General features: G+C 39.8%; 1 protein-coding gene across 2 annotated transcripts; it reads right to left on the bottom strand.

Annotated features, from left to right (window-relative positions):
- Nucleotides 1-22929: 22929 nt before the first annotated feature.
- cops4.L (COP9 signalosome subunit 4 L homeolog) lies at nt 22930-43652 on the bottom strand. Of its 2 annotated transcripts, NM_001097829.1 has the most exon segments (10): nt 22930-23333; nt 25738-25822; nt 30838-30953; nt 31544-31714; nt 34032-34182; nt 35944-36097; nt 37525-37628; nt 39974-40125; nt 42055-42134; nt 43474-43652. In NM_001097829.1, coding segments are annotated over 10 exon segments (1221 nt in total). In that variant the 5' UTR covers nt 43548-43652; the 3' UTR covers nt 22930-23199.
- Between the last annotated feature and the right edge of the window lie 28437 nt (nt 43653-72089).

Below are 72089 nucleotides of genomic sequence, written 5' to 3'. Positions count from 1 at the left end.
GTTATGCCATTGCTAAAGGCTCACTCACATCGCCATTGTTAATGTAGTATCTATCACAGAGACACCTACAGAGCTATATTTTGGTATTCCTGAGAGGGGTCACTGACCTTAGCCTTGGATCAAATCTGGGAGTAATATATATTTTATATAAACACCAACTAGAGCTGTGATTGGGTCTCATAATTCCTATGGAAGTGATGGGGCCCTAAGCAGAAGCCAAGACAACTATGTGTATCTTTGTGCTCTGATCCCAGCTTAGGGCAATTGCACACAAGGTGTTGTGTCACTGAGGGAGAACAAGTCCCTCGCAGAATGCTTAATGCAGCCCATGGGAATCAGGAGTTTTGTCACCCAAATGGAGCACGATTTCCTGTTGTTGACAAAATGCCCTGTGCGCCATTTACACTGCCCTGTACTAGGTCTTCATTTGGAGGGGTTGAACTTCATGGACTTTGTCTTGTTTCAACCCGATTTAACTAAGTAACTATGTGACTTACACTGTGCTATGCCCACAAAAGTCATAGTAGCAGCAACAATTCTTAAGTGCTAATATTTCACAAGTGCTTAGAAATGACAGTTAAACAAGGCAGTTGGACAAGGCATTGACAAGGCAAAAGGAACCGGATTCCCCTGCAATCAATAGTGAACCATCTGGGATAAGAAGAAAACAGATTTGTTTGTACCTGCTAGTTTGTTACTTCTTACTCCAAACATGCTTTACCCTGCATTTCTCCTCCTTTCACTCTCATGCTTCATAAAACATTTTTCACTACCTCCTCCAGCAAATCCCAGTTCTATACAAATCTCCGCCTCTCTACTCTCCTCTCCTTCCCTCTCCACGCATGAAGTTTATAAAGTACTCTGTTTAGCTATTCCACAAAACTCCTCTTTTTCATACAAACTAAGGACTTATAAATCCCACTCTCACTTAGTCTTTCTTTCCTTTCTATTACTGGCAGCTGGGGACATTTCCCCAAACCCTGGCCCTTACCCCATCCCAGTTATATCACGACCACGAGCTCCTTCTCTCCGGAGCAAATTCAAACAGTACAGAACTCTTGCTTCTATACCCAAAAACCCACTTCATCTTTCCTGTGCTCTCTGGAATGCCCGATCTGTCTGCAACAATCTCACCGCTATACATGACCATTTCATTGCAAATTCCTTTAACCTACTCGTGCTTACTGAAACCTGGCTTTCTCCTACTGACACCGCCTCACCTGCTGCCCTGTCCTATGGGGGCCTATACCTTACTCATACTCCCAGACCTGGTAACAGACCTGGAGGTGGGGTAGGTTTGCTTCTCTCTCCCCGCTGTACTTTTAAAGTTCTTCCACCTGTTCCCTCTCTATCATTCTCCTCATTTGAGGCTCACTGCATTAGGCTCTTTTCTCCTGTTTCACTCTGCATTGCTGTTATATATTGACTACCAGGACCAACTGCACAATTTCTGGACAACTTTGCTGCCTGGCTTCCTTACTTTCTTTCATTTAACATCCCATCCATCATATTAGGTGACTTTAATATACCCGTTAACAACATTAACAACTATTCTGTCTCTAAACTTCTTTCACTAACCTCCTCCCTAGGCTTATCTTTGTGCTCAGACTCCCCCTCTCACTCCAATGGTAATGCTCTGGATCTCATATTTACCAGACTCTGTTCAACCACCAATTTTACTAACTCACCATTTCCCCTCTCTGATCACAATATGCTCACATTTCAACTCTCACTAACTCCCTCCTCACCCCCTGCTATTCCCCAAACACATACTTACTGTGACTTGCAAGCTGTAGACTCACATCTCTCTTCTTCCTTTGACTCTCTTCACTCTAATATCTCAGCCATCTCATGTCCTAATGTGGCTACCTCTGTCTACTATAGTACTCTCACCACTGCCCTAAATGAGCTTGCTCCTATAAAAACTAAACGTGCTAGACCCAACCACTTCAACCTTGGCATACTGCTCATACAAAAGGCTCCAAAGACATCACGTGCACTTGAGCGTCGCTGGCGCAAATCCCATTCAGAATCAGATTGGAACTACAAATCTGCCCTGCGCTCCTATAACATCAGCCTCTTCCAAGCCAAACAAACATACTTTACTTCACTCATTAACTCCCTTTCTAAAAAACCAGCACAACTTTTCTCCACCTTTAACACTCTCCTTTCCCCTTCTCCACCCCCTCCATGCACATCTATCTCTGCTCAAGATATTGCTGAGCACTTCAAAATTGACACTATCAGAAGGGACATTACACTACTCAAGCCCCCTAGACTTCCACCACCCTCCCTCCACACTCCCCAGTCTCTCCTGTGCTCCTTCACCCCTGTCACTAATGAGGAAGTCTCAAAGCTTCTGGCCTCTTCTCACCTTACCACCTGCCCGCTTGATCCAATTCCCTCAAAACTTCTCCGCAATACCAATCCTTGTCTAATCAAAGTCTTAACTCACCTATTTAATCTATCGCTCTCAACTGGACTGTTTCCTTCTCAACTAAAACATGCTCTTGTCACCATTCTGAAAAAACCCTCTCTTGATCCCTCCAATCTTCACAATCTCCGACCTATCTCTCTGCTACCTTTCATCTCTAAACTACTTGAGCGCCTAGTCTACTACCGACTAACCTCATTCCTCTCTGACAATAACCTGCTGGACCCCCTACAATCTGGTTTTAAGCCACAACACGGAAACTGCCCTGACTCGTCTAACTAATGACCTTTTAACTGCTAAAGCCAACAATCATTTCTCACTACTAATACTGCTTGATCTCTCAGCCGCATTTGACACTGTAGATCACCCTCTCCTCCTCCAGTCCCTCCATTCGCTTGGCCTTCGTGACACAGCCCTGTCCTGGTTCTCTTCTTACATCACCAATTGTTCCTTCAGTGTCTCCTACAATGGAGTATCATCTTCTCCCCTACCTCTTTCTATTGGAGTTCCTCAAGGCTCTGTCCTGGGACCATTACTATTCTCCCTCTATACTTCCTCCCTCTGCAAATTAATCAACTCATATGGTTTCCACTACCACCTCTATGCTGACGATACTCAGATCTATCTCTCATCTCCTGATCTCAACCCAGAACTCCTAACTCGCGTCTCCTCCTGCCTGTCTGCTATCTCTACCTTGATGTCACAACGCTACCATAAATTAAACCTCTCTAAAACTGAAATGGTTCTCTTTCCTCCAACTAACACCAGTAACATCCCAGTTAAGTATCCATCATAGTTAACAATTCCACTATCACCCCCTCTCCCCAGGCCCGGTGCCTTGGGGTTATCCTAGATTCTGCCCTGTCATTCACTCCTCATATCCAGTCACTTATTAAATCATGTCACTTCCACCTAAGGAACATATCCAAAATACGATCATTTATCACCCAAGATGCTGCCAAAATTCTTATTCACTCTCTCATCATATCGCGTCTAGACTACTGTAACCCTCTTTTAATTGGCCTTTCCTCCAGAGACTATCACCTCTCCAGTCCATAATGAACACTGCTGTGAGGCTCATATACCTCAGCAACCGCTCCTCCTCTGCCTCGCCATTCTGTCAATCCCTGCACTGGCTTCCGTTACCTTTCAGAATCAAATTCAAATTAATGACACTGACTTTCAAAGCACTTCATAACTCTGCCCCACCCTACATCTCTGAACTCATCTCTATATACTCACCCAATTGCTTACTATGCTCCTCTACTGACCTGCTACTCAACTCTTCTCTCATTACCTCCTCACATGCTCGCATTCAAGACTTTGCAAGGGCTGCACCCCTCCTCTGGAACTCTCTCCCACAGTCTGTCCGACTTTCTCCCAACCTTTCTGCTTTCAAGAAATCTCCGAAAATGCACTTCTTTCGAGAAGCCTACCCTCACTCTGATTAACTACCAAACGCAACACCCATACAATACCACATTTCTCACCCACTTAATTCGATCTTGCCCACTCCCACACCTTGTGTATTACTCCCTTCCCTTTAGACTGTATTCCTATGCATAGGGCCTTCCTCACCTTTTTGTACCTGTATTGATTGTGATGTATGTAACTCCATATGTTCTATGTATATAATTCATGTGATTTAGTTGTATAATCACATTTACTTTACAGTGCTACGCAATATGTTGGCGCCATATATAAATACATGTTAATAATAATAACAATTGACTGGGACCAATTATCCACTTGTAAGTGTGGCATTGCTATTAAGGGGAGAAGAACCTGTGGTTTCCATCCCATGGAGCTTCCGAAACAATAACTAGATTAATGAGACACAATTGTAGCTGTACTCTAGGAATGAACAATACAAAAAATATTTCTTAGTGCTCCAAAAACAATATTTTACATTGCAAGTGCTGTAGCTATAGTAACCTTTAAACATCAGGTAAGCCAAGCATCTCATTTATTGCTAAATGCTTTAATTTCTATTTTAAGTCTCCATCTGTACTAATGGTACTCAAGGGTTTCCCAACTCTAAAATTCTGTTTATTTAATCGTTCTCCCCATATACAAAACGTAGGTGATACATTTAACCAGCTCTGAAAAAATGTTATGCATTTGTAGAACTTGCCAAAAGGGCATCATTCCATGCAAGTGTTTCAGCAGCCGGCTCATTACCAGCAATTTCCAGCAATGAAGCACCAGCAGTGATTTATACAGCAGGCCAAAGGTTAAACTAATTTCTCAATATCCCACACACCATCTGTGAAATAAAAACTGTAACAGGCCAAAAATATCATAAAATTACTAATACATCATACATTCCCAAACTCCAACCAATTCCCATAAGTGTCTCTTGGCACCACTTCACTGGTATCGAGTAAAACCTTTAAGTTGTTTATCTAGCACTGTGGTCAGAGAATTAATTTCCTCCAGAACCAAAATATGAATTACAGAATTTTCTAAACTGACAGTTTCCATTTACAGTGTCAAAATGTTAATGATTAAATACCTTATTAATTATTAAAATATTATTTTTCTATTGTTTTTATAAAAAAACATATTAAATATGTATTTTTATGTATTGATTTTTTAATCAGTTGCGTTGGCCACTCTTTTGTTTGGTCACTTGGGTTTTCACTTGTGGTCCCAAATACATGCACATGACCATGACTAAGCCATATGACACCATGAGTCATTAGCTAGTCTCAATATTGTAACATAAGTTAAAAAGACACTAAACCCCCATATGTAATAAAAGGTACTACATTTGCCCAGGATCAGTAACCCATAGCAGCCAATAAGATGTTTGTTTTTAAACAGGTGACCAGTAAATTCTACCTGCTAATTGGTTGCTATAGGTTACTGCTCCTGGGCAAACTTAGTGCCTTTTATTGCATAACCCCCTGTCTAAGTGAAACCTGTCTGAAACTAATCAAGAGGAAGGCAAAAACCCTATCTGTAGCATGTTCTTTATCATGTTCTTACTACTATCATATCACAATGATACAACTATCATGTCTGACGTTTAGCATTATTTACTTAACATATTACATCTGCTGAGTGTGCACTGTATTGTCCTGTCCCTGCACTATGCTGTCCTGTCTTGCAGGAGTTGCAAATTTTTGCACTTGCACTTTTTGTCTGTTGTCCGGTACTTCGATGTTGTGTGTAGCACCATGGTCCTAGAGGAACGTTGTTTTGTTTAATTGTGTACTGTACAAATGTATATGGATGAAATGACAATGAACTCACTCTTGACTCTTGAGATTTTCTTTCATCCATGTTTTGATATACAGTATTTAGTAGAAATAAATCTAAAGCAACTTTGAGTATAAGTAGCAATAAATCTAAAACAACTATGAGTATAAGTTTAACAACTTTGATTATAAGTTTAACAACTTTGAGTAAAAGTTTAACAACTCATCTGGGTGGCTTCTTTAGCTCAACTGGACCACTCATTCTTTTTTTTAATCAAGACAGGTTTTAATGAGAACAGGCATTAAAAGAAAATTGCACATTGCATAGTTCACATTGTCAGTACAATAACATGTAATACAATTGTTTATTACAGTTCAATCACAGTGTTTACATTTCTGGGTTTACAGTGGATCGTACTTGTACATAGTTCAAGTGGACATAGCATTGTACTATTTGAGTCTGAGGATATTACCTAGTCATTCTAGTTGAGTGTCTAAGCACTGTTGCCAGCATACCCAACATTTTTGAAGGTGATCCTTTCTAGTTAGAACAATTTAAACATATCTCCTCTTGGCATGTGAATTAGTACTGTCAAGTTGAATGGTACAGTTTTATGAATTAATACCGATATGGTTAATGTATGTGGAATGGTAGGCCCATCCCACCCAAGGTTTTTTTAAGGCCACCTGTGAGATGTGTTTCTTGGAGAAAGACAATTTTAACCAGCTTGAGGTGGTCTAATAACAGACTCCTTTTTATGGAGCAATTGAGACCCCTCACATTCCAACTTACTACCTTGATAGCCATATTGTACTAATCTTTTTACTTTTCAGTAAACCCAGATTAAACAAACACATCTTAAGCATTAACCATAACATATCCAGTAAAACTGAACATAACAATCTCGCCAACAATCGCAAATTCACTCCATCAAAAGGATGGTTTCTCTCTTGCGGATGTTGAGCAGTCATGTGATGAGCAGTCTTGGTGGCTCACACAGAGGGGCTGGTCTAGTTGGGATCCAGTGGGCTCTTTCAATGGCAAACGTGGGGATTGTGTGGCTGAACACAGCCAAGTTTCAATGAAATGCTTGGGCTTGTTGCCTTCTTTGGGAAGCCCACAAAGAGAAGGTTATTCTGTAGCCTGAGAGAGGGAAAAAAGAGGGAAAAAATTCCTTCCTGATTCCAAGATGGCAAATGGCAATCAAACCAAACCCTGAATCAATTTGGTACTAACAGCTATTTTTAATAATCCTGTATTTTCTCATTTGCTTACATCCCATTCTTGTAGCTATTTAATGAATCTGCCAGTACAACTGATTCAATAAGGGCCAGTGCACACGCTGCTATTTCAGGAGATTAGTCGCCCAACAACAAATCGCTTCTTCTTCGGGTGACTAATCTCCCCGAACTGATAATGTAAATTATCAGTTCTAGAATGTAAATCACCAGTGGGACGGCGGGACAGCAGTCGGATCACTTTTCCTTGTGAGGCAACTTCAGGCAACTTCGGAAAACGAATTGCTCCGAGTACCATCCCGCCGGTGATTTAGATTCTAGCCGGCAGGAAGGCAGTTCAGGGTAGTCAGATAGTCAGATTCAGATTAGTCGCCCGAAGAAGAAACGATTTGTCCCTGGGCAGCTAATCTCCCAAAATAGCAGCGTGTGCCCTTACCCTAAGGGAACGCCACAATTTTACAGCTCTCACTGTAAAATACCCTTTCTAATCGGAATGGGTTCCCTTGTGTCTGCTGGTAGAATCTACTAGTAATTAAAGTATCAGTTGTTTATTGTATTGGCCTACTTATCTTTTTATACACAGTACATCATATCCAGTGTAAACAACCCAACCTGGCCAGTATTTCTTCATATCTGAGACATTCCGTACTCAGTTGCCCTTCTTTGGACTCTGTCTAATTCAGTAATATCCCATTTGAGCAAAACTGCACTGTGTATTCTAGATGGGGGCCTTACCATTGTTTTGAAAAGGGGAAGAATGACCCTCTCTCTTACAGCGAATCTATGCCCCTTTTAATACAGCTCAAAGCCTTATTTTTCTTTGCAGCTTTTTTTGGCATTGCTTGATATAGCCAAGTTTACAAGAACTCCAAGGTCCTACTCCATTAAGGAGTTACCTAAAGCAGTCCCATTAAGTGGCTTGCATATTTTTATGTCCCAGGTGCATGAGTATTATCTGCCACTTTGTCACCCAAATTTCAAGTTTGTCAAGATTCTGCTGCAAGATTGCAACACCCTGGATGGAATTTATTGGGCTACATAGTTCAAAATCTCACCATATTAAAAATCATGTTGCAGGTGTGATTTTAAAGAGAGCAAGCGCATATAAATTTACTATCTTTATTTTAAAGTGCAGTTCATATACTAGACTCCTCGGCTGCCATATGGTTTGCCTCACTCTGGAACAATTTATTGAGAATTTGGAACAGATGAACTTGACAGATGTAACTATAAAATTATGTGTGTGGCCAGATTACTTATATAATGAGGTAAATTGGTCAGATGTCATACATAACTCTCTGTACACCTATATAATGAAAAACATTCCACATTGCATATAATCCTCTCAGCTGATTGATTGACTAAAAGTGTAATTGTACCCCACTCTCCCTCCAAACTTAGTAAGAGACATACAAACGTGCAGACATTTCAGTCTGAAAAGCTTTATTAGAGAATTCATCAGCCTTCACAGACATAATTCCATCATATAAGGAATGTTAATGGTAGGAGGGAGGTCTTACTGAGAAGTAAAAAGGAAAATATTAATTTGGAAAAGTTTTTTTTTACCATATGTCAGGATTTAAGTACAAGTTTACATCTCAGAGAAGAGATTTATGTCTGCGTTTATATGATTATGTTACTAGTATAAAAGATAATGTAATATTTCTATACTGTAGTCACACTGCAGGTTACCAGAAACAAATCTGACTGTGCTGCATTTTGTGCTCAAATAACATCATTGTCTACAAATCACCTTTGTGTCCCTCTTGTTTTCAAAAAGTGCCCCACGTTCTTGTTAATTATTATTATTTACTGTATATATATAATGCCTTCATCCCCACAGTGCTTTAAAAAAAGGATACAAATACAAAACCTAACAGTTCACATATGCTGACAAACATTTCGCCAGAATTGATTCACAGTTACAATTGGATGTTGTTACGAAATAATTGGGGGCTGCTGGCAAGAGCTTACAATCAAAAAGTTTACTTTTTTTTTACCTCTAGACCTCAACCTATAGAACTGTGCTTACTACATAAAGTAATCTATGCTGTCACAGATTTATGCTGTGTCTTAGAATAAAATATGCCATTGTCCCTGATATGGAATTGGCTCTGTATTCAGCTGCACATTCCCCAAATTTCCAGTTGTACTTCATGCAATGTTATTTACTAGGTCAATTGGCCTTCTGGCTTCTTGTAAAGGAGTAAAAGAGATGGTATATGCGAGGTGAAAAGTGAACTTGTTTCCAGTCATTCAGAGAGACAATGGCTGACAATACATACAAGTACATGCCACCAAGCGGAGAAGGCAAAAGTAGTTAGTAAAGATCCAACTTTGCATTTTTTAAAAATGAGTCTTCTGAGACAGTTTGATGTGCTTTTTTTCCATGTCCTGGTAAAAACTGAGATTTTTTGAGTTTTTTCCAAAAAAAAAAAAAGCATCATAGAATGTTAGATAGAAACCAAACTTCTTATTACTTGCAATATTAAAACAAAGACACAGCCTTTGGTTACCTGCTTGAAGTACAGATAGTTACGTCTAGGAGCTTCACTGACTACAAAGGAGCACAGAGGACCTCCCAACAATGCATGAAAGTGGAGCAAGTAAGAGAGAAACATTAATATTTGGTGAGCACTTCCAGGGAAGAACCAGTTTTTCATTTCACCATCAATTACAATTATTTTCACTTTTCTTTCATGAATATCCATAGCTAGAGTTGTAATCTTTTGGGTTAATAGCATAAGGGCTGAAATCATTATAAACAACCTATATGAATAGAAAATGACAACATTAATTTTTTTATTACAGTCATAATGTTATTGTAATCCACTTACATTAAATAAGAAAACAACAAAAGAAGTGATGCATAAAGAAATCTGGACGATTTTTCCTTGATTTTTCCAGAAAAGCCAGAATTTTTTGGATTTTTGGATTTTCGGATTAGGACGTTTTGCAGCATCGGACTTTAATAAATCTGAAAAAATTCAAGGTTTTTTCCCACTAAAAATTCAGATTTTATAGTAAAAAAAACTAGATTTTTTTTTGAGTTTTTGGCATTCAGACTTTGAAAAATAACCCCTTAAATCTATGAAATTACATTGACATATTTCAAGCTCTAAGTTAGTACTGAAACCATTTTTGGGGGGGGGAGGTTGTTGTACGGACCAGTTCATATGACTTTATAGTGTACATAGTGTGGTTTTGTTGTGATATTTCTTAAATTTTTCTTAAAAAAGGAAAATGTATCAGCTACAACCACAGACACAGTTCAAGCAAGTTCATTAAAGCAGGTTGCTCCGTTATGCAATGCTGTATAAATTATAAGAAACCAATGTGTAATTACAGTTAATTTATCTAAATCCAAAGCTACAGGTATGACAACATATTGTGCTAGCCAGTGCCATAGTCATGAGCTAGTTACCCTATACCTGCTTTTCATTAAAGTATATTTTTCTTACTAATGCAGCATTTTTCTATTCCTCAGGGGTTGTTGTTAACCTTTGAGAAAACTTTTAGGGGGTTATTTATCAAAGTTCAAATTTATCTCAATAGTTTCTGCTACAAACTCCGATCAAATCATCTTGCATTTTTAACGCTTATTTATTATTACATTTTCCCAAAAATTTGGTTTTCAGGAAAAGATGTTTTTTGGATTTTTTATCTGATTTTCACGTTTTTTTTGGATTTTTCACCTGAAAACTCAGATTTTTGCCCGAAAACTTTGGGGTATTGCACGAAACCCAGCGCACATCAAAAATCATTCGGACTTCTCCCACTGACTTATATGCAACCCGACAGAGATGCTGGATTTTCTAATTCTGACTTTTCCATCCTCAGGGTTTAATAAATTCCGATTTTTTAAAAGTGCGATTTTATTAAAAAGAAAATCACACATTTTTTTGTGATTTTTGCATTCAGAGTTTAGTAAATAACCCCCTAAGTATGATGTAGAGAGTGATATTCTGAGACAATTTGTTTTCATTTTTTAATTATTGAAGGTTTTTGAGTTATTTAGCTTTTTATTCAGCAGCTCTTCAATTTGTATATTAACCAATCTGGTAACTAGGGTCCAAATTACCCTAGCAACCATTCATTGATTTGAATAATAGACTGGAAAATAAATAGGAGAGGGTCTGAATAGAAGGATCAGTAATAAAAAGTAGCAATAAAAATACATTTGTAGGCTTACAGAGCATTTGTTTCTTTAGAAGGGAGTCAGCGACGCCCATTTGAAAGCTGCAAAGAGTCATAAGACAAAGGAAAATAACTATAAAACTATAAAAAAAAAATAATGAAAACCAATTGAAAAGTTGCTTAGAATTCGTTCTATAACATAATAAAAATTATCTTAAAGGCGAACCACCCCTTTAAGTAATGTCACACATAGAGAATAATAGCTACAATAATAAGCTGGCTACAAACAAGTTTCACGTTTTCAGTTGCGGCAAGTCATAAGCCGCATGAAAGAACATAATCCATTTCTAACAAACTGCAGACAGCAACTACTAATCCTCCTGTTTGGTCCCACTAATGATGAACCTTTCTTTGTTACTGCTCTGCAATAAACCTTGGCCTGCTTTTTTGACGTAGATCCTGTTCTGCTTGCTGCATTGAATTTAGTCTATCGTAAACCTTGTCCCATGTAACAATCCACTGTCCGCACAGAAAAGACTCATGCAAATACTTTTTAAATATGATTTTATAAAGAAATATGCATATGTTTTTCCTTTCTTTCATACTTTGCCTTGTGTGTACATTTTCTAGGTCTAAATATTAATGAATCACTGTGAACATGGTAGGACTGCCCCTTTTACACACAAATCAATATGGGCAGATCACTATCAACCTTCAAAGGAAAGGTTCAGTTGTCTACTAAATCCAACAGAGTCATCCAGTGGAAATCCTGCCTCATTTATTTATAGAAGCCTAAAGCTGGCCATAGACGCAAAGATCTCATCGTACGAATCGAGGATTAGTACGATTTTCGGAACGTGTGTGGAGAGTCCCGACATTTTTCGTCCGGCGGAGATCGGTCGTTTGGTCGATCGGACAGGTTAGAAAATTTCTGTCGGCTGCCGATAATATCTCTGCGTGTATTGCCAATCATATGATTTTCAGAGAGAGACTGTCACTAGCTTAATCGGACATAACTATCGTACGATTGCTGTCAGGGGCAGAACATGGGCTGATCTGTTCTTTACTACTTTATTTGGTTGGAATGGTAAGACTTTGATCCGAATGGTTAGTGGCAGGTCGGGAGATGGGAAAGTCAGATCGTACATCGATTCGTATGAATCGATTTTACATCGATTCGTATGATCGGATCTTTTCGTCTTTGGCCAGCTTAAGGGTTCCAATCCATGCTCACTCAAGTTTAATGAACTGAATAAAAATAGTGGCATCACTCTCCCCACCATAGTATCCTTGTTTTTATAGAAGAGATACTGGGTGACAATTTGTTAAGCAGTTATTTTATCTTTCCTTGACCTTTAAAGGGATTGCTCACCCTTGAGTTAACTTTTAGTATGACCTAGAGAACACATTTATTTGAGTACCCATTTATTTGAATAAATAAATTCAATGGTTTATGAATAGGAGAGGGCCTGAATTGAAAGATGAGTAATAAAAGTACCAGAGACCATTTATAGCCTTACAGAGCATTTGTTTTTAAATAGGCTCAGTGACACCCATTTGGATGCTGGAAAAAGTCAGAAGAAGTAGGCAAATAATTGGCCATTCTATAACATAATAAAAGTTAACCAACCCTTTTAGTAAAGATTGAAACCACTAATAATTATTACCATTCCAGCTCACATAGAAATGGATGGGGAGGGTGAAACCAGTCAACAAAACAATTACATTTCAATAAAAGCTATTGGAAACCTATCCAAAACTGGGGCTACTGTGCACCAGCCTCTCTAAAGTAGGCATCCCAAACCTTCACACAGTTGCAAGAGTAATCCCAAAAGTAAACTAAACCTACAAGAGCTATGTCAGTAACCTGAAACTTTATCTACTACAGCACTGGAAGTCATAAAATGTATTTTTTGTTGCAGTCAATGTTTGGTGCCTTTGGGGATGATTACATATGTTATGAACATATGTTACAGGGTAACCCTTTTGAAATAAAAAATAAAGTGGTATAAAGGTGATACCTTTATTGGCTAACTATTATAATCATAGCAAGCTTTCACAACATTTTAGTTCCTTTTTCAACCTGATTACTAAGGTTTGATTGTATAGTGTTGCTATAATTATACATACTGATGTTGTTAATAATATTCTGGTATATGTTGCAGTTGCAGTTCAGCAAAATGTGGTACAGAATTTCTTCCATGGAGGATTTAAATACGACTTACAACTAGTTTTTTTATCACTTTTATTAATATCAGGGGATGTAAAATTGAGGTTCCACTGTAATTGGATTTAGTTAATTATGCATGTTTTGTAGAGCTTTCCATGCTGGAATATGTTGGCAGTGTATAATACTAATGAAGAATAATAACATATTATCAATTTTTAAAGCATGCTGGGAGCTGTGGCCCAGAAATAGGCACTAAAATCTCTCACTTTTCCAGCTTCAGTATGGTATTTATTTCAAGAGGACCTTAAAAAGGTTGTTCACCATCAATATAAGTTTTAGTATGTTATACTAGTTGTATAAAATTTTTCAATTGGTCATCATTTTTTCTTTGTTAAAGTTTTTGAATTATTTGTGTTTTTCTTCTGACTCTTTCCAGCTTGAAAATGAGGGTCACTGACCCCATCTAAAAAAACAAATGCACTTTAAGGCTTCAAAGTTATTACTATTGCTACTTTTTATTACTCATCTTTCTATTTAGACTCTCTCCTAGTCATATTTCAGTCTCCTTTACAAAAAAGCACACAAGCATGCCCCTGGTCTTCCCAAACCCTGCCTCTTTTGTGAGAAAGTCCCATCCCTTTATTGTCCATGATATTGGGCTATTACAGCTTTCCTGGGTGCCAATTATGACGTAGCCTCTGATGGGAATCCCACTTGCCTCTCCCTGATAGCTGCCTTGTGTAAAAAAAATCCTAAATCTTTGGAGGTGTAGTCCCCCCAGCAGCTTTACCACTTTAGTGTATTGGGTCACTTGAGTAAATACATCCCAAGGATATGAGTGCTAACTGGCGTATCTGTCTCACACTCCTAGATTGTGCTAAGACAGAAGCTAGATGCTATACTGTCACTAACTACAAGCCATCTTTCAAAGGTTCCTTCTACAAAGGTACTAGGCCTCCTCTTGCCGTAGGCTCTCAAGCACATCCACCCCCTACATAAGGTGGAGTACAAAGAGGGAGAACTATGAGATCCCTCCAATTTTAAAACTGGAATATAAACATCATGCCTGTAACCTCCTCTGGTACATTGTGAACTCATTACTGGTATCTCTTTTATTGGACAGAATAATCATACTGAAAGTCTTAGTGAAGGCAATGTATAAGTAATACTATACAGTAATTAATTTTGTACATTGTGAACTCATTAATGATGCTTCTTTTATTGGATAGAATTATCATACTGTTAATCTGGGTGTAGGCTAATTAAAAGTAATAATATAATAAATAATGTACTGGGAGACCTGTAGGTTGCAGGAGTAAAACCTGAAATGAAGGAGAATGAAAACCTTTGTAAGATGCAAAGTGAGAGTCAAAATAAAAGTGTCAAAGTTATTTAGCCTAAATGAGTTGGTTGAGTCTAAAATGTTGAAATGTGAGTGTATTGATAAGATCTGAGTGTTCATGGAACAATGCACATCCTATTTGCTGGAGTCACTACTGTGTGAAAATTCGTAATCAGATTATATTAAGGTTGGTGTTCCAATAGGAAAGTTATTTGGGAAAGAAAGGTTCTGATTTATATCCAATTCAGAGGAGAGGAAATGCAGTAGATGTTTACCAGAGATTGGTTGAACGTGACATACTCAAACTAAAGCTATACTTAAGCTGGCCATAGATGCAAAGATCCGATCGTACGAATCATCGTACGATCGGACTTTCCCATCTCCCGACCCGCCACTAACCATTCAGATCAAAGTCTTACCAGTCAGATTAGTTTTAGGACAGATCAGCAATGTTCTGCCCCTGACAGCAATCGTACGATATCTATGTCCAACCAAAGCTAGTGACAGTCTCCCACTGAAAATCGTACGATCGGCAATACACGCAGAGATATTATCGGCAGCCGACAGAAATTTTCTAAACCTGTCCGATCGACTAAACGACCGATCTCCGCCGGACGAAAAATGTTGTTACTCTCCACACACGTTACGAAAATCGTACGAATCCTTAATTCGTACGATCAGATCTTTGCGTCTATGGCCAGCTTAAGTGACACACAGATGACGGGGGAATATAACTTTTAAGCAAACATCTTTCCGTAGTAATTATATAGTGATAAGACGGTGTTCAAAGAAGCAGATAAGGTGGCATGCTGGATATGATGAATGCAACTGATGTGGCTGAGTTAAAGTTAACAAATTATTATAGTATAAAAATGAAAGAGATGTTCCTGAATTTGGTTGAATATGGAATTCCCATTGAAGCTATACCTGACAAGTTAAATGAACAATAACATCAAAAAATAAAAGTGTTTTAAAGTAATAAAAATATAATGCAGTGTTGCCCTGCACTGGCAAAACTGGTGTGTTTGCTTCAGAAACACTACTATTGTTTATATAAATAAGCTGCTGTGTAGCAATGGGGGCAGTCATTCAAAGGACAAAAGGTTCAGGTTACACATCTGATAAGCTCTGTAGAACATAATGGTGTTATCTGTTATCCACTATTTAACCTGTGCTATATAGCCTTTTTTCAATTTCCACCATTGCTACACAGCAGCTTGTTTATATGAACTATAGTAGTGTTTCTGAAGCAAACAGATCAGTTTTACCAGTGCAGAGCAACAGTACATGATATTTTCATTACTTTAAAAATTGTAATTTTGCAGTGTTACCGTTACTTTAAAATCTATGTTAGTGCCTAAGTGCTCTTGTATTTCAGTCTTTTATCATCAGCCTAAAATAAATAAATAAATTGGACCCCCCCCCTCCGAGAGGTCAACCACTCATCTCGGGTGCGGGCTCTTTGAATGAAGAACTATCAGAAATGACTGACATTTTATTACAGCCCCTGGTGTTCCGTCTGTCCACATATGTTAGGACCTATGGGGTTTAAAAAGGGGCTGCTTACAGTTAATTACCATTTAAGATACAGAATTATATAGATGAGGTTCAGGATTTAATACTTAGTGCTAGTTGGTAAGTGTTGACAAACTTCTTTATGTTTAATGGGACGTACTACCTGCAAGAGTGTGGGACGACTATGGGAGTGATTTGAACCTCTATATGTTATGATTTGAAGAGTTCCGCATTCTTGGAGGAGATAAGATCTTGGTTGGTAAATTGATAATCTACTGTTGCTTCAATGACAATTTTTTGTTTGTGTGATCGGGAGATGAAGTATAATCACTTTATACAGAGTATAATGGTTATTAAACTTAAGTACAAAAATGGGGGGTTGTGGGTGCACTCCTAAGGCTAAATTATAATATGTTTAAGTACAATGGAAGTGCTACTGACCTGGCCAATTAATCAATGCACATTCCCTGGTCCTCTGTCTAAGTAATTTAATAAATATGCAAGTTGCATGTATTTTAAAAAAAAACAGGATTTTTTTGTTACAGAGTTATGATCATAAAATTGATAAGCCACCATACCATGGTAAACCCCACATGGTGGTCCCTAACTTGTTTACCTCTGGTCATAGTATAAAAGGTCTTTTACCTCTGCTTAATAGCATTACTTGGAGTAAATGTCTCCTGAACCTTGGTTTCAACCTGTGGGCTAGATCCTCCCTTGCCACCTGCTTTTGTGGCTTTTAAGAGAGAGAGAGAGACTGCCCAAACCAACACCCAATTTTAAAAAAAGTGATAATGGAAAGATAATAATGAAGGCAAAGTAAAATGATATGTATAGGTGCACATATGTGTATGTATGTGTGTGAATGTAGATATGAGTATAGGTGTAAGTATAGATGTGAACAAGATATAAAAGGGAAAGCTAAATGAAGGGTGTGATAGGTGTAATATGTGTAAGTTAGTGCAAAAGTGTTACCTAGTGACAGGTGCAGCACATATAACGTGTCTCATGAGCGTTGGTTTCAATCAGGGCTAGAACCTCCCCAGCCCTAGCTTTTGCAACTAACAAGAGAGAGAGATTGCCCAAACCAAGACCCATTTTTTTAATAAATTTCCATTGGTCGTTTTTTTCTGAATTTCGAGTTTATGGGAGTTTATGGGAGTTTTTAGAAACTCCCATAAACTCGAAATTCCACCCTTGTTAAATATGCCCCTTAATAAATGAAGATTTATGTATCATGTATTTTGTAGCAATCGGTGACCCATGATTTTGCATTCAGAGATTTCAGCTGGAGGGGGCAACACAAAGCTCGTAATGTAGTGATGTAGTATACTCAGTCTATAACATGCACGCATTGCCACAAACAATATGTAGGTTGTACTACCAGGCTGCTAAAGTGTGGAATTTGTAAAAAACATACAAATTAGGAGAGTAATCTCCAGTTTCTAAACATTTTAAACGTAATTGATAAAGTGATCTCAATAAATTGCAAGTACAATGCAGGATTGCTAGGGTCATTTGGAACCTAGCAACCAGATTGCTGAAATTCCAAACTGGAAAGCTGCTGAATAAAAAAAACGAAATAACTCGAAAACCACAAATAATTAAAAAAAGTGAAACCCAATTGCAAATTGTCTCAGAATATCACTCTTTATATCATACTACAAGTTAATTTAAAGGTGAACAACTGAGTTAAATTAAAGTTAAACCTCACTGTCACCAAACTCCATGCGAGAGGATTATTTAATAAGAATGACGTTTTCGAGGGAGGGCTAATTATTCATGCTTCTGTATTTTCAACCATATGGAGAGTTTGGACTACTAGTCTTTGATAGATAGGTACTGTCACATTAAACGCATCAGACTGGTGTTTGCTATATAACAATTGAAGCCTTAATTACATTGTTGCGGCAAGCCTGAAATCCTGGAGCACAAGCCTGATAGTCATACAAATTTCCTTTAGAAACTCTCACAATCTACAGGTTGAGGCTAGTGAACCTGGACCACATCTGCAGTGCGGTAAACGAATGAAAGAATTGTTTCTACATAAGCAATTGAATAATGAATTAACACTATCTAGCAAAGGGCTTGAGGCTGTTATGCACCAAAGCCAACTAATTCACTTGGTGATTGTTGCTCATCTGCAATATGGACTTTTTGCTAGTTTTGTAAACCACTGATTTATTGTAATAATGGTCAAAACTATAGGTTTAGTGAGATCTGATCAACTTGTATCCTGTGTTTTCTGCAAGAATGGAAAGAAGATGGAGTTTTGTTTACAATCTCTCTGCATAATATATAAGGGTAGGACTACACGGACGTTTTCTGCGCGATCCGACCCGCTGCGACAAAATGAATGCGACAAATCGAATGCGACGGAAATAAGGTAAGAGATAGAAATGTCGGATGAAGTCGCAGCGACGCAACTGTCGGATGCAGACACAGCGTATTGTCACAGCTCATCGGATTGCAACGAAAACGTCAGTGTAGTCCTACCCTAAGACAGCATATTGTTTTACACACCCAGTGTTGGACTGGCCCACCAGGTACCAGGAAAACTCCCGGTGGGCCCAGGTTTCAGTGGGCCCTTTTGCTTCTAACTATGTGGAGAATTTCATGGTCATTCCTTATTTCTTTATGGAAAAAAATGCTTAATATAGGAAGAAAAGACTAAGTAAATATAAAAGACTAGGAGAATAAAAAGGTTAGAGTAAAGAGAGGAGGAATAATAGTTTGGAAAGTGGGCCCCTGGCACCCCAGTCCAACACTGTACACACCTTGCACACTGGGTCACTTCATTATATATGTTATATACAGCTACGAAGAACGGTTTATTAAAATGAATATTTCTTTCCATATGGAAACCCTTCTGTGAGTCATTCTAAAGTTCCCTATACATGCCCATACTTGAAAGTAAGAGGTATGTAGGGTCCTGACCTGCTTGTTATTTTTCTTCCGTTCTTTCAGTAGCACACCCACAGCTATATCAAATATATTGTACAGCTCTGAGGCCAATGGCGTTGTGGGAAACCACAGCAATCAGGATTTCCTGTGTGTGGGGTGTATATACAAGGAAAGAATGGCAACGAACTAGAAATTATCATTTTATGGTTATTCATGGGCAGATTGATTTCTGGAGCAGCATAATGGAACAAAAACAATGAAATATAAAAGGAAAGCAATAATTGTGATTTGAAAGCTCCTTTTTTTTATATTTTTGCCATCAATTTTAATGCTTTTTTATTTCAATTCTGTGGCTAATTTGGTGCAACATTGCACTAGTGCAAATACATATAGCAACCAGTCAGTTTTTTTTTTTTTTAAATTTTCTAACCTATATGTTTGATGAAAGCTGATTGTTAATTAATTAACTGTACTGGTGCAATTAAGCAATCATGTTAATATATCAGCCCCTGAAAGTTCAGTCCTCCACAGCTGACTACTCGCTCAAGTCATTTAATATTCCTTAATATTTTCCTAAAGCAGTCAAAACCCTTCCATTAAAAGCTCCACCCAAATGTTGCTGACAGTCATTGGAGCAGTTAGATTCTCAAAGTAACATTGATGTCAATAAAACTCTTTTCAGCTCTATATAACCAGCAGCCCACTTAATCCAACAATGGGTTTTCCACTAATATACCTGTATGCTTTGTGCACCATACAAAATATTGCAATACAATAATCTAATGCTAAATAAGATCAACACGGCTGACAGCACACTGGTAGGGATAATTCCCTTTGGCCAGTCATTTTGTAATTAAGCTTGGGATCCTAACTTTGGAGAGCAGGCAATTCAAATGGGACAGTTTTATGTACCTAAGTTAAAAAGGTTTCTTTGTGTTGGCGGCTATATTATAGGCATAGTGAGAAAAGGTTGTATATGCCATCTCCCAGCCTGGAACACTTTTACAGAACTCCACAGCCCTTTCAGTTGTGCAACATGGTAACTTCCACACATAGCAAATTTTCATGAGCAGCCTCCCGTCTTACCTTCCACACTTACTTTTTTTGCACTCTGACAGGGCAAGGGGCGGACCACATCACTAAAGCAGAGCACATTTGTCTGCACTAGAAGAGCTAAACTTCCAGTTATAAAAAAATAATTTCAGGTGAAAGTTACATGGGGTGTTTTTGCCACTCTTGGTAACTTGCCACACACTGCTGCCTGAAGCAAGGTTTTCACCTTCAACCTTAACCCCGGTAGGTGAGCACACTGCTAACTAGAACAGTGACATTGCTGGGATGGCCAGGGGCTGTGACATCAAGGTCTCTCTTTGCAACTTCAAGCCCCCCTCCCAACTGTAATGAAATATGAGGAGTGACTTAAATACTTGGTGCTAGAAAAGAAAATATGCTTCTTGCCTAAAGAATATTAGAATAAAATACATAGCAAATAATTCTCATTTGAGGATCCTCAGATGCCTTAGAGAGAAAAATGTTAATTCCCACTATAAGGCTACTGCAGCGTGCATGTACTATCAATAATATATTGGGGATTCTGAGACTCAAGCTACATTTGTCTACGCAATTGCCACTGATGAGCAAGTGTTCAAATCGCATTTAAATAACGTTATAGGGACATCTAGTGGTGTGTGCATAATAATGCAGCATAGCTAAATTAAACTGTAGATTTAGAATCAAAAGCATATCAAGCAGTGACGTACAGAACACACAGATTGCATGCCTCATTTATGTAGAACTAGGTGTTAAGTGTAAGAGCAGTAAGGGGCACAAAATGACATCCCTTAGAGCAGTGATCCATAATCAGTGGCTCATGAGCAACATGTTGCTTACCAACCTCTTGGATATTGCTCCCAGTGGCCATAAAGCTTGTATTTATTTTTGAATTCCTGTCTTGGAGGCAAGTTTTGGTTACATAAAAACCATGTGCACAGCCAGAGGCGCCATTAGACTGCCAGTCCAGTTTTTCCATGTAAATGTGGCTCACAAGTTAAAAAAAAAAAAAAAAGGTTGGTGTTTAGAGTGCCATGCACAAATAATGTGTGAATCTTTTCTAGGTGCAGCTACTTTTAACTTGCTCAGTATTAAACATTTAGTGCAAGGCAAAAAGCACAGTGCTGACAGGTGCAAGGGACCTGCCTCTGCAAATCCTGATTTCAGCAATCCAAGTTAATCATAATTTTTCCCTTGCAGCAAAGAAAAAAAAAATCCCATGAAATGAATAAAGTATGCTGAATAGTTCTACCGATTTTCTTTCAGGACAGGGCTCCAAAGAGATCAAATATTTTCTGTGCATTTTTGCACTTTTACATGATCATTGCCTTGGTAACATATGCAGCTACTTATGTAAGTAAATAACCTTTAAAACAGAAATGTGCTTTTCTATTTAAATACGGTATTGAAGTAACTGCACGCCTCTGAAACATTTAGTAAAATTCTCTCCAGAACTGAGAGCACATCAGATACTTGTTACAGAGTAGTTCAACTTGAACTTAATTTTTAGTATGTTATAAAAAGGTCAGTTCTTAGCGGTCTTCAGTTTTTATTTGTGGTTTACTTTCTGCCTTCTTCTGACTGTTCATCTTTTAAATAGGGGTCCCTGACCCTGGATGCCAAACAAATGTTTTTGTTACTTGTTATACATGATCTTTCTATTTATGTCCCTCCTATTGATCTTCTTGGCTCTCAATCATCAATAATAAAAAATGAAGACCTCATAATATCACTCTCTACATAATACTTAAAGTAAATTTTTATGGTGAAAAACCCATTTAAGCAACAACATAACATCCCTTTTGCTGTTCTTTATCACTCTTAGTATTTGATTTCCTATTCTCATTGATTCAGTTAATGCATTGTTTGTGCTGTAAGACATAGTTCTCTCAGACTGAAGTGCAATTTACTCTATACTCAAACAAGTGAAAGGAGATATAACACTATTAAATGCAAATATCAGACTTGCAGGAATATGTAATTTTTTTGTTCTATAAGATCTATAACAAACTTAACATTTTCTCTGTGTTTGTTTTTTTCCCCTAAAGTTTATGTTTTCATTATCAAGATACTGCTAAGCCTTCATCACACGAGAATAGTTGTACGGTTGTGTGATCTGTTAACCCGGAAACCCGCTATCCATAAAGCTCCGAATTACGGAAAGGCTGTCTCCAGTAGACTCCATTTTATCCATATAATCAGAATTATTGGGTTTATTTCATGTTTACATGATTTTATAGTAGACTTATATGAAGATCCAAATTACGGAAAGATCTGTTATCTGGGAAAACCCCAGGTCTCAAACATTCTGGATAACAGGTCGCATAACTATACTATAGTGATGTGCAGGGCAGCCTAAAACCTGCGGGTATACCCACAGGTTGGGCGGGACCTATTATCCAGAATGTTCGGGACCTGTGGCTTTCCGTAATTTGAAGCTTTATATCATAAGTCTACTAGAAAATCATATATACATGAAATAAACCAAACAGGCTGCTTCTGCTTACAATAAGTATTAATTATATCTTAGTTGGGATCAAGTACAAGCTACTGTTTTATTATTACAAGGAAATCATGTTTAAAAGTTTGGATTATTTGATTATAATGGAGTCTATGGGAGGCGACCTTTCCGTAATTTGGAACATATAAATCCCAAAGGTGCACTCCGTTTACTATAGAGATACCCAGGTACCTGCAAAAATAAAACAGGTATGCATGAGAGGGATAGCAACACTCATGGGATTGTTCTCTATGCAAAAAAAAAAAAAAAAAAAAAAAAAAAGATTATTTATTGAACTTAACATTTCGATCCCTCACGGGATCTTCGTCAGGAGAATACAAACAAACCCTATATACCCTAGTAGTTTCTGGTGCAGTGAAGATGTAAAACATCCCAGATTGTCTCAATAAAGAACCAACAAATATAAACACTACATACATGTGGAGCTCTTGTTTTATTACACAGTTACCATTTCAGAGAAAGATACTGATAAAGTAAAATGCATGCATTATGGAACCTGAACAGCAGAAAATGTCCCTTGAAATCTGTGAGCTGAATGGACTGATTAGACAGAGGGGGTAGAGTATAGATATTTTACTCTGTGCTCCACAGAGTACACCATACATATTCAAGATGCTAAAACGGACATCTGGTCAGAGATGGGTTCATCCTCCAATTCCAAATGAAAAAAAAAAAAAAAAAAGATTATTGTGTCATTTGAACCTCCATAGATTGGGCTGTCCAGTCTGGGGCTGTCTGGCTGATCTTTTCCAACAGGTTATTGACTTGAAAACACAATGACTGTATCTGCTTATCCCATGTTGGTAATGCTTCTCGTGCTAAAAAAGAGAATATATCTCATTTAAAATAAGGAAAAGTGTTTGTGTTTCATTTAGACAGTTGTGAATTTTGATTATTATAATTACTGGAGCATTAATAATGTCAGGGCCATGTGATTTAGTATATATAGATCTATAGAAGATCAGACGGATATAAAATTGCTTACAAAAGAGTGAGCTTGTTATATTTGGAGACAGTTATACGTCAATGCGAACAGTGTTACACCAAAAAATAAATAAAACATTTAAAGGGGAACTAAAGCCTACAATAGAATAATGCTAGAAATGCTGCATTTTGTATATTAAACATAAACTTACTGCACCAGAAGCCCAATTAAACAAATGATTTATGTTTTCAAAGTTGGCCACGGGGTGCTGTAATCTTGTAACTTTGTTAAACAAGAGCAAGACCACACACATCCTCAGTGTGGTCTGAGCTTCAGTTGGGAGGTTAAGCTTAGGGATCATCATAAATTATCAAAACAGTACAAGTCAAATATCTGCCATAGAAGCGGATATAGCAAGACTGTTTAATAATCACAATATACAGACTGCACTGGGTCTGCGGATACGAATATCTACACGGTTGCCGGCTGCTCTACAGGGAAACAAACAAAGCTGCATGAGTTCTGGGAAGTAAGGTGGGGGGGCTCCCCCTGCTGTTTGAAAATATGATCAGTTTCCTTGCAGAGCAGTTAGGGACTGCTATCTGCATCTGTCAGAGCAAGTAAAACTGAGGGGGAATGTCACTGCATAAAGTCAGGTTTCTTATAAAAACTGTACACATTTTTTAATAAAAGTATATTGGAGATAGATTTCTTTTTCATTAAAGAAAGTAAAAATGGGATTTTATTTTTTTGCCTTTACATCCCCTTTAAGGTAACCTAAAGGACACTGGACAACATGATAAAACATGTTTATATTGTGCAGCACTGGGCCCTGGGTTCAATCGCTGCCATGGGACTTTCTACAAGAGGTTTCCCCCAGACACTCTGGTTTCCTCCCACACTCCAAAAACATACAGGGAAGTCAATTGGTTTGTTTGTTATAGGGATTTTGGAGGGAATGTAATAAAAGTCGGTAACGGAAAAACTATTTGCAATGCAAAAAAAGCTATGCCTTTGCGCGAACAACTTTTCCTTTGTATGAATTTAATATAGTTTTTGCAAACCTGGAAACTGTTTTGCAAATTTTATAGTTTGCGCCAATGCACAGAGAATGTAATAGCAACTGTTTCAGCAAAAAGTTCTGTGTTTGCTCCAAAAGCACTTCTTAAAAGTGTGCACTTAAAATTCACAATGCATTAACAGTTTAAGAAAGAATATTACATAGCGAAATGCTAATTTTCTTTTTCATGAACATTTTTTCTCTCTTTGCGACTTTTATTACATTCCCCCATTTGGCAGCTAAGATTTTATTTAATAAAGATGACAGATTGTGGATAACAATATTTGACAAGTTATCGTCCTATACATTAAGTGAAAACAACAATAAAGATTGCTTCTTCAAACTATTTCCGTGTCCCGTACTTTCTTGGTATGTGGCAGTTAAGATTTTTATTGAAGACCTGTGCCTGCGAAGTTGCCCCCAGTAGCTCTCTGTATTCTTTTCTGCTGATTCGCTGAACATGCTCTGTACTGCTGTCAAGCTTTGGGGCCAACTCACAATAAATCGTATATAAATATAATATGAATGTCACAATGCAAGGCTGATTAGTATTTAAATCAGATTCTCATTATAGGACAGCTCTGATGCAATTTTCATCAGAATTTAAAAATTCAGCCCTGTAGTATCATTTTATATGAATCCATACAAGCATAAATTTGAAGGCCTGAATCATAACTGTTATAAAGACGCTAAAACTATAGGCTGGTGCAGTGCATTCAGTATATAAAACATGTTATTTTTAAAGGTTTAGTTCTCCTTTAAGACATGTTAACTTTAAACATTGTGATTGGATTTTGCGGATTAGCCAATCTGTTAAATAAAACAAGTTAGCATTTTCTACACTGTGAGTAGATATGTGGATTCCCCTCTATAATGAGGGTAAGAGACTGGTGTCACATTGGAGCAAACAGAAGTGATTTGCTGAATAGCATCCACAAGGTTAATTTTGTTGCTACCATGCCACATGTGTAGAATAGGAGGAGCCTCTGTATCTGTACATTTTTAAGCGTTTTAATGATCATCCTTTTAAACATTTAATCTGATATTTGCAATATTTAGAAGAATATTCCTGTGTGATAGAAAGTCTCTCACTTGCTCTCCCACTGTTTATTATACCATGGATGAGGAGGGTGGAAAATAAAAGCAGTACAACAGAACAAATCTAAGCCTTGGGTTGTTAATAGCAATCTGGGCCATTGGCTTTGGTGGGATGCTGGAAGTTAAATTCACTACTTACTTTCAAAATGAACAATCCCATCAATCTGGTCAATGAATCCATTCATTCGTCCCTCTGTAATCATCTGAGAAGCTATTTTTTCTGCCTGTAAAATGATTGAGTATTTAATATAGTCTTTACACATGCAGTACGACATTAAAGAGGTAGTTTACAGTGGTAGCATAAAATGTTTAGTCTAAAGCAGAGCTGTACAACTTCTGTGGTATCAGAGGCTGGAATTTTTCTGGTCTAAGTGGTAGAGGACTGAGTTGACCACTCCCCTTTTTAAACCACACCCATGTTACCACAATAAATTTTAAGACCATATCCACATTAATTATGGTAGCACACCAAAAAAAAAAAAATGATTGGTGCTCACTACAGGGATATTGCTCATATGTTAAGTTAAAAATTTGTCATACCCTTAAATCAATATGCCTCCTCCTCCCCTGTGGATAACACAGCACCCCTCCCAGCACATGTTTAAACAACTTAGGGGCCCCAACAACAATTTCCAAATGCTAACAAAGCCTCAGAACAAACCCTTCGAGACTCAAGTCCCACAGGTAACACAAGGCAGGCAGAGTATGTCAAACACAAGGAGCATAGGGCAGGCAGAGTATGGAACAGACGAGTGAACAATTACAGGTGATAGAAAAAGGATTATCTTTTGGATTGACTGCAAAACCAGATTTTTCAAAATTAAATTTAGAACTGTATTGTTTTTTTAGAACTATAAAATTGAAGGTGCAATTTAATGCTAATCAAGGACTGACTGAAGCAGACACTATTGGTACTTATACAGGGGCTTTCCTGGGTTTGAGGGCACCTAGCCAGTATATTCCTACAATGGACAATGTATTTATTGAGGCATTTGTCAATTATGTTAATAGAGAGGTTGTCGAGCTGGAGAAAAAATATAGGAGGGGGGAGTATTATTTAGCTCAGCATAACTTAACTCGTGAACAATATAAAGCCTTACAGGATCTTATGGGGGCTGAAACGGTGGTAATTAAATTAGCCGACAACGGGTGAGCACTGGTGATCATGGATAAAGTGCTTTATATAGAATAAATTTATCGTCAATTGCTGGATACAGCTACATACAAAATCCTAGACACCAGTCCTCTCCCAGTGATTCAATCTAAAATCAATGAATTGGTTAAGGGTGTACTCGAATTGAGAATAATTGATGGACCTCTGGCAAAATACCTAGAGGTGGTTCATCCGGTATTTTATGTTTTGCCTAAAATACATAAAAGACAATCCCCTAGGCGTCCGATTGTTTCCTGCGTGGGTTCAGTTTTAACACAACTCTCCATTTTTGTAAATCAGATAATTAATCCCTTTACACAAATCATATATAAAAGGATACTGGTGATTTCTTATTAAAGATACAGGAGTTGGGGGATATGCAGGCAGAGATGCTATTGGTTATGCTTGATATGGAGAGCCTCTACACCTCCATCCCACATGATGGAGGTGTTAAGGTTGTCCGTATCAAGCTGAACCAAGATCCAGCAATGGGTAATGCTCAAAACAAGTTTGTTTTACAGTGTTTGAAGGTGTTGCTTTATAATAACCTCTCTCTCTTTTAGGACAGGTACTATTTGCAAATACGGGGTATGGCAATGGAGTATTGCCTTAGATGGTTCCACTTTATTGAGGACGTGTTCGCATTATGGACGGGGCCACAATGGACCCTTAAGGAGTTTATACAGAATATAAATTCTTCATTACCATGTATAAAATCTACGGTTCATGCCAGTCAGGATGACATCTCCTTCCTTGACACAAAGGTTTCAAGGTAGGGCTTTCTCAACAGATCTATGTGAAGCCCACCGCCAAGAATATTTTGCTGCACTTTGACTCCTTCCACCCAATGCAGGTTAACAAATCATTGCCAAAATCACAATTTAGCAGAGTGAAATGTATTGTAGGTGATGAACAACTGCTGGGTGGAAGGTTAGACAAGATGCAGGAAAGGTTTAGAGAGAGTATCCTAAACTTTTACAATAACAACGGGAGGAGATAGAGAAAGCAGATATGGTAACGACAAAAGAGACAAATGGATTGTCTCCAGATTTAATGTCTTGAGCCACCTGGTGGCTGACATTACTAGGAGTGTGAGGGATGGCATACCTGGGGTAACTTGATTTGAGACACGATCAGCGATGTCATACCAGAGGAACAAAACGACTTGTTCAATGTTAACATAATCTGATTTAGGGACGGAAAAAAAAGTAGAGTGTTTTGGGTCCGGTCAAGCATGTTTGGGGTGCAGCTGCTGCTCAAACTGCCAGAAAGGGGATGTAGTATATCATCCGCAGATGGGCACACCTATAAAAATTCGGTGATATTACGCTTGTGCAACAACTTTTGCCATTTATGTTGTAAAATGCCCTAGCGGATTACTTTACGTAGGCCAGACAAGTTGCTCAGTCAGAGAGCGAATAAAAGAACAAAAGTCAGCCATAAGGACAAAGAAAGTTGAGCAGGCAGTTGCTTCCCACTTTGTGGAAATGTGCCGTGGGGTACAGCAGCTAAAATATCAGGTTGTGGACAATGTACCAAAGATGTGACGTGGGGGAAACCGGACCAAAGCATTTCTGAGAAAGGAAGCCATGTGAACCAGGAGACTAGAAACTCTCACTCCCCAGGGAAAACAATTTGAAAGCGATTTTCCTGGTTTAAATTGATTTTTATTTTTGTGTCTTGTAGATATTTTAGGATTATGAGCTAACGTTTGGTTGTGTAACCAGTTAAGAGTTAACGGGATATCACCATGTGACATTGTAACAAATTTGTAACGATAATGCCAGTAATCAATATGTTTGTCTATAAAAGGATTTGATGGTCTAGGGTTTGGTAAGCTTGATAAAAGGCTGTTAGCGTGAAATGTCGTTTATCCAGGTCCTGCGAAGTGTTCCAAATAAAAGCATTTTTATTCTACAATATTTGTGGTGCTGTACTTCATGAATTCAGCAATAGGTGTTACATGTGTGAACAATGCAGGAGAGATTAGACGTGTGAGGCCGACAGTCTGAATTTGAGGTATAAACAATACAGGAGCCAGTTAATACCTTTTAAAATGTATACAAGGTAAGCAGTCACATCAGGCAAACTTTAATGTGGGAGGCCACACAAAGGGGGGATTCGGCCCGCGGGTCACCAGTTGGACAGCGCTGGTCTAAAGAATCGATTAGGCTAGCAAATAAAAGTTTGGCACACATCTAGAAGCCTACACAATGGCATGGACATTATGTAGATGATTATGTAGCACTGGGGGCACAAGCACACAAGGCAATTCCAAATGTTTTGTCACCCATCCAATTATTAAATTTCCCCCAACTCAATTATTTGGCAATCAACTGAAAGATTATCATACGTACATTTCAAATTGGTATCGCCACTAAGTACCATTTATAAGGATATAAATTTACATTATAGGTAACACATCTCTCTTGTACAATGTATGTATACAATATATCCATATAAATGGTGCTTAAAGTAAAAACCGGTGCTTAGTGATGTATTTTATGACACAACACACAATGTACCCTTTCATCTTGTGCCTTTATATGGTCAACTATGTAGTTAACTGCTCAGTAAATTATAATTATTCCCTATCCTTATGTCAAAATAAGAAGTCAGTGAAGAATTCAGTAACAATATTTATGACTTAGGCCACAAGCTGACTTTATGGGGTATATTTATCAAAGAGTGAAGTTAGAGATAACCACAGTCCACTAGAGTAAAATGCCGCCTCTCTCCATTAATTTTTTATGGGATTTTTAAAGGTGTATTTATCAAAGGGTGAAAGTTCACCCTTTGATAAATACTCCTTTAAAAATCCCATAGAGATTACCACAGTCCGCTACAGTGAAATACCGCCTCTTTCCATTAATTTCTAACTTCACTCTCTATGATAAATATACCCCTATGTGGTTGATGGAGTTCCAAAGTGAATTTTAATATCCTTATATACTGTAGCCATTGATATTGTGCTTGTCCAAGAAGCCACTTTTAATAGAGACTTCCATCACAAAATTGCCTGGCAGGGTATTACACAGCCTCACTGTGAAGAAGCATTTGGGCTGCTTCAACTGGAAATTCTGTTCAAGTCTAAAGGGTGATCTCTTGTTCTTTTCTAGGTTTAATATTGCTTTATCTGTCATATTCTTAATCCACTGCAATGTTACAATGTATTGTGTATAGGATGTTATTTTGCAACAATATGTACGGATTTTCTTCCAAGTTGCAAACCTATTGCGAAGAACATATGCTCTGGGAATAATAAAGTTGTTAGAATTGGAACCACATGGAAGTAAGGATACCACTCATTGGAAGAAGCCAGTTGGTGAAACGCGTCAGCGCTGACACAGGAGTGTGGAAGCAGCAGCCGGAGACCCGAGGCAAGCGTGTTGGACTAAGAGACGCTAAAAAGACTCGAAACAATAAATGAACGTGCTGCACTATTTTTAAAGCGATTTTACTGAAGAAACTTTTGTGAGTGTATTCTTATTCATTTATTAAAATTGTATAAACGCTTCCACACATGCCGCTTCATTTTACCCACTAAGGATATAAGAAGATTTGAAGTGAACCGGAACACTTACCATTATCAACAATTTTATTAACTTACTTCTTGTAAGTATGATCGCCTGCCAAATACACTAGGAACCGGAGTGTGGGCTCTTGTTAAACTAAAACTAGACGCCACGGGTGCAAATCCAATAATTTATAAGTACAAAAATACCCTCTGATGTTAGGGAATTGTATCTCACAGGATGAATATGTTCTAAGGTGGCACGAAGCAATCGATTATAACCACGAACACTTGGTTGTTATTAAGTGCATAAAAATCACTTAGTGTGCATGTGCAATAACTTAATAAATAAATAATATAGTGTAGTATTTAAATTGTTTTTTTTTTCTTCCCCCTCAATGACCTATGGTCTTTGAGATATACAGCAATCTATTTGTGGAAAGTTGTCTTTTTGAGGGTGGAGGAGAGCCCTTTTTTGATTGCTGGATTAAGGTGACACCGTTTGTTTTAGAGGATCAATTATTTGTAACCAAGGAATTATATACACAGGAGTGAAATCTAAAGAAGGTTACCTTAGCAGCTGGAATTTCTAATAAAGCTCCAAGTTCCTCAAATGTAATATTATTGTAAAGCTTGCTTGCTGATAACAAGTTGTGCTCAATCACAGCTCTGTCCAATATACTCGAACCTTAAAATAAAAACCTTTGTTAATACAGTGGCATTGTATCTAAAGAAGCGATAGAGGAAAGGAGTAAAACCCTAAATAAAGCATTCAGAGAAGTCCAATTTGATCAAGCAATTAGTTAGAAGTATGCCTCTTAGAGCACACTTACAGAATATTTGTGCCTCCTGGGTTGCTACTGGTTTTCCTGATCAGAAATTCAGCTCTCCGTGCAGACAGCAGTGTCAGGAGGTGCTTACTGGCGCTCTCTGTATGGAGGTGCTTCCTGATGCTCTGTAGCTTGCATCTCTGATTGACCAATGCAGTCATAGCTATATCAGTTAAAGGAGCCGTCTCCTGTGCTGGGTGCTGTATGGTGCATTGTAAATGATCCCTCCTGTCTTACCATCCACACTGTTCACATGTGAACAAATCCCTATGCTGCACGTACTACTACAGCTTTTTCAGTGTTAAAGAGTAGTTTAGATGTGTCTACCTTATTATGATAATAGTGTCCCATTTTGTTTCTTTCTTTTCCTTTTGTCTTTCTATTTAGGAAACTCTGTACTAGATACTTATTGGTAAATACCTGATTTTTAAATTACGGTTATTCTTACCATCTCCAGTTGTAGCTTTTTGATGCGGCATGAGCATAGCAGCAAACTCCTGAAGCTGATTTCCCCTTATGATCCTATCCAGGTACATCTTCTCCAGGATTCCATAGGCAGCCAGCTGCTGGCATCGCTCATCCTTAAACAAAGTAGCCAGCATACGAGAACGCTGTTGACCTACAAATGTAAAAATGTTTAAATATGCAGGAAAAAAACATGGAACAGAACATTTTGAAGCGGATTGCAGATTACTGAATTCTTATCAAATGTTAAAAGCATGCATCTTTCTACCAGTTTCTATACAGCAAAGCAAGTTTTATACTATTAGAATGAGGTGTTGTATTTATTACTGCAGCTTTCCTTTCCAACCATGTCTTTGTACCATAAAGCAAAATGCATTAAAAAAAATAAAAATAAACTATCCAATGGCATACCTACCCAAATTCTTGTATATCTTTCACAGTTCACTAAGGCTCATACCCACAAAATTGACACTAGAAATTTGAGTCTGCAAATTTAAGTTGTATGTAACTACAAAGTCCCTAGGTTTGCTAAGGCAAAACTCACAACTTCAGTAGAGGATGGAGGCCTGGGTCTGCCCGACCTATACCAATATCATACAGCCTCTAAATTGTACTACCTCCCCTGGTGGTTCAACCACTTATCCGAATAACCCCAATATGGCTCTGCAAGCATCCATTGTGGGTTCCATAGCAACTTTACAATATACCACATACAGGAAAAAAAATATGACCTTGGTTTTGACCATCCAGTATTGATGGACACACATAGGGGCATATTCATCACAGAGTGAATTTAGACATCCAACAACAGTGAAATTCTGCCACTCTCCATTCATTTCTGTGGGACTTATAAAAGAGTATTTATCAATGGGTGAAAGTGAAACTGGTGGAATTTCACTCTAGTGGACTGTTGGATGTCTAACTTCACTCTTTGATAAATATGCCCCATAGCTCTAAAAAAGGCTACATTGAACCCATCCCTATCCTCACAATGTCTCCCCCTCTGGGCCAACTCCTATCTAGACCACTTTTCAGAATTCCTGAAATACGAACAATGGCCAGACTATGCAATCAAAGCTCTAAAATACCTATTGCATGACAGTACCTTTAAAAGCTATGACCAATTCAATTTAGCCAAACCTGAAAACCCACCAAAATATTTTGCCTATCTGTAACTACAGCATTTCAGCAACAATTCCAGCAACTGCAGCTAAATTATGTACCAACTGGGGTAGAGGGAATTCTCTGCATCGTTGATCAGCGCAAGTTGGTGACTAGACTATACCGGAGTCTAATTGCAATGAAACCCCCCCCCTTACAGTTTATAATCTTTATAATCTTACATCAAATATACTACTCACCTGAGTGATTAGCCAAATTTCAACAAGGGAACATGGTAAACTGTCCATGATGCCAGGAACCTTTATGCTTGATAAAGGGGGTCACCCCGAAACGTTGCATGCTGCAATTCACTTAATAAATTAGCAAGGTTTAACCTGCTAGCAGTACCTGTGTGCCAGTGAATTCTTTTGGAGCCAGGAACCCAGAGCCACATTCTTTCACATAATATGGTCATGCCCTAACATCCAACACTATTGGACAACTGGAGGAAAATTGTGCGTGAACTACAATCTAATCTTGATTTCCCTCAAGTTGTTTCCCCTGAGGTTTGCCTGATGGGAAATATTGAGGACATTGTTCCCCATAACAATCAAAGAGCTATGTTCAGCACACTTCTAGATTATGCACAAAAACCAAGTCAGGAAGTGGCTCTAACGGATTCTATGTGCAATCTAACACTTCGCAAACACTTAAGGAATTCAGGAAATCAGTAGCAACAGTACTGCCTCTTTTTAAACTTACATACTGGTCTAGAGGCTGCCCCCAGAAGTATGAAAGTATTTGCCAAACAGGGAAGATGCCTACACAACAGGTTCAAGAGATCGTAAACCCTAACATTCGCACCCCCACTGAGATAAATATGTGGTTAAACAAACAGTGAATGCGACTTTACCTAGACCCTGAATTTATGCTAACTTGCCAATCTGTACTTCATGATATGTAATAACATTGCCTATTATACTCTTTACTTAAGCTTGCATCAAAAGAAAGAGGAGAGATACACACGGTTACTCCAAAGGTGAGCAACAGAACAATGAATTACGTCTGAATCTGATTATGAAGTCTACAACCATTTACAGTGGTAAACATAGAGGTAGTGAACACTCCTGTAGGCATAACTGCTGTTTGACCGTTACATTTGGACAAAGGCTAGAAAATCTGATTGCTGGAATTAGATGATATTAAGGAAAATATAATGGAAAAAAACTCAAAGAACTTTTGTACCTAGATAAAAGTCTAGCTATTTTATATCAGCAAATTCTTTGAAACTAAGTTAGTAGCTGTTGGAAGAGAAATGAGAAGCGTATTTGGAGGAGCTAGGTAGCTGCAGATAGATAGGCTGCAATTACCTGCAGAAGCTAGTATAGTGCAGTGTAGTGCATGTTTTAACGCCTCCATCCTCTCAGTTTCATGCACTATGGTTTTGTATGACAGCTCATTGTATCGCTGAGCAGCCTCTATAAATTTTCTCTTGTAGTCAAGCACACGGGCATAGCACACCTAGAAAGAAAGAGCATAGTTAATAATTGGTCCGGAGAGAAAATGTACACTAAAAGCTGATTACAACTGCGATCATCACAGAAAGATATCAAATAAGGAAGATGATTTTGATATTTATGACTCAATGTCAACTGGGTTAAATGTACAACTTTTTATGTAATCCAAAGCAGCATGAGACTCTTGTCATTATATGCAATAACATAAGCAAGGATTATGAAGGTTTATAATGGAATTAAATCTGATACTGCATATATATACTAGTCTCAAGGGCAGACAATTTGTACCTACAAATGCAACTCCTGATGCTATACAAATTCTGATCTGTACAAAAACAAATTTTATTTTTATGAATTTTCTATGCCCAAGGTTGGAAAGATACATTAGTAACCCTAAATCAGTTTCTTCTATTTTATACATGGTTTTCTATGTGGTTCACAAAGATTTCATTCACATAGAGGTATAAAGACCACTATTACCTTTTTAATGGTTAAATGTTTGAATCAATGAACATTACGACGGGGAATTCTTTATTCCACGATTCAGTGTGCAGCATCCTTCAAATTTGCGCTGCATTACTCCTACATATATCATCGCTATGGGCAGATTCATCAAAGTTCGAATTTCAAATTGATGTGAAATTTATTGTACTTAAATTCAAATGTACTCAACTCAAATGGGAGGCTATTTATGAAAAAATTTGAACATCTAAAATATGATCGAATGGGAAGGACCCGAGAATTCAAATTGTATTTGAATTGAATACGAACAATACTCTAATCAAATTTTCCTCCAAAAAAACTTGAATCTCAGGAAAGCTATTAACATCTTCAAATGGGTCAACGGACCTCTGCCATTGACTTGAAGGAATTCGGCAGGTTTTAGGTGGTTGAATATTCGAATTAGAACCGTTTCCATGGTCGAGGTATAATAAATCACACATTTGAATTTACGTGAGTTGGTGTTTTTAAATTCAAATTTGTGAGTTCTAACACAAAAAAAATTTAAAAATTCAAATTTGAATTTACCATTTCGAACCTTAGTAAATCTGCCCCTTTCTGTCCTTGCACATGTTATCACAAACTAGATCCAACTTTTTTCACATACATTTCAAACAAATCCAATGCATAAAAACTGCACAAATATTTTTAATGTGTTCCCATCCTGCATACCTTCTCTGAACACAAAGTTCTAACTGATTAGCTTCAGCCTCTTAATCCAATGTAATGATCATATTTCAGTCAAACATGGGGGTTATTTATTAAACTCCGAATGCCAAATGTTTTTTTAATATAAAATCCAAATTTTTAGTGGAAAATAACCCCAGAAATGTTTTGGTATTTATTATACCCAGAGGATGGAAAAAGTCAGGTTGCATATCAGTCAATGGGAGTCCCAAAGATATCTGCGCTGGGTTGCTGGGTTTCGTGGAATAATTTTGTGTTTTTCGGGCACAAATTTAAAAAAAAAAAAAAAAAAAAAAAAAAAAATCAGTTTTTGGGTGAAAATATTCCTAATCGATGTGTTATTTTCACGTTTTTTCCACACAGAAAATTTTCGGGAAAATGTATTGATAAATAAGGTGGAAAAACCCATGTGGATTTGGACAGAGTATTTTTCAGAAAACAACAAGATAAATTCGGACTTTGATAAATGGGCCTCTTGGTATGCAGGTATAAGCCGTTATTGTGCATTTATAGCTAATATAGACAGTGATGTATCTTAAAAATCCTTACATTATAATCTTTTCTAAAACAAAATCACCTTATAATGGATTTGAAGCTTTTCATTGGTTGACTCATTCTGCAAAAGAGACGCTCTGTTAATGTAGGCTTCTGCCTGTACTGGGTCATCATCTTCCAAGTACAGCCGGGCAATTTTCAAGTAGGTCTCTAATTTATAGTCTACGTTGTATTGTCTGTTGGACAAGAAAAAATGTTTATGTAACAAAACACATATGAAATATTCAACATCCAACCTGCAGTTACCAGGGCACCTGCCCCACTGCCAAACTCTACTATGGGAATAAGTCCGCTTTCACTAAGAGAGAGAAAATGGCACCCCTTTTAGACAGTTTAACTACTTCTTGGTAAGTATGACATACATACAACAATGAAAGAGAACAGCTTTTAATCCTGAAAAAAAGTTAAGGTGTCATGCGCCCGGTAATAATATGGGTTCCAGAACAGTAGAAATGGAGCAATGAGACAATGTAAAGCTGCCTTTTCTAAGGGCAAGGCCAGACATGGCTTTTTTACGTTGCGTTTTTAAAACTCAGTCGGGCGTAAATACGCCACTAAAACCACACGTGACCGTCAACATGCGTTTTTCAGCAAAGAGGTTTCTTTTCCCCACATGCACTTCTCATTGTTCTCGTTCCCCATAATTCCGCTGGCTGGCAATAGAAAAGCTATTTAGTAATAGAAAAACTATTTACATGCAAAATGGAGCAGGAATGATCGTCAATACACAACGTAATTACGTCAACGGACACAAAAATGTATTTGCAACATTTATCTTGCAAGAATTTGAACGCCATATTTAAAATATGCTGCGTATTTACGTAAAGTATGGTTTCAAACTTGCAGATCCCATAGAGTCTATTGATTTGGTAGTTTCTTGACGTATTGGCATTTCTGCTAAAAAACGTCAATACTGGCGTCCCGTGGTAGATTTCAGCTTGCAAGCACCCTGTGAGAATTGCCATAGTGAGTCTTCCATTAGTTTCAGTGGTTGGGCAATTTATGCGTATTTATGCCAGACTAAGCTTTTTTAAAAGAAAACGTAAAAAAACGCCACGTCTGGCCTTGCCCTAAAAGATGAAGATGTTCTAAGTAAATGTATAGAAGTATATTAGACACTTTAACTTGGTCAGTCATTTTGATGGTAATAGCTTCCTGAACAACATGGTAACGTCTACCGAAAGGTTTTTATACAAGGTTACCATTCCATAATGTTCTTCTCTTTGCTGCACAACAAATAAAACTGCTTATGCTAATCACGGTCGCTAATCTCTTTACTCTTAGTAGAGATGTGGGGTGGTCATCAGCTATATTTTGGAGCAAAATTTATTAGCTGAAATCAAAATCTACAAAGTAGGGTCAGCTTTGCACTACAACAGAATTTTATCACATTACATGTTTCAAGAAAAAAAACCTAAATGACAGAGAAGTAAACACGAATTGTCAGCTTCTTTCTAAGAGCTACTTCCTCCGAGTGAAAGATGCCTGATTTGCTCCAATAAGAAAATATACTAATCCATTTCAATCACCTTCAAACCTTTTTATCTTTATACAGCTTTATAAATTTATAAAATAAAGGTTGAAAAGAGTCTAGTTTGCTTACTTTTGTCCTGTTTCTAAAGGTATCCCCACTAGCACTTGAGCAGCATTTCTCCAGTCCTCTTCTTTCTCATAAATGGATGCCAAATGCTGTCTGATTGATGCAACCTGTGGCAATTTAAAACAAACATTTTTACAACATTATAATTCAGAGATCAGATTCCTGAAAACATACAAAGTAATATAATGCCCTTACGTCGACATACACACATCTGATACATGGCTATAAAAACATTGCAATGGATTAAAGAAAGAAGAACAAGGAGAATTGGACCCATGTCTGTATCTGAACCAAGGGCTCCAGGTTGATAAAAAATGTGTGTCAAGGAGGTTATTTTATTCTGTTCTTAACTGGATCTAGTGGAATTTGCTTCATCTTCCTTGCTAATATTCTTTTAGCAGCTGTCATGGTGGCTGTAAATTGATGAATTGAGTATTATGCAGTTCCTTCATTATTTTCCCTAACAATTTTGGAACGGAGACTTCAAATATCGAATATATCATGTTAAAGATCTGTTAGAACATGTCTATCACATATGAAACATGGGGACTATTTCACCACAATCTTCAAAAACACAGAGTTATATTTATCAAAGGCTCCCCATAGGCTAACATTGGTGCTCGGTAGGTTTTAGGTTGCGAAGTAGATGGTCGAAGTTTTTTTTTTAAGAGACAGTACTAGTCAAACGATTTTTAGTTTGAATCGTTCGATTCGAAAGCGAAGTCGTAGTCGAAGTAGCCAAGAAAACCCTTTGAAATTCAAAGTATTTTTCATTCTAATCGAGCTAAGTAAATGTGCCCCATAATGTAGTACCTCAGAAGGGATTGCTTCAAAGATGCTGCTATAGAGGTAAGATACAGATTTTCACATTTTTGGTTAATGGAGATACCAGCTTTCAAAAATGATTCTAACTTGAAAACACTAGATATTTTTTACTCTAAGTTTATTGTTAAGACTTTAATGTGAGAAAGGAGCTAGTATCTAGAACAACCACGACATTACCAGTGGCTATATTTCCTGGAGCATACACACCCTCTGGAAGGTGGATAACCTATATCAAAAAATATATATTCCTGTAGAGGCCATTGTTTATCTTCCTAAGTAAGAATTTAACCCGTTGTATTCTACAGATGGATATTTTATTTTGCTGCAGCTTACTTATATATGCAGTAGTAGATTTTTTTTAAGCAAACATGCATTTCTTTTACCGTTGCAGGGTAACAGTAAATTATATTTAAACGCATATAACACACAAATTTTTGGGTTTTGCTATTCCTTTTTACATATATTTTCCTTTTGTAGATGTCAAAAATATCCTGCTTCTGGATCCAAATCAAGAACCATTAAGATTATATTTCGAACCTGTATTTGAAAACAGGGGTACTTAAATATCGCTCTTGGGGATAATCAATAAGTGCTCAGTCTCCCTTATGTACTTGCGGTAAGGTGCCTAGTGCCAGCATGGAAAGATGTTATGACCCTGGTAAAATATTACTTTACTACAATATTAGCTAAAGTGCGAACAGGGGGCTTTAAACTGTGAGTGTCTCTTGACGATTGAGTAAATTGTATTAGCTGATTAGCGCTTTAAAAACCTATATGACTGAGGACAATTTTGAACTGCACAAAACAGATTAATCTACAAAACAATATCATTTTCTGTACAACTGCAACGACCCCTAGCCTTTTTTCATACTGACCATGGAATAGATTTGTGTCCAGATGTACCAAATTTTATTGGCATATCTAGCATAAATGAACCTTACTGGAAAGATATAAAAATGCACTTCCTAAGGTGCCTTCTTTAGGTGCTATGTCTAAACATGTGGCATCAATTTCCTAATGTACTAGTTTCTTATTTATTCTATAACCATAAGTCAGATTGGATTTAAACTGATTTTATTTGAAAAAGTACAGGAGTGGGATCCGTTATCTGGAAACCAGTTATCCAGAAAAGCTCTAAATTAATTCCTTTTTTCTCTGTAGTAAAACACTACCTTGTAATTAATCCCAACTAAGATACAATTAATCCTTATTGGAAGCAAAACAATCCTATTTCGTTTATTTAATATTTAAACTATTTTTAAGTAGCCTAAGGGTATGGAGATTCAAGTTACAGAAAGATCCCTTATCTGAAAAATCCCAGGTCCCAAGCATTCTGGATAACAGGCCCTATACCGTTATTATACACAATTACAGTTTTTTTAAAATCCACATTCCAGTAGAAGGAAAGGAAAATGTTGTTACCTTGATTTACCTTATTGACCTTGGTTTTCAGTTTTCGATCTATTTAGTGCAACATATCACACAAATCCAAAGATATAAAGATATTTCTTAACTAAATAAAAGAGTATGTATGGCACAAGTTCTATCCAGGTAACTAATTGGGAAAAGGGGGTATAGTGTCCCATTTAAGATACTGCATTACTTAATGCTAGACTTCCCCTCTGACCTGTTCTTCAAAAGAAATAACTCTTGGCTGGATCTTCTCCAGGGTGAAGTGGTAGATTTCCTTAGCTATGCCATCAGGCAGACTGGGGAGGAGGGTGCAGAAATCAGTGAGTAGCTGACGTGAAATCACCAAACTGACATTTTCATTTACCACTGCAAAACAAATATCACTTATTTTATTAAAGATATAGTAGGAAAAATTGTACAGGAACAGCAAGGGGCATATTTATTATGCTGTGTAAAAAAACAGTGGGATAATACACCACACATTGGCAGGCTTTGCTGCAAAAAAATAAAAAAAAAACCTGTTAAATCTTTACTCGTTTTTTTCTTAGAGAGACTTCCGACTGAAAGGAGAAGGAAAGGTTAAAACTAAGTAAGCCTTATCAGAAAGGTCCATCTAAATATACCAGTAAACCTCCAAAGTAATGCTGCTCTGAGTCCCCTGTCAAAAGAAACACTGCATTTCTTTCCTTCTATTGTGTACACATGGGCTTCTGTATCAGACTTCCTGCCTTCAGCTTAAACCTAATTGCCCTGGGCAAGAGCATGCTCAGTTTGCTCCTCTTCCCCGCCCTTCTCTGCTGTAATCTGAGCCCAGAGCAGGGAGAGACTCAGACAGGAAGTGATGTCACACCACGTTAATACTGCAGCTCCTATCCTAAACAAACAGAGAGTTTCTAGAGCTTCTTACTCAGGTTTGGTAAAACATTCTACAGAATAAATATAGCATTCTAGCTTGCACTATTGCAGCTAATCTATTGGCAATAAAATGCCTCTGTAGCTTTCCTTCTCCTTGAAGCAATGTAAAATAACAGCTGCAAATCTGGCATTTGAATGGGTAAAATTACACACACCTTACAAATTCACCAATTATTTTACACAACTTTTTCTGCAAATTTAGTTTTATACAGGATAATAAATATGCCCCATACAGTACATAAACCATCTTTGACATAACTGTTCAAACTAAATATTACTGAACTACAAACACCGCCATATTTTTAAAGGCTAAACCATGCTGAAAGCTTCATAAGTATAAGGACTAATTGAAATCACGGATTCTGGCAACCAAAAACATTATTTGACTCTTAATTATTTCTGAGAGTCTTCAATAGTTATTATCTTTCTGTTGAGACTCGCTCCCATTTATCGTCAATTCTGACTTCCAAAATATCCAGTTGCAAGGTAAACAAGCCCATAAAAAACAAATCAATACGCAATGTTCCCTCTAATTTCTTCTTGGCTAAAATATTATTTTGTGTGCACATTTTAAACCTGTGTGTGCAAGTTAAAATAAATACAAAATTATGTACTTTTTGGCCTATTAAGGTACACTACCCCTTTACAGCAAGGCATACTTTGTGCTGCTTTCCAGAGCAAGGAGCCCAGGTTATTGCAAAATCCAAAGAATCAGAATCTGCCGGCCCTGTACACACTTGGCTTACTGACTATTCATGCAAGGTATAACTGTAGGCATTAATAACATTAAGGTCTAGCACTGCAGCATCCGAAAAATCTAATTTGGGAAGTGGCCTGTTGTTTGCACAAGCCACAAGTACAGTGAGCTAGTTCTGTTGGCAGTGTCTCTGCAATAACTAACTGCAAACTTGAATGATGAGCTGTTTGTGCACCATAGAGATGAAGGTATGCACCCTACAGGATAAGGAAAGTAATGTAAATGTGGGTTATAGTGTGTCAAATGTGTAGGGAATTGATGTCTTGAACTACAGTTTCCAACTAAGAGGTTGCATACCGCCTTGTTTAACATGGGTTCAATGAAGTAGGAATTGAGCTGAACATATATTGACCATAGCAATTTCCTTGTTTGTCTTGTTTATTTAAAAAAAAAAAAAAAACACATACATTTTTTGTGATTAAAACAATAGGCAAAAACTGTGTTCAGCACAAGGGGGGGTATAGATTACCATGATGTGGGACATACTATTTCTCATAAATGCGAGGCTTTGGATTTCCACTGCCTGCACCCACACCACTTGCACTCTAACAAAGACTAAGAGAATTACTGACCACATTTGCCTAATAAAGGTACCCTTTATACACCCAAAAATACAAACATACTGGCTTCAACAAAAGCTTTCAATGCTTCAAGTTGTTCTGGGCCATTGAGTTGAAGTGCTTTCTCTAATATTTGACGGTACCTATAAAACACGAAAGATAAAATAACCAATACTTCGATTTTAAAGAGATAATTCAGGAATTACAAAAAAAATTACATCTAAACATTTACAAAACCGTAGTAAATTATAATAATTATTTCTAAAATATACTTTAAGCTGCCTGGTGCAGCTACCCACACTAGGTGCTTATCCTGCCATTCCTTCCCACACTAACCCTCATATCTCACAGTTATATAAATATACTAATCTATGGACATACAGTTTAAAGAGGCTGTTAAACTTAAATTAACTTTTAGTATGATGTAGGGACTGATAATCTGAGACAATTTGCAATTGGTTTTCATTTTTCTATAATTTGTGGTTATTTAGCTTTTTATTCCACAGCTCTCTATTTTGCAATTTTAGCAGTCTGGTTGCTAGAGTCCTAATTACCATAGCAACCATGTGTTGATTTAAATAAGTGACTGGAATATGTATAGGAGAGGGTCTGAATAGAAAGATTAGTAATAAAAAGTAGCAATAATAATACATGTGTAGCCTTAAAGAGCAATTGATTTTAGATAGGATCAGTGCCCCCATTTTGAAAGCTAGAAACAGAAGGCGGCAAATAATTAAATGAAGACCAACTGAAAAGTTGCTTAGAATTGGCTATTCATACTAAAAGTTAACTTAAAGGTGAACTGCCCCTTTAAATCTACTTATCTTTGCATTTTTCTTGTTTGATCATTAGTTTTTTAATCAATAAAAAAAAATATTAAAAAGGAGAGGATAGAAAGCGTTATAAGGTTGTAAAGTAGAAGAAATATGAAAGAAGTTAAAGGATGACAGAAAGATAGATGAGGAGAAGGGTGTATGAAAGGCTAGAGAATGAATAAAGGCAAATAGTTGTGATGAGTAGGAGATACAGAATAATGAGCTGGGGGTCTGTACAGCCAGAAGTAGGTGAAATATGTGAGTTTAGTTTACACTTGGGATTTTTCCTTCATCTGGCTGCAGCAGAACTGCACTAAAGTCTAATCTGTATGGTAGATATTGATTATTGAACTGGAACAACTTTTAGTGTAAATCACAAGTAGCAGGCTCCTCATCAATTTAGAGAATTTCTTGACTAATATGGCTGTTATAATGCATGATCTGTTTTACAGAATTTATTCCCCATTTTTATCCACGCTACACGGGTTTGCTAATAAACAATACTTTGTGCCTATACATCACTCAACAACAGTTTAGAATCAGAAATACTGCTATACATTTTTTGACTGACTTTAAAACCACTTTGAGCGCTAACCCCAACAAGCGCCGAGAGTTTCCACAAGATAACGTAAATGTGTCCCAAGGATGCTGCTGGCAGCCAACTCACTTTCCGGCAAGATCCTTATGCGATCCGCTAGAATTCATCAATTGTGTAAGATCTTGTCTGACAGAGGCTGCCATCTTGCTGTCTGCACGAACACACAGTAACAACCCGGAACTGTTCCGCAGAATGATTCCGGCGACGCAGTCACGTCACCGCTTAGCATAGGAACCAGTTTATTATAGGCCAGGCGCTTAGACAGGAAGTGAAAGTGGTTGATATCTAAATATGGTAGCGGCTAGTTCCTATCCTCGGAAAGGACCTGACGTCACGGTCATGCGGTCTAATCATGTGACCCGCTCCACTGAGGTTTAATGAGCGGCAAATTCAAACATGGGAAAGTGGTAATGAGTTCTAGTGGCGGGCTGCGAATTCTTGACAGGACCTGCAACTAAATTCCCAGGGTTGCCAACTTGTATTGTAGGTTTAGTACAGGTTGCAACCTCTACCTCAGGTTTTGGGGCAGTTCATTGTGTCGCTGGATGTTTGTAGGGATTGAAGGGATCACTGCCTCTGAATTTCTGTGGGGTGAGGGGGGATCACAGTGAATTAATGTCAGGTAGACTTATGGTTGCCACCTGTTCAATTTTGACCCGAACAGTTCGGTTTTTTTAAGGCCTGTTCGGGTCTCAACTTTCTGTTCGGTTTTCAGCTTTATGAAACCCGAACAATAATCTGGCCCATAAAAAACATTTAAAATACTAAGATACTCAACTTATCATGGCTGTTGTTATCAAGTAAGTTAATTTCTTATTACGGAAAAAAAAAAAGAAAATCATCGTTACATAGCTGGGTTAAAAAAAAAGACCAATGTCCAATCAATCAAAAATAAGCATTTCTGTATTTCAGAGCTTTCTTGATAACCAATTTCTGTATAATGGATCCCAAAACATTCAGTAAACTGAACAGAAATTGAGCCATTTGCATCTAAGTGATGCGCTAACCCCACCCCGGCGTCATAACACCACTGACATCATTGTTCCTTCATCACGCCCACTCCATCATCACTGCCCCACCCCCAATGCTATCTGCCCCTCCCCCTGTTCGGATTTAGCCTCTGGCAAAGGTGGCAACCCTAGGTAGTCTGTATTCAATATTTAGACACCCAAATGCAGCTACAATATTGTTGTTGGAGCTGGGTTTTTTTTTTTACCATTACTCTCGCACAATTACGGTGCAACAATGGCAAGATAAAAATGAAAGGCAAGACATACTGACACAGCTATAATAATATTATATTCATTAACCATAAACAGCTTTGCTTTTCTGCCATGCCCTGAAAGTCTCCCTTAAAGGAGAATAATGCCCTGTGACCCGTCGGCGCCCATTCACAGCATTGTAATCCGATTGTTCGGCCCCAGGGCTGAATGTTCGGATTAACCCGATATCGTCCAGCTGTTAGTGGGCATATCGGGTTAAGATCGGCTTGTTTGGCGACCTCTTATAGTGTACGGCCACCTTTAGGGCTCTTACTGACGAGCGTTTTTACCTGCGCTCCCCTGTGTTCCGTTTTTCTGCATTCAGCCGCAGAGGAGCGCAGGACTAGACGCATTACATTTTTTCCAATGGGGCTGTACTCACACAGGCGCGTGTAGGCGCCGAACGCAGGTTGAGACGCAACATGCTGCATTTTTCCTGCGTTCGGCGCCTACACGCGCCTGTGTGAGTACAGCCCCATTGGAAAAAATGTAATGCGTCTATTCCTGCGCTCCCCTGCGGCTGAACGCAGAAAAACGGAACGCAGGGGAGCGCAAGTAAAAACGCTCGTCATTAAAGGAGAAGGAAAGTCAAAAATCAACCTAAGCTCTAAGTGTTGCCCATGATGAGTATATATGTTTAACCCCAAGCATTTCCTCATTAGTTTTTCCCTTAATCTTTTTGCTGCAATAGTTTTTTAAAAAAGATTAAACATGTATGTAACAGCATACCCTGTCTGATGTCCAGAAATCTGTCCAAATAGGGCACACGCATGCGCAGTTGTTACCAGCAGTGCCCTGAGCATGCGCACAAGAGTCTTTTGGCTTTCCTGTGCAGCAATGACGAATTGGTCACATGATGCAGCCGTTCGTTATTGCTGACCTCTGTGCCCCAGCCTAATTTTTTCTCACTCCAGCAGCTTCCCCCTTGCTAGGATACATGGGGAAGCTTTGAAGCTCCTGCGCTCGCTCTAGTTTTAATTAACAGTTTGTCAGCGAGCGCAGGAGCTGAGAAGGGGGAGTGTTAAACAAGCCAGCCAGCGATCGGGTCTGTCTGACTGAGGTCTGTAGTAATTCATAAAGTAACAGTTACAGCTTGTTACTTTAGCGCAGGTGTGACTCCTTGTTTGCAGTTGAATGCATTAAGCGCAGGGCGGAAATGATGCACCAATTCGAAAATGGCGGCGCCAAACAGCATATATACTGTTAGATCAGTGAAAGGTATTCATGGGCAATAAATTAGGAAGTTACAGATAGATAGAGATCAATTGTAGAGCTTGATACCCACCCTAATTCATTGTATTATCTCTACAATTGATCTCTATCTATCTGTAACTTCCTAATTTATTGCCCATGAATACCTTTCACTGATTTAACAGTATATATGCTGTGCCTTTCTAACTTTCATTTATATTTTTCCTTGGTGCTCCGAAAGCTTACAATGTATTCATCATCACTGCCCCAGTGATGATGAATACATCGGCCTTCCCCTGTGCCCACTAGCTCAGCACAGTCTCCCTGTCTGGAAAGACCATCTGCATTCCCATGCTCACTGCCCTTTTTGTGCTGTATAGTGAAGTCATATTGCTGAAGGATTAAACTCCATCTGAGGAGTTTCCCATTATCCCCAGCTACTTTGTTTAACCAGCTTAGTGGATTGTGGTCTGTGATAACCATGAAATTGCGCCCATAGAGATAGGGTTGTAATTTCTGCAAGGCCCAAACTACAGCTAAACATTCCTTCTCTACAGTGGCATAGGCCCCTTCCCTGGGTAACAGTTTCCTGCTCAGGTATATGACAGGATGTTCTTCCCCTTTTCTGTTAACCTGGCTTAGGACAGCTCCCAGGCCATAGTTAGAAGCATCAGTCTGTACCACAAATCTGCGTGTAAAGTCAGGAGTTTATAGAACAGCGGCACTGGCCAGGCTAGTCTTTAGAGTTTTAAAAGCCTGGTCACAATCGGCTGTCCATTCCACTAGACGGGGTAGCTTCTTTTTGGTCAGGTCTGTTAGGGGTTTGGCCAAGGCGCTGTAATTTGGGACAAATTTCCTATAGTACCCCACAGTGCCCAGAAAGGACATTACTTGCTTCTTTGTCTTAGGGGTGGGCCAATTTGTAATTGCCTCTACCTTCCCCGGCTCAGGACGAAGTGTACCGCTCCCCACTCTGTGTCCCAAGTACTGCACTTCAGTCATCCCTATTTGGCATTTCTCAGGCTTAATAGTTAAGCCTGCCCCCTGGATCCTGTCTAGCACTTGGGACAGGTGACCCAGATGCTCCTCCCAAGAGTTGCTAAAGATGGCGATATCATCTAGGTATGCCACCGCAAAGCCTTCTAGTCCACCCAGTAAGTGATTTACCAATCTTTGAAACGTGGCGGGAGCATTTTTCATGCCAAAGGGCATTGTTTGGAACTCATACAACCCAAAAGTGTTATAAATGCTGACCTTTTCTGTGCCTCTGGGGACATTGGGATTTGCCAGTATCCCCTACTTAAGTCCATTATGGTAATGTACTGGGCGCCAGCCAACTGATCCAACAATTCATCTATCCTGGGCATAGGATACGCGTCAAAGGTAGTGACTAAATTTAGTTTCCTGTAGTCCACACAAAACCTAGTAGTACCATCCTTCTTTGGAACTAGAACTACAGGGGAAGCCCATGGGCTGTGGGATGGCACAATTACACCAAGCCATATCATCTCCTCTATTTCCCGCTGCAGGTTCGCCTTTACTTCCAGGGATACCCGGTAGGCCATCTGCCTGATAGGGCGATTATCCCTGGTGTCTACATGGTGTATGGCTAGTGAGGTTCTGCCAGGCTTTCCGGAGAACGTACTGACATAAGAGTTTAGTAACCCCATCACCTGAGTTCTTTGGTCAACGGTGAGCATGCTGCTGACCTGTGACCCTCCTATGCCGTCTGTTCCCTGGGCCATCGCAACTAAATCTAGTAAAGGATCAGAACCTGATTCCTCAGCCATACCACAAACCGGCATTACAGAGACCTCCCGCTCATAATGGGCCTTGATCATGTTTACATGATAGACATTTTTTCTTTTCCCATCTTCATCTAGGGCAATTACGTAATTCACATCATTAGCCCATTCTAGAATAGTGTATGGGCCTTCCCAGGCAGCCTGTAGCTTATTCTGACGCTTTGGCACCAGGACCCACAACTTCTGTCCCGTTTCATAAACTCTTTCTCTGGCATGGCGATCATACCATTGTTTCTGGTAGGCCTGTGCCTGGGTTACATTGTTATGTGCCAATCCTGTCAATGCCTCCATCTTTTCCCGGAATCTTATTACATATTCAACTACTGACACCTCAGGAGTATCTAGCTTGCCTTCCCATGCCTCCCTTACCAGATCTAAGGGGCCACGTACCCTCCGCCCATATAACAGTTCAAATGGGGAAAAGCCAGTGGATGCCTGTGGTACCTCTCTGTAGGCAAATAGGAGGTGTGGGAGATAACGCTCCCAGTCCTTCCCTTGGGATTCTACAAAGGTCTTTAGCATATGCTTTAGGGTGCCATTAAAACGTTCACACATGCCGTTAGTCTGGGGGTGGTAAGGGCTGGCAATTAGGTGGTTCACCTGTATTTTCTTACACAGGCACTGCATCAGGTTAGACATGAATTGAGTCCCCTGATCAGTGAGCATTTCTTTGGGAAACCCCACTCTTGAAAATATGCTTAAGAGGGCATCAGCAACCTTGTCTGCCCGGATGGAGGATAGGGCTACTGCTTCTGGGTACCGGGTAGCATAGTCTACCACAGTGAGAATAAACAGTTTCCCTGAACTGCTGGGTATAGCTAAGGCCCCTATGAGATCCACAGCTACCCTTTGGAAGGGTTCATCAATAACTGGTAACGGAACTAATGGGGCCCTTCCCATACCTCCATTTTTCCCCACTCGCTGACAAGTGTGGCACAAACGGGCCTTGGTTTTCTGTACCCCTAAATGCCCAGCTAGGGGGATTTCATGAGCTATTCTTAGAAGCTGTTCCCTAAATTGCAAAGGCACCACTAGTTACCTGTCACTTACCCACTCCTCTTGTGTAGTTGTAGGCATGGATTCCCTGTACAACCTATTTTCATGCCAGTATATTTTTTCTTTATCAGTCTCAGCAGGAGGTTGGGCTGCAAGGCCTCTCATCTTTTCGAGGCTGGCATCGGTCAGGAGGGCTGCCTCAAATTCCCGACCGCTTGCCTCAAACCTGGGATCTGGTGTGAGTGTGAGCAGGGCCCCAAAAGCTGGAACCCCCCTGTCCTCTGGGTCAGGACACAGCAACGCTACAGGCAGGGGACTTCCTTCAGAGGGGCCCCCTTCCCCACTCAGTGACTGACCCTCCAGCCCTGTACCCCCAGTCTGATACTGGCTTGCCCTTACAGACTGCTGCCGGGTTACTGCTGCAACACAGGGGAGGTTCCCCCCTCCCACATCACAGTGGCTTGCTACTGGGAATCCCCCTACACTCCCTGTGAAATTGTTCTCCCCCCCGAGATAGAGATGGGACATACACTTCCCCTCCCCCCAGGTCTATGCATGGGGACTCAGCGGGCTCTAATACAGAATTGCATGCAACCACATCCTGATTTCCCTCCCAGCCCCCATCACAATCAACATCATTATCAGATACCTGTAGATGAGCAGGATTCACATAGGGCTCTGCTGGCTCCAGAGGGTCCCCTGCGGGCACATACTGAGACACCAACCTGCCCAAGTCAGTACCCAGTAACACATTAGTAGGGATGGTATCCGACACCCCTACCTCCCTCAACCCCCACCCTGCTCCCCAATCCAGGTAAACCCGTGCCATGGGCACTGCAGGATGGACTCCCCCAAATCCTGTGACAGCCATGGTCTTCCCGGGAATAATATCCTCACAGTTTACTAGCTCTGGGCGCACTAAAGTCACCTCTGCTCCTGTGTCTCTGAGTCCCACAGTTACCTGAGTGCCCACGGTAACCAGCTGCAGATTGTCCTTGTGGCTCCCCTCCGTCCCAGCAACAAACAAAACAGAAGGAGATGGGCCAGGAGGTTTTCCAGGTGGTGTAGGTTTCCTTTTGTCAGGGCAGACATGACTAAGGTGGCCCATCTTATTACATATAAAACAGCGACGTGCATCCACCTGCCCCGGCCTTACCCCTGGGCTTCCCGGCAGGAGCAGCTGCAGATCCCCCCGGTTTGTAAGAAGGGAAGGAGGGGCTTCCTCCTGACTTTCCTCCTTTCCAGCTATGGGACCCTGGGTTTGGAATAGGCTTCCTGGCTGCTGGAATCCGGTTTGCAGTATATGCATCTGCAATTTGTGCTGCCTGATCAGCAGTTTTGGGCTCACGGTCAAGGACAAACTGCTGGACTTCCACTGGACAGATACACAGGAACTGGTCCAGTATCGTCAGGTCCTCCAATTCTGTAAATGTTGAGACACTGCGACCCTGCACCCACTGATGGAAGGTGATTCTCAGCCTCCCAACCACATCAGTGTAGCTGTCGTGGGCCCCACGCTGTAGACTCCTGAATTTCTTGCGGTGTACCTTTGGGGTGATGTTAAAGTGCCTAATTAAAGTTTTTTTTATTTCATCATAGTCCCCATCATATTCTGGTGGAAGGTCCGCAAAAACTTCCAGAGCTTTGCCCTTAAGCCCTGGGGTCAGGAAACTTGCCCACTGCTCACGGGGTAAATGAAATTGCCTGTAGGTTTTTTCAAACCCCCTCAGAAAAGTGTCCAGATCCCCATCCTTCTCCATCACGGGAAAATTCTCCAGACGGGGTTTGAAAACATTGGCCTCCCTGGAGTCACTGCTGTGAGGTGGGGCAGTACCTTTTTGGAGCCGTGCCATCTCCAGCTGGAATTGTCGTTCTGCTTGGCGCTCAGCTGCCTCCCTCTCTGCTGCTGCTTCCCTCTCGGCTTGGCGCTCAGCTGCCTCCCTCTCTGCTGCTGCTGCTGCTGCTTCCCTCTCGGCCTGCTGGTATTGCAGTATAAGTTGTAGCCGTAAGTTAGAGTCCGATGAGCCCAGCTGCTGCAAAACCAGTTGCAGAGAAGATCCTGTACCACTCTGCGAACTGTTGCTGCCACTCTCATCAGAGTGGTACTGGCCAATAGCAATGTCCATGGTTTGGCCCACCTGCCCAGTGCTGGACTCTTGGTCACTTTCAACCAGGGATGCAATAAGCCATTCCTTGGTCTGATTTGCTACTGCAATCCCTCTCTCCTCACAGAGTCTGGACAGCTGTTCCTTGCTCTGCCTCTTGTAGGATGCCATCTCAGAGGACAATTGCCAAATAAAAGATAGGAAAAAAAAAGAAGGGAAGGGCACTATTGTTTGCAAGTATGTCTTTTCTAGACTATGCACTGCGTTTGTCCTTGAAGACTGTATATTGCTCGCAAGGATGTACAGTCCTTTAGTGCAAGGGGTAAACACTTAATCCAAGCACTAATGCTCTTATAAAAAATTAAATTATGCCACCGCTGCCAACCAATTGTCACAAAACCGCCTCACTCAACCACACTTAACTCTTGGGTTTGGCTACAAGGGGTTACAATCAGTCTCTCAATCACCTTACACACAGGTTAGACTAACATCAGACACCCCAAAAACACACCAACACCCACAAAGTTCATTTGCTGCCACCATCTATCATTAACAGGCGATAGAAACCTAATGTGACTATTCCCCTGCCCTCTATAACTGGTAATAACTCACACTACACAATACATCAAACACTCTCTCCTATGGTAGTTACTCAGGGTAAGATCCTACTAGTCTAACAAGCACTCCAGCAGCCAAAGGGTTAATCTACATTCAAACACACTCCTGCTAGCCGTACTAGTTATCCAACATACAAATAGGCAACTTTCCCTTTCCACACATACGAAGAGTTCATACACGTAGGCACAAGCATTCATATGGGCAATGAGTTCGTTTAGAGCACAAGGACTAACGTATTAAATGATATTTAATGTTTAAAAGAAACAGTGCATATGTATATATATATAAAAATTATATTACAAAGATGACACATAGTTGCAAATACAGTAAATAAAATAAAAGGGAGTAAAAACACAAAGAAAACCCTTACTTTACCAAGTTTTGAAGTTGTCAGTGTATTTCCTCTGAGGCACGAGTTGGAAGCTGGACATACAATCCACTGAAAAAATGGAGCCTCCTTGTATGACAATGTGATATTGGGAATGTCACCTTTTTATTTCCTGCTGGGACACTCCCCTCATTACCTTATGCATGAGGTAGGAGTGCCCAGGAACATGTCATTTACGACCCCCTGCAGGGGGTTTGCTACTCTCATGCAATATTCCCCAATATCCCTTAATATAATATGGGTACTTGCCAGTACCCAATACTATAATAAAAACATGGGCAGGCTGTGATCCATATGTGGGCAAGAAGAAACAATACCAAACACTAATAGGTTCCCACTTTCCAGTCCCCCAGGAACCAGCCCTCCTAACAGGTGGGTATAGGCTAGCCCTGTTTGGTATTGTTAGGAAGCATGTGATCTCCTCATAACCAATATGTAAGTTATGAGGTTGTGAATCCTATGACACAGGAGATATGGATACTTTCCTATAATCCATAATTTTCTACTAGCTATCCCCCCTGCTGCTCTAGGTCCACAGCTCTGTTCTTTGATCAGCCGATCAAAGAACAGACTGGCCCAGCTTCCTTGCCCAAATGGTGTGGCTCCAGACCGTCTCAGATGACAGATATGGATGTCACCTTTCCACTGCCCCCTGGTGAGATATACACTAAAGGGTCTCTGTGTGAGCCTGAGACTGAGTAATTATAGTATTAACTTTTAAAATGCCAGGGCAAGGTGGCCCTGGCATGACACTGGGGATTAAACACAAACTGCTGGAAACCTTAATGTCTTCTTGTTTCTTACATTTCTCTAGGGCTCACAGTGGATCTACAGGAAGGAGGAGAGGATCTGTAAGATCACGGATTTGGAGAGCATGAGGAAAGACATCATAGGCGAAATCAAATGGACAAGCTATGATTATTGTATGGCCAGAGACAGCCTGGAATTAACGAGGTGGTGGAAAATCAGATTTATGGCTGAGGTCCTGCAGGACAAGATGAAGGCCAAAGCCCAACTGAAATCCCTCTACAAACAACTAGAGGAGATAAACTGGGCAATTGTCAGGAAGTACATGGAAACATATCCAGATGCAGTATCTAATGAATATATTTGTTAAATTATTACTCTATTGTAATAGGGCTGATGTATTGAAAACCATTGCAATGCTGCGATTTTGTGAAAAACAACCACAAAAAGAACATATAAATCCTGCGCAGCTGAAACCTATTGAGATGCCATAGAAACCAATGGGGAGTGTATCTTCATCATTTTGGCAAGGAAATGGGATTGATCAAATGGCTTGAAAATGCAGAGAAACCTGCGATTTGCAACTTGCCCCATAATCACAGAGGGAAATAGTACATTTGCATTTAGTAATGTTAATTTGCATAACTCCCATATTTCTGATTAAAATGCTGCAAAATGTTATAGAATTTCTACAGAGATAACACTTGCTAAGGTAAAACCCTTTGGTACAAGTTTAACGTTACTTTGTTTGGTTTTGCAGAGAGCCCACCGGCCACTAGCACCCTTGCAGTTTACACCGTACCACATATTGATGCACCTCTGTGTAGGGGATCTTCAATGACACAGAAGTGAGTGAGCCATTCACAATTCTACCAGCGGTGCCTCCACTCCAATTCACCACGATTCCACCAGTGGTGCTCCCCCCTTACACCTAAAATATGGTTCCATAGACAGGAGCACCCTTAGGCCACTTGGTAGACCCTGCATTCCTTTTCAATCCATCTCTCAGACTGCAGAAGCCGGTCTGCAGGCAGCCTGGAATGCAGGGTTTACCTTGTAGCTTAATGGTACTCATGTATATGCATCCATATTCCCTTCTATTTTAGTTCCCTCCACCGCAATTCCAACCACAGTGTCCCTTTTTTCCCCAATTATTTCTACCATAATTCCACCAGCGTTGCCACACTTACGCCTAAAATATGGTTCCATAGACAGGAGCACCCTCAAGCCACTCGGTAGACCCTGCATTCCTTTTTACTCCATCCCTCAAGACTGCTGAAGCTGGGTTCTGCAGGCTGCCTGGGGTCCAATGGAATGGTGAGGAATCCAGTGTTCACCTTGTAGCGTAAAGGCGCTCCTGTGTATACTGCCATATTACCTTCTATTTCCATTCCCTCCAACGCAAATTTTTTGCCTTCCTCTGGATCAAATAGCGCAGTTTATCTAATAATTATCAATAAAACTGTGACTTACACAGATTTAACATCAAGCTGCTTTGTGTGTGTCTTTATTCTGGTTATTGGTCACATTTAGGAGGGGTAACATATAGATGGGGTGGGAGGGGTGAGAATGGAACAAATACGCAGAGAAAAACCACTAAAAAGTTAAAGAAGAATGAAAGTGAAATCTACTCATGTTCTTGTTTTATAAGAAGCCCAATCAGTGGAAACCAAGTGAGCTGCAAAGCAGGAAGTAGTTTTCTGTTCTGTTAAACATGCAGTCACTCCAGTCTTTATACATTATATTTTTGGCTAACTATATTAGAAAATTTTTTTTTGCACAGCCTATCTATTTACCCAGTTTTTATTTTTATACTGAACAATTCCTTTAAGCTCAGCATATAGAGGAATTCAAGTCATCACCTTTCTGCTATGGAGCACTTTGGAAGTCAGATTCAAGCTCAAGATTAAAAAAATAAAGAGTAAACCTGACAGTACTATTTGAGGATGAATTAAGTGTTAAAAAATGTTGGTGTTACTGTTCTTTTAAAGATAAGTTCTGTCATCCCAGTGTATTTACTATAGAGACTGGTTGGTAAACACTTGTAGGCTGCAGCTACATTTATATGCAAAATGTATTTCAATAAGTGGGGAGAAGTAGTTGTGGAAAGGGTTACTACACAGGACAGGATATGGTTAAAACTTAGCTGCACAAGGGAGATAAAGGCAAATTATAGACTAAGAAAACTGAAGGGAAAGAATAAAGTGAATGTATGTGTGGAGAACGTGAGATAACATATCTTTTCCCTCCTATAAGTGTAGTGGACCACCAAAGGTTTTGTTGAGCAACATGTTTGTCAATTCATTCTTATGTCAACAGCTTGCAAGTGCTAGCTAATGCAATAATGTATTCACAGGCACAAGCAATTTCTACAGAAATGAATTGGATGGGGGTGGCAATTTGGAGTGGTTTGGTGTATGTTCACAGAACTGAAAACACTCAAGCGGCAAAATGCTAGGTCCATAAAGAGGGTACACATCAATGACTGTTCTTTAAAAGAGGCTAGTATGTGTATAGGATATTTTTCATTCTTAAGGCTGATCAAAAGGCTGAAGAATTTGTTGCAATTTCCCATTGACTTAAATTGGAAGCTTGTGGTCTAGGGCACTACGACACGTGTTCTTCACACTGCTGCTACTTCATCTACTTACCTAAGAGAGCTGCAAAAATTGTAAAGTGGCTCTTCTTTTAGGCCAAGTTGCTTGGCAACTTCCTGCATTAGAAACTGATTGGTTGTCAAATTCTTCCCATTCCAACTGAGATTGAGGGCATGGGAGCTGTAATATGAAGGGATGTTACAGAGGGTGTACTCGGAGTCATGAGCAATTAGTCCATGAAAACTATTCTCACAAAAGAAGGATACTACCTCCAGGTGATGGTCCTCCAAGCTCTGAAATACCTGGAATACAGAAACAGAGTTTCAGTAAACATATTCAATACATGGATATTTTAAGACTAGAAAGTAGTCTCTGACCCTCTCCCCACTCAAGACATAAGCCTTCATGCGCATGATTGACACTTTTCCAAGAAAGCATCGGCAGCCCAGTACAAGTGGAGAATATGGAGTTTGGGTGGCACAAAGGAGAAAGGCATGGTTAATATAAGACATATGGAGCTTGACAAGTGGAGAATGTGGAGCTCGGGTGGCACCAAGGAACCAAGGAAAAGGCTGGTCAAGATAAGACAATGGAGCTTCACAAGGAAACATGGGCCTTTACTGCATTAGGACTGCTGTGTATCTGAACTGGTAACATCACCCCTAGCACGAGAAACATTATTTCTATGCCAACACTTTTTCATCCATAATACATCATTTAATACCTGCTTACCAGGTGCAAGATATAAAAGGTATCAGTACTGAGATTAACTGGCCACTGCGCAGATTACACTTCAAATTCAGATTATAAAATCCTGAATAGTTCACACCACTAATCCCCCCTGCACTGTTCACACCTGTAACCCCTCTATTGTTCACACCCCTTAAACCCTTTACTGTTCACATCTCAGACTGAAAGTGCCCACACTGTTCACACCTAATGCAAACTGCTAGAGGGGCACCAGCATTGTGTCACTGTATGTAGCACAGTATGAACTGCCAGGGCTGGATTTATAATGCAGGTGCCCCTGCGCCCACTGTCATTCATCACCAACATCGCCTTCCTTTGTGTACATGCGGAAATTTTCAGCATCAGGTCTGGAGTACTGGTGATTGGTGCACATGGCATTTTAAAAACTATTGTATCTCCTGCAAATTCCCAGTGCTTCAGAAACCAATGCGGGTGTGGTTGGGCGGCATGCCGCCCCCCTAAAATTCTGCCGCCCTAGGCCCAGGTATGTGCCATACTCTGCCTGCCCTATGCCTCCGGTGTGTACAATTCTCTGCCTTCCCTATGCTCCCTGTGTGTGCCACACAATGCCTGCCCTATGCTCCCTGTATGTGCCATAATCTGCCTGCCCTATGCTCCTTGTGTGTGCCATACTCTGCCTTCAGTATGCTCCAGGTGTGTGCCATATTCTGCCTGCCCTATGCTCCCTCTGTGTGTCATACTCTTTTTGTAATGTTCCCACCATAAAACCCAACTACAACTGCCACAGATATGGAGAAATGTTTTGTGCCCTCACATATTTTCAAGAATAAATAACAAGTGCTGAAAACCTTTTGGTTGGGGTTTATATTGAGAAATCAATATGCCATTAAATTTTAGCTATTTTATTGCAATAAACAGTGAAGGAATAATACCGGGAGAACTTCCCCTCAGCAGCTATCTAGTTCTTCTGAGCAATCATGGGAGGAAGTGAAGGTCCCAAGAGGGTTGTATTTCAAAGTCTTGTATGTCTAGAGTCCCGCTTGGGGTTGTTTGCCTTAAAGGGGTTGTTCACCTTTAAGTAAAATTTTAGTATATTGTAAACTGTCTTATTCTAAGCAACTTTTCAACTGGCCTTTATTTTTTTTATAGCTTTTGAATTATTTGCCTTCTTCTTCTGACACTTAACAGCTTTCAAATGGGGTCACTGACCCCACGTAAAAACAAATGTTCTGCAAGACTGCACATTTATAGTTATTGCTCCTTTTTATTACTCATCTTTCTATTTAGGTCTCTCCTATGCATATTCCAGTCTCTTGTTCCAATGAAAAGATGGAACCCAAGAAAGAGGATAGCATCAAACACCAGCGCTTCAGAAACCAATGCGGGTGTGGTTGGGCGGCATGCCGCCCCCCTAAAATTCTGCCGCCCTAGGCCCAGGTATGTGCCATACTCTGCCTGCCCTATGCCTCCGGTGTGTACAATTCTCTGCCTTCCCTATGCTCCCTGTGTGTGCCACACAATGCCTGCCCTATGCTCCCTGTATGTGCCATACTCTGCCTGCCCTATGCTCCTTGTGTGTGCCATACTCTGCCTTCAGTATGCTCCAGGTGTGTGCCATACTCTGCCTGCCCTATGCTCCCTCTGTGTGTCATACTCTTTTTGTAATGTTCCCACCATAAAACCCAACTACAACTGCCACAGATATGGAGAAATGTTTTGTGCCCTCACATATTTTCAAGAATAAATAACAAGTGCTGAAAACCTTTTGGTTGGGGTTTATATTGAGAAATCAATATGCCATTAAATTTTAGCTATTTTATTGCAATAAACAGTGAAGGAATAATAACGGGAGAACTTCCCCTCAGCAGCTATCTAGTTCTTCTGAGCAATCATGGGAGGAAGTGAAGGTCCCAAGAGGGTTGTATTTCAAAGTCTTGTATGTCTAGAGTCCCGCTTGGGGTTGTTTGCCTTAAAGGGGTTGTTCACCTTTAAGTTAAATTTTAGTATATTGTAAACTGTCTTATTCTAAGCAACTTTTCAACTGGCCTTTATTTTTTTTATAGCTTTTGAATTATTTGCCTTCTTCTTCTGACACTTAACAGCTTTCAAATGGGGTCACTGACCCCACGTAAAAACAAATGTTCTGCAAGACTGCACATTTATAGTTATTGCTCCTTTTTATTACTCATCTTTCTATTTAGGTCTCTCCTATGCATATTCCAGTCTCTTGTTCCAATGACAAGATGGAACCCAAGAAAGAGGATAGCATCAAACACCAGCCAGTGAAAAGAGAGTCATACATACTTATAACAACCAATGGGAAAATCCATACCTGGGGTATTAGGAGGGTACAGAGGGTACCAGGCTTCCTGGTGGATAACTGCTTAGTGGTACAGGTATGGGACCTATTATCTAGAATGCTCGGGACCTAAGGTTTTCCTGATAATTGATCTTTCCATAATTTGGATCTTCATACCTTCAGTCTACTAGAAAATCATGTAAACACTGAATAAACCCAATAGGCTGGTTTTGCTTCAAATAAGTATTCATTATATCTTTGTTTGGATCAGTACAAGTACAAGGTACTGTTTTATTATTACAGATAAAAAGGAAATTATATTTAAAAATATGGGTTATTTGGATAAAAAGGAGCCTATAGGAGAAATTCATTCTGAAATTTGGAACTTTCTAAATAATGGGTTCCCAGATAACGGATCCAATACCTGTACAAGTTTCTGCTATAGGTTGTTTGCCATCACCCAGTATATTTACATCCAATTAGTAGTTAGCCAATCACAGCACTGCAGTCACACAAGCAAAGACTGGTCTTAGTCCCCTACCAGGTCAGCCCAGCTGCTGATCTCCCAGTATCTGTCTGTATTGCACTTGAGTACTTGTAATGTACATTTTATTTTGTTTAGATTACAATCATTTCTTTTCGCCAACACTGAACTGACTGCAACATCTTACACTTATGTTAACGCACTTTAATCAAACGGATTGTAACTTAATATGTTGCAAAACCAATAAAAATATTGAAAAATATAGTAACGAGAATAACCCCTTGCTAGCCTATTAATTGGCATCAGAGATAATCTCGGAATAAACCAGCAGAAAAAGTGCCTTCAAGCAAACCTTCCAATATCTTTTAAATTTCCATTTTGCAGAGAGAAATGTATTTATGTGTGGGATCCATTATCGGGAAACCCGTTATCCAGAAAACTCTGAATTACGGCAAGGGAGTCTTCCATAGACTCCATTTTATTTAAATAATGCAAATTTAAAAAAATCATTTGCTTTTCCTCTGTAGTACTAAAACAGTACCTTGTACTTGATCCAAACTAAGATGTAATTAATCATTATTGGAAGCAAAACCAGCCTATTGGGTTTATTTAATATCTACATGATTTTCTAGTAGACTTAAAATATGCAGATCCAAATTACGGAAAGATCTATAATCCAGAAAACCCCAGGTCCTGAGCATTCTGCATAACAGTTCCAATACCTGTACTGGTTAACAGGTCCAATAGGTCCAGAGAATTCTGGTTAACAGGTCCCATACCTGTACTAGATAACAGGTCACATACCTGTACAGGTATAGGACCTGTTATCCACAGTGCTTGGGGGTTTCCAGATAATGGACCTTGCCATAATTTGAATCTTAATACTTACTAGAAAATCATGTAAACTTTAAATAAATCCAATAGGCTGGTATTGCTTCCAATAAGGATTGATTGTATCTTAGTTTGGATCAAGTACAAGGTACTGTTTTATTATTACAGAGAAAAGGAATCCATTAAAAAAAATCTGGATTATTTGTATAAAATGGAGTCTATGGGAAACTGCCTTTCTGTAATTCGAAGCTGGAGAATGGGTTTCCGGATAACGGATCCTATAACTGTACCATAATTATAGTAACTTACAATTCAATGGAGCACGTACATCTTACTTTTATCTGTAACTTGATATTATATCTGCAGAAGCCCCCCCAAATGCAATTTGAAAGCTAACGAATACCCAAGTATAAGCCAAAAGACCAGGCCTAAACCTACACAAACTAGAGACTGCGTTACTGTACAACAACAGGCATATGTAGCAAATACATTCCGTTTCACTGTACGGGGATGTCTTTGCCTCATTCGTATTAAAGCATAAGCTTATGGGAACATCAGACATTTCTACTGCAGTTTTCATGGGGTTCCAGGTCACCTTGTGCAACAGCAAATTATAGCCACTTTAAATCAGGATGTACAGATATGGGATCCGTTATCCAGAAACCCGTTATCCAGAAAGCTATGAATTACAGAAAGGCCATCTCCCACAGACTCATTTTATCCAAATCACCAAAAAACTATTTCCTTTTTCTCTGTAATAACAAAACAGTACAGGTATGGGATTTGTTATCTGGAAACCCATTATCCAGAAAGCCCTGAATTACAGAGAGAGGCCATCTACCATAGACTCAATTTTATCCAAATTATCCACATTTTAAAAAGGGAGTTCCTTTTTTTCTGTAATAATAAAAAATACCTTGTACTTGATACCAACTAAGATACAATTAATCCTTATTGGAAGCAAAACCAGCCTATTGGGTTTATTTAATGTTTACATCATTTTCTACTAGACCTAAGGTATGAAGATCCAAATTAAGAAAAGATCCATTATCCGGAAAACCTCAGGTCACGGCCATTCTGGATAACAGGTCCCATACCTGTACGTTGCACTTGATCCAAACTAAGATATCATTAATCCTTATTGAAAGCAAAACCAGCCTACTGGGTTTATTTAAAGTTTACGTGATTTACTACTAGACTTAAGGTACAAAGACCCAAATTAGGGAAAGATCCCTTATCCGCAATACCCCAGGTCCCAACCATTCTGGATAACAGGTCCCATACCTGTACTTTGCACTTGATCCAAACTAAGATATAATTAATCCTTATTGAAAGCAAAAGCAGCCTACTCAGTTTTTTAATGTTTACATGATTTTCGAGCAGACTTAAGGTACAAAGACCAAAATTAGGGAAAGATCCCTTATCCGGAAAACCCCAGGTCCCGAGCATTCTGGATAACAGGTTTATACTTTCCCTTTGTTAACAGATGGTTTATAACACATTGGCCAATGTTCAAGCCAAGCTGATCATTTATACGAGCACACACGTTAGAACACCAACACAATGAATTGTGAAACACTAAATATTGTATGTAGGGGGAACCACTTGCTCTGTGGGTATAGTTTTTTTTAAAAAAAATATGCATAGGGCCCGCAGGAATACAGAGGATCATACAGGGTATTCTACTCGGGAGGACAGGGGACAGCTGTTAGCGCCAATCTGATAAGAGACTCATCAAAAAACTCATATGAAACAGAATATTTATGTTTTACCTTTAGCACAAAGTAGCACTCAGGTGCGGAATTTGTGGTCGTCTCTCAGGCATGAAACTGGCCCATAAAACATGTATTATTGCCTAAATCTATAAGCTGGTCACAATGATGTGCTTTAATAGTTTTTTATATGACCCATGTAGGATAAGTCGAGCTGCAGGGTGCTGGCCTGGTTAGAAAAAGCACTCAGCAGTGATTATGAAATGAATAAAGGGGGAATAAAATATAATATAAAATATGTGGAGCAGAGCACATTTAATTTAATTTGGGGCTTATTGAAAAAATAAGTGTTAGCACTAGCTAACTAGCTACACTAGCCAAGGGTAACAGCACATACATAACAATGCCAAGTGCAGATTGGTCACTAAGAGGTTAAATAAAAAAAAAATATGATTGCCACTCAGGGTAACCCTTCCCCAATCAGCTCTTATGAAACTACAACTCAAAACTGAAGAGGGTTGCAGTAAGGCTGACAGGCCCCAACTTTGAGTCTCTGCAGAGCATAAGGACATCAACAACAGAATAAGAGGTTGCCAGATCAATTACAAGCAGGCCTTACTAGCACCCAGTATGCCCTGCCGTGGTTATAAACGGTGCACAGAATTGATCTGGAAGCCCATTTCTGGCCCCAGCATTTAAAGGTGTTGTTCACCTTTAAATTAACTTTTAGTATGATGAAGAGAGATATTCTGAGACAATTTGCAATTGGTTGCAATATGTTTTTTTTTTAGTTACTTTGATTTTTAGTCAGCAGCCTCCAATTTGCAGTTTCAGCAATCTGGTTTCTAGGGTCCAAATTGCCCTAGCAAACATGCACTGATTTGAATATGAATAGGAGAGGGCCTGTATAGAAAGAGAAGTAATAAAAAGTAGCAATAACCAGTGGCGTAACTAGATATTACTGGGCCCCACAGCAAATTATTTTTCAGGCCCCCAAAATGTTTAGAGGTTGACTTGTTTCTCCAATATTTATTGAAATTGTATATGAATCAGGGCCTCATGGGGCCCCTATACCTCCTGGGCCCCCCTGCAGCCGCAGGGTCTGCTTCCTCTATAGTTACGCCCCTGGCAATAACGGTAAAATGTGTAGCCTTATAAGGCTAGGACTTCACGGGCGATTTCGCCACGCTGCGCAAAATCGCAGGCATCACGTCGGATGCGACGGAAACAAGGTTAGTAATGGCAGTGTTGCATCGTGTCGCATTGTTGATGCGACGCGACACGACTGTCGGATGCAGACGCAGCGTGCAACAATTAAATTACTTACCTTGTTTCCGTCGCATCCGACGTGACGCCTGCGATTTTGCGCGTCGGCTCCCTGCGAAATCGCCCGTGAAGTCCTAGCCTTAAGCATTTGTTTTTTAGATGGGGTCAGTGACCCCTGTTTGAAATCTGGAAAAAATCAGAAGAAGTAAACAATAATTCAAAAACTATAAAAAAAAGAATAAATTAAAGCCAAATGAAACGTTACTTAGAATTAACCATATTCTATAATATACTAAAAGTTAATTTAAAGGTGAACCACCACTTGGAAGACACCACTGTGCAGAAGTTGCTTGCTCCTTACAGATGATCATGTGAGATTTGTCGATACAATATGACAGCCAGGGCCTGGCATCAGTCAGTCTCATGACAGGGGGCAAATCTAGGGATTTGTCCCATTCCCCTACGGACCTATTTTTTCCCATGAGCCTCCACATGTTACCCAGCACGGCCTCCCCCTATAATGAAGGGCTAATGAGTTGTCCTCCGGTAACATCTGGGGCTTATGGTAAAGGGACCTATAGGGAGGCTGGTGGTGGGTACTAGAGAGTGAGGGCCCTGTGTGAGGACGGGTTTAGGGCCCAGTGTGAGGGTGGATTTGGGGCCCTGTGTAAGGGCGAGTTTGGGGCACTGTGTGAGGGCGGGTACTAGAGAGTGAGGGCCCTGTGTGAGGGTGGGTTTGGGGCCCTGTGTGACGGTGGGTTTGGGGCCCTGTGTGAGGGTGGGTTTGGGTCCCTGTGTGAGGGCAGGTTTGGGGCCCTGTGTGAGGGCAGGTTTGGGGTCCTGTGTGAGGGTGGGTTTGGGGCCCTGTGTGAGGCGAGTACTAGAGAGTGAGGGCCCTGTGTGAGGCTGGATTTGGGGCCCTGTGTGAGGGCAAGTTTGGGGCCTTTTGTGAGGGTGGGTTTGAGGCCACTGCACAGTCCTGGTTACCTTCATATGGAAGCGGATCATGGCCAGGCGGATGCAGTGAGCGAGACATGTGGGTGGTAGAAACCAGGCCAGGGGGGGCAGGGTGCCCATGTTCCCGACGTGGCTGATTATAAGCTGAGATGTCTGCCTCTCGCCTTGCACTTTCTGTGCCCATTCTGATAGCCTTTCTTTGGCTAGCGTGCCGTTGAACATGTCTACCAACTCGCAGGGTGGGGGAGTAGCCGGGGAGGGAGGCTGTGGGGGAGGCAGCAGAGGAGCAGGTGGGTAAACCCAGGCCCTGAAAGCCCTGCACCCCCATGATGCTGCCGGATGGAATGGGCCTGAGGCTGTGGAGAGAAGCACTGAGACAGCTGGGGGGGCCAAGAGGAAACCCCTCCTCAAAGTGTTCTGGGCTGTCTTGGGGGTCCTTCCTCACAGTAGTCTGACAGTGGGTGAGGGTCACTGCACGTCATAGGCCACCATGTTAATCGTCTTCTTCGGTAGCGGCTAGTTCCTATCCTCGGAAAGGACCTGACATCACGGTCATGTGATCCTACCATGTGACCGCTCCACTGTGGATAACCTATTAGTGAGTGGCAAATTCAAACATGGGAAAGCATTAATGGGTTCTAGTGGCGGACTTTTGACCTGCAACTTAATCCCGGGGGTTGCCAACTTGTAAAGTAGGTTTGGTACAGGTTGCAACCTCTACCTTAGGTTTTGGGTTAGTTCATTGTGTCTCTGGATGTTTGTAGGGTGAGGGGGGGGTCAATGTCTATGAATTTCTGTAGGGTGAGGGGGGGATCACTGTACCTCTGAATTTCTGTGGGGTGAGGGGGGATCACTGTGCCTCTGAATTTCTGTGGGGTGAGGGGGGATCACTGTACCACTGAATTTCTGTGGGGTGAGGGGGATCACTGTACCTCTGAATTTCTGTGGGGTGAGGGGATCACTGTGCCTCTGAATTTCTGTGGGGTGAGGAGGGATCACTGTGCCTATGAATTTCTGTAGGGTGAGGGGGAGTCACTGTGCCTATGAATTTCTGTAGGATGAGGGGGGGACACTGTGCCTTTAACTTTCTGTAGGGTTAGGGGGGTTCACTGTGCCTATGAATTTCTGTAGGATGAGGGGGATCACTGTACCTCTGAATTTCTGTGGGGTGAGGGGGGATCACTGTACCTATGAATTTCTGTGGGGTGAGGGGGGGTCACTGCCTCTGAATTTCTGTGGGGTGAGGGGGGGAACACTGTGCCTATGAATTTTTGTAGGGTGAGGGGGGAGTCACTGTGCATATGAATTTCTGTAGGGTGAGGTGGGATCACTGTGCCTATGAATTTCTGTAGGGTTAGGGGGGATCACTGTGCCTATGAATTTCTGTAGGGTGAGGGGGGGTCACTGTGCCTATGAATTTCTGTTGGGTGAGGGGGATCAGTGTGCCTCTGAATTTCTGTGGGGTAAGGGGGATCACTGTGCCTTTGAATTTCTGTAGGGTGAGGGGGGAGTTACTGTGCCTCTGAATTTCTGTGGGGTAAGGGGATCTCTATGCCTCTGAATTTCAGAGGTGGACCTCATGGCAATGTGACAGGAAGGTGCCAAAGTTCTTTGCACGTTGCCGGACCCTCTGGCTGAAGCAGCATACATTATGACCAAACCCTGTAATTTTCATCTGGTATATGCCTTCCCCCACTGCCATTACTTCCCAGAACAATAAAAAAGTTACAAAGGGAGCAAACATTCTGATAGCTCCAAGGTGGCCACGGCGAACTTAGTTTTCAGACCTCCTAAAACTCTCAATAGCGGAACCCTGGCCCATGCCCGCCCATCCAGATCCTCTTCATCAAGGGCCAATTCGTCATGCCACTCCTTTGCAAAATTTCACAACTTTGACACCTTTGCGGCATCTGATACACGCTTTGGCAGGAAGGTTTTACAAGCCGCAGTGGTCTCTTCCAAATAGGGCCTCTTGCCCACCCTACTTCGGGGACAGCTTTGGTAGTCTCCACTGTTTCCTGTGTCCCCCAAACAGACAATGGAGAAAAGGAGATTTTGTGGAGTCACTGTTAAATCTCTTTCTCTTCAGTCGCTTGGGGGACACAGGACTTCCCTCCCTGGTTGGAGGCCCGCTGTTTTCATTAGACATGGGTTGGCATTAGCCAACAGTTTTGGTCATTGAATTTTACTTGGATCACTTTTTTCAACTTTCTTTGGTACAAACTGATTAGGGCTCCGCAAACTGGAGGGGTATAGCCAGTGGAAGAGGAGCTACTTATTATTTTGGTTGTGTCCTGCCTCCTAGTGATAATAGCATCATGGATGCAGGGCAGAAGATCCGTTAGTAGTGTCAGAGGGTCATCTGCGCAAAGGTTCATGGGGCTGGGGGTGGCTTTGAGGGGAACTATTCCGGGTGCAGTAACTACTTGATACTGACAGTATTGCTTTAAGGGGTGATATGATAATTTCTGTAATGCTTTATTTACCAGTAGGTCTTTCCAGCTGACACATGGGCACCAATTCTGATTAGAAGAAAGGAGGTTCCAGCTAAATATTTGGAAGGGGTTTTTTTACAGTGAGAGTTGTGAAGATGTGGAATTCTCTCCCTGAATCAGTGCTACAGGCTGATAGATTAGATATCTTAAAGAAGGGGGTTGGATGGCTTTTTAGCAATTGAGGGAATACAGTGTTATGGAAGATTTGTTGTCTGATCCTCCTACTACTCTTCGTTTATTTTTCAATAAAATTATTTTAAAAAATGACCTTTTTTTGTTTGAAATACAATTTTTTAAACAGTTAAATTTTAGAAGTTTAAAGGTAACTTTATCTACTTGGCTTGAAATAGACCCTGCATAATGTTACACTTGTCAAAGTCCGCCTTAGTTGATAGTACAGGTATGGGACCTGTTATCCAGAATGCTCTTGGACCTGGGGTTTTGCAGATAATGGATCTTTCTGTAATTTGGATCTTCATACCCATAAGTCTACTAGAAAATCATGTAAAAATTAAATAGCCAGACTAATGGCTTCCACTGTGTGGCCAGGTAAGGTACATGGGAAACAGGCCATGCCTACTTGCAAATTCAGGGATAGCAATATAACTGAACCAGTACCATAGCTGTCTGCTCATATAGAGTAGCGGTAATGGAAACAACATTAAAACACCAGATCATAGGCAGGATGTTACGTTACCCCCAAAGCGCAGCCTCTTTGACCCTATAGTTGGTGTCTGCGAGCAGCTAGTATCCTTCCTTTGCTAGCTCTAAACGAACCTTGACAGGACTTTCAAGGAATTTCAAGAATTTAGTATGGACCAATAGACTTAGGTCGTAACTGGACAGAGGGAGAACTGACTGGTTTCTATCCCTCTACTGGACCTGTCAGGTAATTGCCTAATACAGATGGTCCTTGTACTGTTAGAGAAGGTCCTTAGACAGGATGGAAATTATCTTGTTCATATATGAACTGACTAGTTTCTTTCCCTTTACTGGACCTCATATGAAGTAGCAGTGAAACAGTCTAACACAGATTATGGATTTCACACATCTTATATATGAATAACTAAGTACTATCTCTAAAAATGGCAGAAATATTTCCTTTAATGGGTTGCAAGTAGTTTTCTATCTATTTAACATACCATAAAGTTAATATATTGTGAGGGCCTTTATAAGGATGAGAAATAGCTAGCTCTAATAGAACAGATTAGAGTCTATCCTTATTTGGGACCTTACTTTGAAGGTCCTTGTTCTGGATGGCATTTAGCTTTGTCATTATAGACTGGACTAATTCCTATACTTTCCTGGTACCTCACCACTAGAGGCATTAGGTCCTTTCTAGGGATAGAAACTAGCTCACTGCCATATGAACCATCTATTTCCAGTCCACTAGGGATGGTCCTTTCCAGGGATAGGAAATAGTCGCTACCGTCTAAATATGGCTGATCTCTGTGAAGTGACCAGCTGCTCTTTCTTTTCTAGTTGTTTTGGCAGTAATCATGTTGTACTCCCTCAATGGAGCAAATTTTACTAACTAGTGTGTGATTGTGAATAAAGAATTTCACAGAGATAGGACATTATCTTGTATTAGCACTTGGAACATTGTGAACGTTCATCTGACTGTGAATATCGTTTATGTGATTGTATTTTGAAAATGGCAGGTCACTTTTATTAACAGGTAAGAGTGACAGAAGTCCAATATCACAGGCGCACCTCCCTGAGCCTTCAGCAAGGGGAACAGATTCAAACCAACGAAATGTAGAGCAGGCACTCAAATATAATCCAAATTTTATTGCAATCAAAATTTCGAAAATTTAAATTTATCATGTACTGTCTTTTTAAAAATTCGACTTCGACCATTCGCCATCTAAAACCTGCCGAATTGCTGTTTTAGCCTATGGGGACCTCCTAGAATCTATTTGGAGTCAATTGGTGGACTTTGAAAGATTTAAGTTTTTCACTATTCCTTAGATTCGTACGATTCGAATTCGGCCGAATACGGACCTATTCGATCGAAAACTGAGCTATTCGAACAAAAAGAATTTGCATTTAATTTTGGTTGGTCTTTTTGAATTCGAATTTCGAAGTTTTTTCAATTCGAAATTCGACCCTTGATAAATATGCCCCTTAGAGACTAAGTGGATCTTTATGTTATCTACTAGATTTAAGGTTGCCACCTTTGCCGGCGCCTAAATCCAAACAAAGGGGACGGGGCATATAGCATTGAAGTTCGAGCAGTGATGACATAAGAGGCACAATGAAAGTAGGTGGAGTAATGACGCCAGGGCGGGGTTATCGCATCACTTAGACGCAACTGGCTGAATTTCCATCCAGTTTTTTCAGTGTTGGTAACCGGACTTAAAGTTTTGATGTCCAGGTCAAAACCACACTGGTGGCACCCTATCTCTTATCTATATTCTGCCTGATGAGTAACCCCAATCCTTTAATTACAGGTATGGGATCTATTATACAGAAATCAGTTATCCAGAAAGCTCTGATATACAGCAATGCTAATTTAGAAAAACTATTAATTTTTCATTGATTTGCTTTTTTTTGTTTCTGTAATAAAAAAATTGACCTTGCTTGATAATTCCTTTATTGGTCAGATTATTGTTTGTTTTTCACAAGGCTGAAAACCGAAGAGAAACTTGAGAACCGAATGAGCCTTAGAAAAACCAAACTTTTCGGGTAAAAACCAAACAGGTGGCAACCCTAACTAGATTACCTAAAGGATTTAATAACGAATATGATGTTTCATGCTACTTTTAAGATTTATTCTTTTGCAGGTTAGAATTTTGTTGGTCTATTTACTTTATTTGATTTTAAAGTTTTTGTACTTGTGAATAAAGTTTTCTACTTTGAATAGCTTGTAAATAAAGGTGCCAAAGATGGCATCCACGACCTCATATGGGGTGTGTTTATGCCACAACATAAATGTGTGTTCTTAACTGGGTTTTGTTAATTTACTAATTGGAAATGTTATCTGATTGGTGAACTTTTGCTTAAATACTGTGTTTCAAACTGTATTTAGCCTATGACTAAGGGCCAGATTTATCAAGGGTCGAATTAAAATTTGATTTTTTAATGGGCAAAACTGTCAAATTCGTCTCGGGAGTTATTGAAATTCGATTTATAAAAATTCTAATTCCATTTTCGAGATTTATCATACTCTGGCCCTTTAAGAACTCAAATTCGACTATTCGCCACCTTAAAGGAATTGTTCAGTGTAAAAATAAAAACTGGGTAAATAGATAGGCTGTGCAACATAAAAAATGTTTCTAATATAGTTAGTTAGCCAAAAATGTAATTTATAAAGGCTGGAGTGATTTGATGTATAACATGTCAGTCTGAACACTACTTCCTGCTTTTCAGCTCTCTTGGTTTACACTGACTGGTTACCCTGGCTACCAGGCAGTAACCAATCAGAGACTTGAGGTGGGGCCACATGGGTCATTTCTGTTGCTTTTGAATCTGAGCTGAATGCTGAGGATCAATTACAAACTCACTGAACAGAAATGTACCATGTGGCCCCCCTTCAAGTCGCTGACTAACTCAGAGTTATAGAGCTGAAAAGCAGGAAGTTGGATTCTGGCTGTTTTATTAGGCATCTCTTCACTCCAGCCTTTATATATTACATATTTGGCTAACTATCTATATTAGAAACATTTTTTATTTTGCACAGCCTATCTATTTACACAGTTTTTATTTTTCAATGGTTCCCCTAGGGTTGACACCTCACCAAACACATATGGAATTCACAGCCTGCATGGCTAATTAGCAATTTATTTACATGCATTGCTGCACATAAATCAGTTTAGTCTGCAGCATTCTAAAAGAACACATGTTCCATTTTAAAGGGGTGAGGTGGCAACCCTAGTTTCCCCCCACTGGAGGTGCAGGCTAAAGAGTTTGCACTCTGGATGGGTAAAACAATAGTATTTTTGCAAGAGTAGCACCCTATTGAGTTCTGCACAATAGTATGTGCCAATACTATTTATACCATCTGCCTGCCTGTCAACTGGACCCAATCCCCCATCACATTCAGTATGAAACTGGCAAGAAAAAAAATACTTATAAACAGTGTCGGACTGGCCCACCAGGATACCAGCAAAAATCCTGGTGGGCCAAGGTGTCAGTGGGCCCTCATGCTGCTAAACATTTGGCCTATTTCATGCCCATTCCGTATTTCTATGAGATCAAAGAGACTAAATAGATGGAATAATAGATTATAGTATGTAAATAAAAGAGACTAGGAGAATAACAGTACTAAGAGTGGGCCCCTGGTGTCCCAGTCTGACACTGCTTATAAAAACTATTAAAACAAAATAAATTGCCATAAATCTAAAACATCAAGCTATTTAATCTCACCAGCATTTATCATCAGGTACCATCATCCTCACTGAAGCAAATGCATTAAGGCAGTATCAATAATATATGGCTTTATATTTATCCTTTGGAAATTCCTCTCCTGGATCCACAAATGTATATTAGTGTAGGAGGATAAAGGCTTTAGGCAGTCCCGGGGAGGGTTTGACTAGCTATGTGGTACTTCAGTAGTTGGCCAAACAGTGTCAGGGTTCTCTAGTCTTTAAAAGCGGAAGCCACTGTATGTTCTTTCTCTTTTGGCCTCCATTGGCTGGAGGAGGGGGTGTGCTGGAAAACCTGAGGTGGAGGTAGACCTTAGTAGATGAAGTAGTGGGAAAGTTTTGTAATAGTTCACTCTAGCTAGAGAGAGGCAGGATTATGGTAGTTAGTAAAACAGCCAGAGGCTCAAACAAGGAGACTAGGAGGGGTTAGTATTGTGCCGCGTTACCAACGTTTATAGGCTTAGCAGTGAGTCTCAGAAAAAGGAGATTCCTGGAGTAATAGGCCTCAATAAGCATCTGCTAGCAGCGGAGACTAATCTAGCAATCTGTGAGTACTACCTCTAGGTTGTTGTGAAAACTACACTTGTGACCAAGTAAGAGTACCATCTGAGGCACGAAAGTATCTGAAGCATTTAAAAAATTACAGATGATGTACCATCTAGACAGCACCCACGAGTTTGTGCAACATCCTGGAAACAGAGTTATCATTTTGTTTTAAGAACCACTGGAACCCAAGTTATTTGAGATATCAGTGAGTTATATAGTGTAGTTAACCTTTCCCCCACAAGAACAGCAAGAGTAAAATATACATGTTTTTGTATATTTAGGAATTGTATGACAGCATTAACTCATAGCAGCATGTACAGAGGTTCTTTTGATGAAGTCTAGTGTATCTAGCATAAAAAAAGCAAATGTCCTGCTTGCTTAGGGCTCTTACATCAAGTTGTGATCCACCTGCATTTGGTGGTTGCATTTACCTAAATTAGTACAGGGCAATCGGGAACAATTGGATTCATTTCTTCCTGCATTCCCCTGCTGTGTAATGCAGGAGACATCCACGACAGGGGAGCGTAGGGCAAAAGAACCCTTAAAATAACTGGCATGAAGCACATTTGCACCCATTTTAAAAAAGGCTTCAATTTTTCGGTACTGTCAGTGTTTTGTGTGATGAAGGTACCCAGATTTGTTACATAAAAGACCACACAAAAATTTTATTTCTATACATGCAACACGTTTAATTGGAAGCAAAAGCCCATGTTTTACTGCACTGTCTTTGCCAACAGATCTGGAGTGTACAGAGATGTATTTTGTCTAAGAAAGCCCCACCTGGTCCAATTGAATTTTCTATTGAAAGAGAAACTGTGAAAACAAGTAATAAAAAATACTTCGTACTCCCGAACCACAGACCTCCTAACCACTCCCACCATTATATTTAAAAGTTTCCCTATCTTTGTACCTGCTTCAAAATGCACAACGGTGCTTAGGCTCACAGAACACTGAGCATGTGCAGCTGAAACTGAACCAGACCATGCTCCAAATGTGCATGCTCCAGCTGCTGAGATTTAATAAAAAAAGGCTCTGATGAAGCCTACCAATCCACTAGCATTTGTATAGCAAGTACAAGGATAGGGGCACTTGACAATAATGGGTGGTGCATCTCTTAATTTTTTTTACAGCTTTCACCAGTGTTGTTTGTTACATTAGGTTCAGATTCCATATAAATATATTGTTCAGTGCATCCTTTCACTCATCACACAGATGGCACAAACAGCAGCATAGTAAATATGTTAATGAAATGTGAATCAGATTTTCAATCCTGCTTTGTTCTAGGAGACAATGGCATTGATTCTTACC

This window comes from Xenopus laevis, chromosome 1L (genome assembly GCF_017654675.1).
Source record: "Xenopus laevis strain J_2021 chromosome 1L, Xenopus_laevis_v10.1, whole genome shotgun sequence".
Classification (NCBI taxonomy): Eukaryota; Metazoa; Chordata; class Amphibia; order Anura; family Pipidae; genus Xenopus; species Xenopus laevis.
Note: the sequence above shows the minus strand (reverse complement) of the source record. Positions and strands in the feature narration are given on the sequence as shown.

What these genes read in the sequence shown, in the direction of transcription:
- cops4.L (XM_018223568.2), bottom strand. An exon ending in AGCTTCAAATCCATTATAAG is followed by an intron (nt 34,183 to 35,943) that starts GTGATTTTGTTT and finishes CTTTCTTTCTAG; the next exon opens with GTGTGCTATGCCCGTGTGCT. An exon ending in CACTATACTAGCTTCTGCAG is followed by an intron (nt 31,715 to 34,031) that starts GTAATTGCAGCC and finishes TTACATTTGTAG; the next exon opens with GTCAACAGCGTTCTCGTATG.